The following is a 72,089-nucleotide window of genomic DNA, read 5'->3' as shown; positions in this document are numbered from 1 at the left end:
TCTACTAATGTAGGCTTGCTCGATCTCAAATCAATTAGGACTTTTCAAGGTTATAATGTGGGCTAAGGGACGGGTAAGATATATTTAGGAATAGTAGTTCACCCTACTAACCACTTTAACATATCACATAATTAATATTGATCGCAAATTCTCCAATCACATCTTCCATTTTTCAACACAAATAACTCCCATCAACGTTCCCTTCTTCTTTAAGCACTACCTTAATGTATACTCCACTAGCAAAAATAGGACAACAATTTATTCAATTTTCCATTTTTTTTTTCCGCTAGTGGTGTCTTATTTACAAAATAAGTGCACTCTTCTTTCTTTCATTGGTTCCACTCAAAAGCCATCCCACACTCAGTCCCTCCTTACTTCTTTTAGTTCTCATTTTGCAATTAAAGTACCTTAAGAGGTAAAAGATCAAAACAATGTTAATTAAGAATAAAAAGGGTATAGGCTTGTAATGTGGGTTCCAAATAAAAGTATATAGGCTCAAAATGGTTAACTAGGGATAGATTTGATTTGTCGTAGCATTACAGTTAAAAAGGATCAAAGAAGGCCTAAAATCATATTTCAAACCAAGCAGAACCTAGGATTTCGCTTTAACTCACATACCGGGCAAGTTCTAGACACAAATGTACAACACGAGACTTATACAAAAATTCTCACCACACATTGGCACATGATTCACCTAGGATGACTACATTTCAACTTTCAATCAAAGCAAGTACTAAGTTAAGTCCTAATTTTTAATGCACATAGCACAATAGTTAACACAGGAGTCAAGACAATGAGCCTAAGTGTCACAAAGAAGCTATTCAATTTTTTAAAGGCAAAAGCAGTCCTCATAACACATGGAGAAAGTTATAATCCACATGCTCAGGTCTAACTCTGTTAATATCAAACAAGTCACAGAATATGTTGAGTTTAGTCAGAGTCTTTACATGCTACACTACTCAAAAAGAAAAACTAATACCCGGTTCAAATATTTATCCCTTGGAAAAGAACCGATGGCCAAAGAAAAACCAAGGGGAATTATTGCCTAATAGATTGCATTTACTAACTACTCAAGGCTAAGAAAATCTTTTTGTGCTTTTCTGAGGACCTTAATCCCTCGAGAGAATTGTCCAAGTAGTCCGTCGTCGAAAAGTCCTCTGTTTCTCTTCCACACACAACTCAAAATCTTTTTATTTTATTTTATTATAAATATTTTTTTTAAAACATTATACGGTTACTTACTACAACTAAACACAACAAGAGTCTAAGAGTTACTACATATAGCTTAATTCAATGTCAAAAGCAACAAAAAGAAATTGTAACTGTTACGTACATTCATCCGCACAAAAATATAAATAACCCCACACTTAGAACCGTGCGTTGTCCCCAATGCATAAATAAAGTAGAGTAGGGTGAGGAGAAACTCCCTCAAGTCAAGCTGGAAGGCTCCTCCGCGTTTGGCGGGAGGGCAGCAGCACCAGTAGTAGTATGGGCAGCCAGGACGGAGATAGCATCAACATCTGAGTGGGTACTCGAAGCATCCATAACATCTATCATGGCCTCCTCTGGCCTAGCAATAGCATCCTCCTGAATAGGGAGCTCGGTCATAGTCTTATTATCACCAAGGGAAACTGAGTCTGTAGTATGCAACACGGCGGTATCAGTAGGCATGGAAAACGGAGCCTCAGGGACTATAGGATGGGCTGAAGTAGACGGTCCAGCAGTGGACGATGCAAGCAGCTTTGAGATGTCTATATATGTACGTTCAACCAAAGGGCGGAGGAGTAATGATACCTCCCTCATCAGCGTGACCTACTTAGCTTGGACTCGGCTTAGATCCGCACGTGTCTGAATCAACTCAGCTCTAGTAGCACTCAACTCTGCCCGAGTAGCTATCAACTCAGTCTTGTTCTCTTGCATATCAGCTCGCAGTTGCTCAGATAACAACTAAATGTTGAGCTTAGAGGACCTTCCTTTGTTCGGCTCTAGTACCTGAGTAACATCATATGGCACTGGAGCTTTAGCTTCAATGTCATCATTCTCCTTGTCCCATTTTACTCCCATCTCCGTCAAGTAAGCCGATAGGGTGTTTGCAAATAACAACCGCCACTTGTAGTTCATCCTAGTGCGCTGCATCTGGTCGTGCATGATGACCCCCTAGGTTGAGCAGTATCCCCTCCAATAAAGCACACAACACTAGTGCTCGGTGTCGAGGGACATCAGTTTTGTGTTGGCATGGCATCAAGCGAATACATAGGAAGTTTAGAACTACCCGTACGAATGCGCTCATAAATTCTTTGGCCAAAGAATGCTACTCCACACTCCCATGCTTCCAATCTGCATCTTTCCTAGTAGGGCACAAAACAGACTTAATGTGTGCATAATCAGGTGTTTTGCACATAGAGTTAAACCTGTCCGTTGGTGTGTGTGGCACCCCTAAGAAATTGTTAAGAGCTTCAGCTAAGACATTAATGTCCACGCCTCTTACTCTCACAATGCTGCCCCGTGAATGACGCCAATTGGCGTAAAGCTCTCTAACGATAGTGAGGTTGGCCTTACCGTGGCCCTTCAAGATAGGCCCCCATTGCTGCACTTCTTGAATGGATTTCAGGAAATCTGGATACTTTTTCTTAAGCGTTCCGATGTTGATTGGCTTTTCTGGAATATACTTCTTTGAACCTAGGATCTTTTCATAAGCTCGGAATGCCTTTTCACTAACAAAATTATCTTCCCAGGCAGCTCGATCTATTGGTTCGCCCTCATCTTCATCACTCATGTCAACATGTGGGAATTTATCATCCGAATCAAACTCGGACTCAGATTCTGCCATAGTTTTCTGCTTCCCTTTATCTCTCGGGTCACTCTGCTTAGAAGGTTGGCTTTGGTGCGGCACAGGTTCTCTGATTTCTATCCCCTTTCTTGGCGGATTTGATGATGTTGTTGAAGTACCCCTCTTCACCGTCCTTCTTACCAATGGTTCCTCCTCTTGCTTAGATTCATCAACTGGCTACCTAGTCAACAATTCCTTAGCTTTCTCAGTCCGCTTCCTCTTGTTTGGTTGCTTTGGAGTACATGTAGCCTTTCCGGTAGTCTTTTTAGGCGATTGTTTGTTATTATATCTTTCTTGTTGTTTGGATATTTTGCTTGTTGCTGCCATTTGATGAACCTAAATACCTGAAATACATAGGAATCAACAAATTAATATGCAGAAATAGTGACATTTCAGAGATAGAACATCTGTACAAAAGCATGCACTTCACATCAATTTTATGTCATGCCATTCAGTTCTTCAGGAATACAACTCATGGCTTTCAATCAGGATGAAGTAACTGGTGCCTCATTTAAATTCACAAGTGAGCTTTGCATTTTTCATTGAAATTATGATGCACAAAAAAAGGGTGATTCTATTCATGCTCACAAACCAAGTTCGATTACATATAATAACGCATTCAATCCCACACTTGTTCACTAGTAGATACCAATAAGCACAAAGCGCACAATTGCAGCTGTTGGACAATGTACTCCACAATACAACTAGTTTAGCAACTTGGTTTCATACAATGCAAACAGGTTGTTAGTCACTTGAATGCCGCATGTTCATTACATGCCTCAAAACATGAGGTGAATGAGTGGCGAGCACCCATAACTACGACACTTACAAACGATATACACAATTCAGCAAACAACCCCACACTTATTATCATGGCATATCAATAAACATAGAACACACAGAATTCAAATTGAGTAACACTTTACACTTCAAGATATCAAGAATGTGCATGATGTTTAATGTTTTGAACAATTTAGCATAGGAATAAAAACACTCCAACAGGGCTGCACATAATCAAACAAATGACCCCACACCTATTCACTAGCATATACTAGTGTCGCTCGATTACTCAGACTTCACCGGCGCCTAAATTCACCTCACATGCAATTCGTCGAACATGTGGTATGCAACAGTTTTGCCTATCTTGTTCGAACGGCACTTCGATTGCCCTCCCAAATTTGACGAGATGAAGGGAATTCTAGTTTATCATCTCACAACAATCACAAACAGCAAGAACAACACCCACAAGTCCCAAATTTTTCCTCAATTTCCCTTTTTAATCACAAGAGTTATATTCAACTCAATGAAACCTAACCTAGGGGATTTTTAGGGCGGGGAATCTGTTAGGAACAATTAAAGAGAGACGAGGGGGGAGTTAGGAGAGACAAGAAAAGACAAAAGATCAAGGACGAAGATATATACCTAGTGCGTTTGGGACGAGGCAATGCGATGTGTTCAGGTAATATGAGAGAGAGGGTCTAGGAAGATGTATTTTTAGGAGGTTTAAGCTTATTATGGGTTAAGAATTATACTTACCTATGCGTGCGAGCTTGGACACGACGCATCCTAAGTGATTTCCTAATTTTTAATCGGATGCTGTTTGGGACGCGATGGGATGAATTCACTGCCTTGAGCAGCTGGTCCGTGAATTGTTGATGCTGAGGGGGATGCGACGCATCCACCCTGTTTTCCCACAACTCACATTTTTTTTGTAAATACATACAAGAACTAAGTCCTAAAAAAATTAAAAATTCAAGGAACTCCTAGAAAAAGAAAAAAAAACTAAGAAATAAAGATCAAACGGGAAAAATGAACAAACTATGAAAACAAAAGAAAATACTTGGGTTGCCTCCCAAAAAGCGCCTAATTTAATGTCGCGACACGACTCAACATTTCATCACACGTCAACCAAACCTACCGAGGTCTTGTGACGTTTAATATCACCATTCCAATAGTGTTTTACTCGCTACCCATTAACCAAGAATGTACCACTTGAATTTATGTCTCGTAATTCAACTGTTCCATGAGGAGTCACACTTACCACAACGAAAGGGCCTGCCCAACGGGACTTAAGCTTTCCAGGAAAAAGCTTTAACCTTGAATTAAACAAAAGAATTTCTTGACTCGGCACAAACTCACAATGTTGGATGTGCTTATCATGCCACCTCTTGGTCTTTTCTTTATATAACTTGGCATTTTCATAAGCATGCAACCGAAACTCATCAAGTTTATTGAGTTGTAGCAGTCTTTTTTCACCGGCTAAGTCCATATCCATATTTAGCTTTTTGATTTCCCAATAAGCTTTGTGTTCTAGCTCAACGAGCAAATGACATGCCTTTCCATAAACTAACCTGTACGGAGAAGTACCTATTGGAGTCTTGTATGCAGTTCGGTAAGCCCACAATGCATCTTCTAACTTACCGGACCAATCTTTCCTATTTGCACTCACTGTTTTCTCCAAAATCTGTTTTACCTCCCTGTTTGACACTTCAACTTGACCACTCGTTTGAGGGTGGTATGCAGTAGCAACCTTGTGTCTTACCCCATATTTTGCTAGAACATTTTTCAACAATTTGTTGCAAAAGTGTGTTCCTCCATCACTTATCAACACCCTTGGAGTTCCAAAGCGTGTGAAAATGTGCTTCTTTACAAAGCTTACCATACCTTTGCATCATTAGTAGGAAGAGCAATGGCCTTCACCCACTTAGACACATAATTGACTGCAACCAAAATGTATCTATGACCATTAGAATATGGAAATGGTCCCATGAAATCAATTCCCCAGACATCAAAGAGCTCTACTGCCAAAATATTTTGCAAAGACATTTCGCTCCTCTTCGTGATTGTACCTGTTCTTTGACACCTGTCACAATTTTTAACAAAAACATGTGCATCTTTAAATAATTTTGGCCAGTAACCACCTGATTGCAAAACCTTTTATGCAGTTCTATCTCCACCATGATGACCTCCATACAGAGAAGAATGACAGTCATGCAATATTGCATTCATCTCCTCCTCAGGGACACACCTTCTTACCAATTGATCTGCGCATTGCTTGTATAGAAAAGGCTCGTCCCACATGTAGAACCTCACACATCAACTCAAATGGAAGTTTCCAATCTGGAGCAATGATAATTGGTGCAGTAACTAATCTTCTTTTCAGCTCATCAAATGCTTTCAGACAAGCATCATCAAACTTGAAGGATGTATCTTTATCAAGAAGCCTGCACAAAGGAGATGAAATTTTTGAAAAATCTTTAATGAAACGACGATAAAAACCTACATGGCCCAAGAAACTGCGAATGCCTCTAACTGATGTCGGTGGAGGTAATTTTTCAATTGCTTCCACCTTTGTTGTATCCACCTGCAATCCATTCTTGGACATTTTATGCCCTAGGACTATGCCTTCTCTTACCATGAAATGACATTTTTTCCAATTTAGTACCAAATTTGTTTCTTCGCACCTAGCAAGTATCTTGTCAAGATTCATTAAACATTCATCAAAAGAACATCCAAATACAGAAAAATCATCCATAAATACTTCCACAAATCTTTCAACCATATCAGTAAAGATAGACATAATACACCTTTGAAAAGTTGCAGGTGCATTGCAAAGACCAAATGGCATTATTTTAAATGCATATGTCCCATAGGGACATGTAAATGTGGTCTTTTCTTGATCTTCTAGGGCTATAACAATCTGATTATATCCCGAGTAACCATCCAAAAAATAGTAGTATTCTTGCCCAGCTAATCTATCAAGCATTTGGTCAATAAAGGGGAGAGGAAAATGGTCTTTTCGGATGGCATTATTCAATTTTCTATAATCTATGCAAATCCTCCACCCAGTAACAGTTCGAATGGGAATCAGATCATTGTTTTCATTTGTCACTAGGGTCATTCCTTCTTTCTTTGGAGCATATTGGACTGGACTTACCCATTTGCTATCAGAGATTGAAAATACAATACCTGCATCAAGCCATTTAATCACTTCTTTTCTTACCACCTCTTTCATGTTGGGATTTAGGCGGCGTTGTTGTTCTAAGCTCGGCTTGTGTCCTTCCTCCATGAGAATTTTATGAATGCAAAAAGTTGGACTAATACCTCTTATGTCAGACATTGTCCACCTAATTGCTCTTTTATGCTCGCGTAGTACTCTCAACAATTTTTCCTCCTGCAATTCAGACAAGTCAGAAGAATAATAACAGGTAACGTATCAGAACTATCCAAATAAGCATAATGAAGGTGAGAAGGTAAATGCTTTAGTTCCAATTTTGGAGCTTCTTCAATTGATGGCTTCGGAGGAGGACCATTTGGCCTGTTCAAAGGCTCAAAGGGATGTAAACCTTTCATATATTCACATGATGCATTCAAAATATGCTTCATCTCTTCAACCTCATCATTGAGCTCCAAACTCTCGAACAACACAATTGCTTGCTCTAAAGAATCCTTCAAATATACACTTGGGGCAATAAGTTGCTCATCCATCTCCATGACAGATATCATAGACAATTCTTCATAATGGCAAGGAAGTTGAATTGCTTTGTATACATTAAAAACAGCTTCCTCGTTGTCAACTCTCATGATCATTTTTCCCTCTCTTACTTTAATTATAGCATCACCTGTAGCCAAGAGAGGTCTTCCCAATATAATAGGAACTTTTTCATCTTCTTCAAAATCTAAGATAATGAAATCAGTCGGGAAAATGAATTTCCCAATTTTCAGCAGCACATCTTTAATCACCCCTTCTGGGTAAGCTATGGACCTGTCTGCTAGTTGCAACATCACATTGGTGGGTTTTGGAGCTCCCAAACCCAATTTTTTGTACAAGGACAATGGCATCAAATTTACGCTTGCTCCCAAATCACAAAGTACATGGCCTACATCAATATTGCCTATTCTCATAGGGATAGTAAAACTGCCAGGATCCTTAAGCTTTTGAGGAAGCTTATTTTGGACCCTTGAAGTGCACTCCTCAGTAAGTGCAACTATTTCAAATTCAGTCAATCTCCTCTTGTTAGCCACAATATCTTTTATGTACTTGGCATACTTTGGAATATCACGAATTGCATCTACCAACGGAATATTCAATTGAATCTGACTCAACATAGAGAGAAATTTGTTGAACATGCGATCATCATTCTTTTTCTGCAATCTTTGTGGAAAAGGTGGTTGTGGCCTTGGAACATTCACAGGTGCTGAAACTGTATCATCTTTCTTTGCTTCCTGTGTTTATTTGGGAGTCAATTCACCCTCAGGTATAGGTTTGTCTTTTCTCTTCTTTGGAACTTCTTCTAATTCCCTTCCAGTTCTAAGTGTAATTGCACTAACTTGCGGATCTTTTTCTGTATCACTTGGTAGAGCACCTGCAGGTCTAGTGTTTTGATTTGTAGCTAGCTGTCCTATTTGCCTTTCAAAATTTCTGAAATCAGTTCTGAGTTGTTGATTGTCATGCAACAATTTCTTCAACAAATCATTTGTACTTTGTTCTACCTGCTGTGGTGGCCTTTGAGGTTGATTAAAATTTCCTAGGGGTCTATATTGATTCTGATTTGATTGATTTCCACCCCAAGAGAAATTAGGATGATTTCTCCAATTTGCATTGTAAGTGTTCCCATATTGTGCATGTTGGTTCATCGGACCTCTGCTTTGTTGTCCCACATAATAAATAGATTCAGGATTGTTGGGCATATGTCACTTGTGTGATTGTCCCCACACATTTCACAACAAATCGACATTTGTTGAACATGTTGCAATTGTTGTGTCTGGTTCATTGTCATTCTATTCATTTGATTTGCCAATTTTGCTATATCTGCTCTCATGGCTGAAAAATCATCCAGTTCAAGTACCGCTGCTGCTTTCTGTTTCATTGCTCTCCTTGGTTCTCCTTCACCTTGCCAATTATGACCATTAGCAGTGAAGTTGTTTAGCAGAAGTTGTATTTCACTATATGGTCTCTCCATGCAACTACCTCCACAAGTTGAATCAAGATTCATCTTTGAAGTCTCATCTAATCCATCAACAAAAGTATGGCCCAATACCTCATCAGTTTGGCAATGATGTGGACAGTCTCGGAGTAGTTTCTTGTATCTTTCCCAAGCTTGGTGAAGAGTCTCACCATCCCGTTGTTGAAACCCAAGAATCTGGCTCCGCAAAGACTTTGTCTTTTTAGTGGGGAAAAACTTGATTAAGAATTTCTTTGCTAAATCATCCCAAGTATGGATTGAATTAGCAGGCTCCTTCTGCAACCATTCTTTAGCTTCCCCCAACAATGAAAAAGGAAACAAGGTTAGCCTGACATAGTCCTTGGAAACATTTGGATAGTTGTAAGTATCTGTGATTTCCAAAAAATTCTGAATGTGCCTCCACGGGTCTTCATGAGATAGACCTACATATTGCCCAGTGGACTGAATCAGTTGTACCATGTACTGTTTAAGCTCAAAGTGACCAGTGATATCAGGCTTGACAATAGCCTGGGTCATATTAGCAAGATTTGGCCTTGCAGCTTCTATCACTAGACGCCATTCATTACCTGCCATCACTGTTGGTTGTGGTTGAACTAAAATGTCCAACTCTCTTTCTGTTTTGTATCTAGCTTCCAACTCCTTCCTCGCCCTATGAAGTGTTCTTTCAATTTCAGGATCAAGAGGGAAGAGATTGCTTGTGCTTCTACTCCTCCGCATTCAAGAGAAGAGCTTGCGTGACACAAACAAAGTGAACTGAAAATTAATACTTAAACTAATAGCTGATAAAAGCTTAACTTAGTCAAGTATCTAATTTCCAAGTCCCCGGCAACGGTGCCAAAAACTTGTTGCGACCAAAACACTCACGCAAGTGTACGCGATCTTCAAGTAATATAGTAATAAGTAGAGTATCGTTCCCACGAGGACTTGTGATTAACTTAACGACTGATGCAAACTCAAACAATTATCGATTCAAGCTAATTCATCACAAAATACATAAATAACCAATTTACAATTTAACTAGTAGACAAACAATAATACAACGCAAAGTTACTACGCCACTTATGAATTTTTCTTTTAACAATTAATAAAAGAGATATCCCGGGGTTATGGGCTTGCTAGAGATCATGCTACGTTTTTAGCTTAAAATGATTTATTGAATTATCTGGGTTATTGATTATAGGGTTAATAATACCCATAAGAATCTGTCGATTTCTTATGCGCCTATTCAAGTTAAGTTAATACCTATATTTCTATGGTATTAATATTAACTCAAATGCATTTACAAATCCTATTTCTCAACCAAACAAGGCAATTAAGTATAGTTCTATCTTAATCGTGAATCTTTCACCCGATGCCCAGGATCCAGGTCTTGCTCTATTTGATTCTATATGTAATCAAGAATTTCCTTTTTCAAGTTTAACTCAAGATTCATAAATAGTATTTCACTGTTAGCTACGCAATAAAATAATTAACAGCATAATCAAATAAATAACCCTTAACGATAATTTCAAGATCATCAATCTAAGCTTCAAACAACATAATCATCTAACACCCATACCCCAGAATATTTGAGTTTTTAGCTACTCATAATCATATAAACATCAACAATATAAGTCTTAAACATAAAATAAATAGATACTAGAAGAAAGTTTAGAAAAACTCTTTTAATCCTTGCTCTTTGTTCCTCTTGATTTTTGATACTTGAAGATGAATCTCCTCTTCTTCTTCTCTCTAAAATTAGATCTGCCCTTTTTCTCCTCTTCTTGATTTGTTATCTGACCAAAAAGGTGTTTTTGGCTTATATATTGCGTATAAAAGTTGTGGGCCAAAGTTCTCCTTATTCTAGTCCGAATCTGCTTCGGGATTGATGCTGGGGTGGATGCTTCGCATCCACCTCGTCGTCCGATTCTCAGCTTCGCATGCTAAGGTGGATGCTTCGCATCCACCCTTTGTTCCTCCATCTCAACTTTGCCTAGGTAATGCTAAGGTGGATGCTATGGGCTGACTTCACTGCTAAGGGGTGCACCAAAAATCTTTTTTTTAAAGGTTGGATGCGACACATCCAACCTCTTTTCCTCTAGTTGGAACATCTTTTCTTCATATTTTTGTACTCCACACACCTTAAATCATCACACACAACTCCATTAGTCATAAAACCACTAATTAAACCATGTTGGGCATTTTCAACACTATATAGCAATAAAAAGCGGTTAAAACATGGGAAAAATAACATCAAAACATATAGAAATATGCCCAACATCATTAAAGGTCTTCGTATTTTTAATATAGTATAGATATAGATAACTTATTAACAATTGAACAATATTTAAAGATATTATGTATTTGATATAAACTACAATACATACACACTTCTATACTAACTATTTTAAATTATTAGATACTAGGGGTGTCAATGGTTCGGTTCGGCCGGTTATTTTATAAAATTTGTACCAAACTAAATTTTTGGTTATTTTATTATATAAAACAAAAATTAGACTTTTCGAAATCGTCCCAATCATGGTATTTTCTCTTCGGTATCGATACGGTTCGGTTAATTCTCGATATTTTTTAAATATCATGTTTAATTCACCAGTAGAAGTAGAATGCAATAACATATGTTCTTTTTATAGGACTTAACAAAACTCTCTAGACATTTTTACTGTTTAAAGGGTGATGAAGTAAAAAAATAAAAGATGGCTAGAGTAAAGATTCATCAACTATACTACAACAACGTAAAAGAAATCAAGCAAAAGCAAAAAAATATAAATCACACGAGTGAAAAGATATTAACCAAGCTGGGACTCAAGAATAAAGTCTATAGGAGGTTAAATATTCAAAAAGATAAATCTGAAATATATGAAATGATCCATATTCAATACATGTCACGGCCCGGATTTTCCACCCTCGGGAGTCGTGATGGCGCCTACTAATGGGAGCTAGGAAAGCCAATTATTGAACCATCTGCCTTTTTTTACCAATTTTATTCTCTTTAACAATTACGAAGAAATAACATTTAAACAACGGAATTTTACATAAGCGGAAGAAAACAATAGGCCATCTGAACATGAATATCTATTACAACTGTTTGAGTCTCGACTACCCAGAACTGGTGTCACAGTTTCACAGACGGTCTAAGAATACTATAAGTAAAGGTCTGAAAGAATTTAATACAACACTGTCTCTGGAAATACATGTAAGAAATGGGAAGGTAAAGAGAAAGGAGACGCCAAGGCCTACGGACGCCTGCAGGGCTACCTCGGGTCGCCTGATGAACAAGAGTCAACAATCTCACTGTGGTCCAAAGTCTACAACGTTGGGGTCTGCACAAAAGAGTGCAGAGTGTAGTATCAACACAACCGGCCCCATGTGCTGGTAAGTTCCTAGCCTAACCTCGGCGAAGTAGTGACGAGGCTAGGACCAGACTACTAAATAAACATGTGCAGTTATATAATATACAACGGAAAGTAAAGCAGGAATAAGCAAGTAAAGATGGGAGGGGAAAACATGTTGCGGGGGTATACCTGTATTAATAGTAAATCCAAAGTAACAATCTAAGGGTAACTTAGAATTCACAACAAACAGAAGAAACTAATATCCAAAATAAACACACTTGTATCAATAATTGTTGCGGCGCACAACCCGATCCCAATATATAACAACACTGTTGTAGCGTGCAACCCAATCCACATAAGATATTGTTGCGGCGTGAAACCCGATCCACATATGATATTGTTGCGGCGTGCAACCCGATCCACATATGATATTGTTGCGGCGTGCAACCTGATCCACATATGATATTGTTGCGGCGTGCAAACCGATCCACATATGATATTTTTGCGACGTACAACCCGATTCACATATATAATGTTTACAATTATAACGAGAGTCCCGACAAGAGATCAATAAGGTCTACACTATCCCGGCAAGGGATTCGACAGCATAAGCAATCACGTCCCGGCAAGGGAGAAATAGCTATAACCAAACTTGTTACAACATCTAACTACCTCAGCTATAACCAAACTTGTTCCAACATCTAACTACCTCAGTTATAACCAATATTGTTCCAACATCTAACTACCTCAACTATAACCAATCTTGTTCCAGCATCTAACTACCCCAGCTATAACCAAACTTGTTCCAATATCTAACTATCTCAGCTATAACCAAACTTGTTCCAACATCTAACTACCTCAGCTATAACCAAACTTGCTCCAACATCTAACTACATCAGCTATAACCAAACTTGTTCCCCGAGAATGACCATAATCCTTACCCAACACAAAGAGTCATTAACCTAAGCATCTGTAACATCAATTAAGAACACAATGTAAGGGACCCACAACTCAACAATAGCCCGACAAGGGGGCAACATAATGATCTCTTCTCTTTCTTACTTTTACTTCACAATTCACTTCACAACTTGAGCCAATGCTCTAGAAGTCCAATTATCACTTATACTTTCACAAGTCGTTATACAACCGGAGCCAACGCTCCTCAATGTTCATAGGTCACAATTCTTTCCACAACTTTACACAACAAATAGAAATCCTCACCAAGGCATGAATAATACAACAAAGTCATGAAAATCACAATATAAGACTCACGGTCATGCTCGACACCAACGTATAAATACTCGTCACCATGCCTATATGTCGTACTCAACAAGAAACAAATCGCAAATAAGACACAAATCCTAATCCCTCAAGCTAAGGTTAGACCAAACATTTACCTCGAATTTCCACGGCCAACTCAAGCCTCAAACACTGCCTTTCCTTTTGAATTCGGCTCCAAATCAATTGTATCTAGACACAATCGACTTAATAACATCAACAAATGCTAAACAATCCAATTCCAATGCTTAATTATAGCTTTCTAATCATTCTTCTCAAGAGGTCAAAAATTGACCCCGAGCCCGCTTGGCCAAAATGTCACGACCTAAAATACACTAAGGGTCGTGATGGCACCAGACATCGCTATCAGGCAAGCCAACACCGAATAACTATTTAAACAATAATTAATTACTTTCACTGAATAGATAATGATACCGTTAACAATCTTAAAATATTGAATAATCACATAGACATCCCAGAACCTGGTGTCACAAGTGCATGAGCAATTTCTAAGAAATAATATAATACAACAGCCGTCCGGAATACAATATTGGGCAGGAAATAAATACAGTAATCTGAAAGAGACTTGTTGGCTACGGGTTGTCTCGGGAAATGCAGCTCACCTAAGTCTCTGTATCAACCATGCTGCTACGCTCACTAGGCCACTAGAGATGCATGTTCCTGTGCAACAAAAATGCACAGAAGTATAGTATGAGTATGAAAACAACGTGTACCCAATGAGTATCCCGCCTAACCTCAGAGAGGTAGTGACAAGGGGTCGAATTAGACACTTGCTAAAGGTCAATTAAAAATTTCATGTGAAATGCTAAGCATAAATATTACTACCAAATAGCATATAGCAGTAGAGAGGGCAAGTTCTTCCATAAAATACAAACTTTAAATCTTCGTCATCTTTCTTAGTAGGCAAGTATTAAATCCAGGCCGGTAAATGGCTAAAAATCACCAACAGTTTGCAGCAATTAACATATGCAAGCAAATACCGATGGTCGAACGGTGCGGACCAACAATAATAAAATATGCATTGTCGAGGGTCGAATGGCTCGAACCATACATGCATCTATTTACCCCGCTGCAGATCGTACATGCGACACGATCCTCGCTCGCGAATCATATATGTGACGCGACCATACATAATAATAGAGTTACCCTTCTCGCGAATCATACGTGCGACTCAGGTACTCATAAATACACATATTTCCACATTAAGTTCACATTTTTATCAGGAAAACAGTTACTCAAGAAAGAGGAAAAATTCTCTTTAATGAATATGAAGTTTAATCCTTTTAGAAATTCATTTACCAATTCGATAGGTTTTAAGCAATTCAACTGTCAATAAGATTATAGATATTCCAAGTATAGCATGCTTTTGGGTCCTAGACTACCCGGACTTACACATATTAGTAGCTACACACGGACTCTCGTCACCTCGTGCGTACGTAGCCCCCACAAATAGGAGCACATAATTGATTAGTTCACTTATGGGGACAATTTACCCCTCATGAAGTTAGAAAGGAGACTCACCTCGCTCCGAAGATCCATAGTCGGCATTCCGCGCCCTTCCGAAGACTCGAATCGATGCTAAATGCTCCAAAACTAACCAATGATTATACAAATCTATTAATATTTGATAAACTACCCATATTAATCCAATTTATAACGATTCCTAACCCCGATCGAAAAGTTGATAAAATTGCCCTCGGGCCCACGTGCCTGGATTCCTAAATTCTTCGAAGACAAACTTTACTCATAACCTCACGAACACAAATATACAATTTACTCTCAATTTCATATCCAAAATCGTGGTCAAACTCCAAGAATACGAATTTTCTAGGTTTTCTCTCAAACCAAGTTTCTACAAATTTTCATGCTTAAATCCGCACATAATCAATGTATTGAACTCAAGATAGGTAGGGTTAACTTACCTTGTCGTTGGTGATGAAAAACCCCACTTGAAGCTCCCCAAAATCGTTCACACCAAGTGAAAAATGAGAGGAAATGGCCAAATCCTGATTTTTAAAACACCCACTGCCTCAGCACTTTTCGCACCTGCGGTCTCTCGACCGCTCCTGCGGTTCCGCAGGTGCGGCCCCACTACCACATATGCGGTCCTTCCCATGCCCCCCCCCCCCCCCCGTATTTCTGTTTCTGCGTCCCCTCCACCGTAGATATTGTTCCTCTTATGCGGCTGCTCAACCACATCTGCGGTCCCCTTCACTTTTGGTCCAAACCACATATGTGGCTCCGCACCTACGGCCAATTCTCGTAGGTGCGGTTATACTAGCAACCAGCAACTTCAGCCTTCCAAAAATTCCATTTTCGATTCGTTAACCACCCGGAATCCACCCAAGGTCCTCAGGATCACAACCAATCATACCAACGAGTCCCAAAATATATTACGGACTTGCTTGAGGCCTCAAATCATATCAAACAATGCTAAAATCATGAATCGACCTCCAATCCAAGCTTTATGAACTTTAGAATTTCAAACTTCTATTTTCGACGTTTTAACCAATCAAATCACGTCCGATATTCCTCAAATTTTGCACACATCCATATTTGACATTACGGGCATACTCCAACTTTCGGAATAGAATTTCGACCCCGATATCAAAAAGTCCACTTCCGATCAAACTTCTCAAAAACCTTCAAATTTCTAATCTTTAGCCAAATGACTTCAAAATGACCTACGAACCTCCGAATTCACTTTCGATCGCGCTCCCAACTCCAGAATCACCATACGGGGCTACTCCCAGACTCAGAATCCCAACTGGACATCGATAACACTGAAATGCACTTCAACCCAAACTTATGAAATTTCTTCCAAAATGCTAACTTCCACAATAGGCACCAAAACGCTCCCGGTTTATCCAAACCCGATCCGGACATACGCCCAAGTCCGAAATCATTATACGAACCTGCTGGAACCTTCGAATCCCGATTCCGAGATCGTTTACTCAAAAATCCGATTTTAGCTAATTCTTTCAATTTAAAGCTTCTGAAATGAGAATTTTCTTTCCAACTCAACTCCGAACTTCCCGAAGTTCAATTCCGACGATGTGTACAAGTCATAATACCTGAAGTGAAGCTGTTCATGGCCTCAAACCGCTGAAGAACGGGCCAAAGCTCAAAACGATCGGTCGGGTCGTTACACAAAATACAAGGTTCGGACCAAAACCCGATCACCCATTCACCCACGAGCCCGAATATATAAATTATTTTGAAATCCGACCCCAAAACGAGGTCAAATTCACAAATAATCAAAAGGCCCTAACTCTACCCAAATCCCTAATTTTCTACCCTTAGTCTCATGTTTTAGGCCTAGAAATCTTGTGGGTGTTGATAAAAATGGAAGAAAACGAGCTTAGAATTACATACCTATGAAGCTATGGTGAAGTTCTTCTTTAAAAATCGCCCAAGAGGTGTGGAGAAGATGAAGTTTATGAAAAATGGTGGAATTCCCGTAATGTATTCTGTTTTTGAAACTTAAAATAACTGGGCGAAATTGGTCTTCACGTTCGCGATAGTTGTAACGCGTTCGCGATGAGTCAGGCCTGACAGACCTTCGCGTTCGCAATAATGGGCTCGCGTTCGCGGAGAAGTAACTCCTTGAGCCTTCGCGTTCGCGTCCAGGTCGTTGCGTTCGCGTAGGTTTAATATCCCTCCCCCTACCCAGGCTCATAAGCCATCGCGTTCGCGGGTGTTGGGTCGCGTTCGCGAAGGATATCCCACCAAAGCCTCGCGTTCGCGAAGAAGAAATTTGGCACCTGGGAGATTTGCCTTACGCGTTCGCGAGTGTGCCCACGCGAACGCAAAGTGAAAAATCCCTAGGCACTGAATAGCAAAAACCTGCAACTTTTTGAGTTCCAAAAACCTTCCGAAACACACTCGAAACTCACCCGAGCCCTCGAGGTTCCACACCAAACATACGTACTAACTCAATAACACCATATGAACTTATTCGGGCGATCAAATCGCCAAAATAACATCATTAACATAGAATTAAACCTCAAAATCAATGAATCATTTCAAACTTCTTAAAACATCAAATCTTGCATTTAAGGTCTGAATCACGTCAAACGGATTCCGTTTCTTACCAAACTTCACAGAATTATCTTAAATCATATATAAGACCTGTACCGGGCGCCGAAACTAAATTACAGGCCTGATACCAACATGTTCTAATCAAAATTTATTTCCACATCCTTTAAACAATTTAAAAAAATAATTTTCTTTGAAAATTCATTTCTCGGGCTTGGGACCTCGGAATTCGATTTCGGGCATACGCCCAAGTCCCATATTTTCCTACGGACTCTTTGGGACTGTCAAATTACGGGTCCGAGTCCGTTTACCCAAAATGTTAACCGAAGTCAAATTAACTTATTTTATAGTCAAAATTTATTATTTTTCACAGATTTTCACATATAGGCTTTCCGGCTACGCGCCCGGACTGTGCACGCAAATCGAGATGATGCTAAAAGAGGTTTTTAAGGCCTCGAAATACAGAATTTTATTTTAAAACAAGTGATGACCCAAAACAATACATTGTAGTTTGCTACTCATAATCGCTAGTATACTTTGAGTCTTGCTGATGAAGATTACTAGTTTAAGATTAAAATATGTATAGCACGCATGAACAACTATATATGTTGATGTTAATTCTTCAATGGTGGCATTGTTTACTCCCACAGTAAGCCACCTTTGTAATTATGTATGAATTGTTTTCAGCATCTTTGGACCATGTAGATTCCATATTGTATATAGTTTTAGCACATCACGGTTTCAACACGAATCTGTAATACATGTAGCTACTATGACAAATAAATGTAGCTATTATGTCCCAACAATTGCTAGGAGTTTTAAAAATTGAAGGAAGACTATTCTTTTAGCTATAAATAATAAAATTATGTGCAAATAAATATATTGTGGCTAGAATATTACAATAGTTACAATGATATCAAATGCAGGCAAAAAATTAAAATTAGCTACAATACTCATTGTAGCTATATAAATTCGTGGCTATATTATTTTGCCATGATATTCCATCGTAGCTATTGACCCTACTATTGCCATGCTTTTATAACTTGAAGCAAAGATGTTCAATATTTTATTTGACACAATTTGTCGTGGCTAAAAGGTTATTATTGCTACAATAGTTCAAACACGTGGCAAAAACTAATAATTAGCTACAAAATTTTAGAGTAGCAATAAATTTGTAGCTATTTAGGCAGTTATTGCCACAATATAAATTAACTATAGCAAAAATGAGGTATTAGCTTTGCCAATTTAATTTTTATAGCTAAAAATTTATTTGTGAATAGCCACGGAACTCTAATTTTTATGGCTATTATTATGTAATAGCCACAGATTTTATATTTGTTGCTAAGAATTCGTAGTTGTAGATGCATAATGTTGTAGTGTATACCACACAGGTTTGTTGTAAAGTTTATTAATTCTTACGTATGTTAGTGTCACCATATATATAATATACTAAGTTAAAATTGATTTTCCATTGCATATATATTAATTTTTAAAAAAAAAAATATGTCTGTCATACTACTGAAAAACTTAGATCTGCCGAATAACTTATGTAATAGCACATAGATGGTATAAAGACGTTTTGACTATAACATCATACATGGAAAAATTATGATACTGGTCAATGTACTTCTAAGTATATTTTTATCCCTGAATTCAACTTTCATCTTCTGAAACTAAAGAATATCCTTTTAAATTTGTGTGAAAATAATTTTAGGTATGTTTATATTTTGCAATTATAATAAATAAAGGGTGAAATACATAAACGGCCCTTTTAAGTTGTCCCCAACGATCAAACAAACACCTTAACTAACCCCTTTATTATTTAGACACTTCAAATAGGCTACTAAGTGTGTCAAGTAAAAACATGTTGTTTATGTGGCATATGCGCGTATTATGTAAGTTCTAATGATGTCCTTTCATTTTGAATTCACGTATTATGCTAATATTTTTCGGCTTTAGACGATTTAAATGTTTAAACCATTACGTGTCATTATTAATGTGCAACGCACGTTCATATATACTAGTAATATAAAAAACACTATCAATGCATGTAAATTGAATCCTTTTAGTATCAAGGATTTATAGTTTGAAACAATTAAGTTAAAGAAGTATTTTCTAAGAAATATTAACTTTTACCTCTTGTATATTACTTGGTAAATTACCTAAACTCTTGGTTTATAAAATATTAGGTTGTTGTTTTATCTCCTGATGTTTCTTTCCCTAACTGTCAATTGACGTAGTCAGAATGCCCTCCCTTGTTTGTGCTTAAAAATAAATGTTTGCATCGACTAAGCTGAGCAACTTTAATTTCATCGATTTCTTTGTTACTTGCTATTGTTTTCTTCTTATGTAATCACTTGGACTTACTATTATATTGTTTTCTTCTTAATTATGTAATCACTTAGAGCGTGTTCGGTACGACTACTGTCTAAGTTATTTTTCACCGCAAGTATTCTTTTATGCTTGGTTGGAACGAGTCATATGAAATTAAAAGTTAAGATATCCGTATAAAATGACTTCCGCTCATAAGTGACTTTGCCCTGTCGATATATCGTACGCCCATAAGTGAGTTTTTCCTTTTGATATGTGGTCCGACCCTTTCCTGGACCTCGCGCATAGTGAGAGCTTAGCTTTGTATATATATTCACTTATGTTTGTAGCTATCTTTTAGGTGATTTGGTTTTTTAGGGGAGGGGGGAGGGGGGAGGAGATTTCTGAGTGTTTTCACATGATATCTCAGTGAAATAGACAGCACTGCTCTTCATATTATGGCCTCACATGCTATGTTATGGACAGCAGTGACAACTAGTACAAGCAGTAGTAATAGTAACGCTTTAAGGAACATGTGCAGATATCAGAATGCCTCCAAATTTTGGAGAAAAAACAAAAATGAAAAAAAGGAGAGGAAGCTTGGTATTTCCTTTCCTTTCTATCGTCTTAGAACTATCAAGAAAAAGGGAAGCTAGAAACTCCTAGTAACAGACAAATTCCAACCATTGTCTTTCTCAAAATAATAGTAGTATTAATAATTTTTTGATGGGGTACATCAAATGGAAATGAATTTCTGCGTATGCCACTACCATTGCCTGATTTTGAAAGTAATTTTTATTTCTTCTCCGTTTGACTTGCATGCATATTTCTATGCTAGAATTAAGTAAAAGATGTTTATCTATAATGAATAGAGTGAGACGGTCAACATTTATACTTAGCGAGATTAGATTTTTCCTTCCGTGGGTCCTTTTTATTTATTTAAAAGAAGCTGCAGATAGTAGTGTTTCTGCAAAAAGAAAAAGGTATAACTTGGTAAAAGAAATCCTTGGCACCACGCCAGTGGTGGAGCTAGTGTTTTCACCGAGGGGTATCAAAATATAAAAAATCACATATATCGAAAAGTTAAGGAGAGTCAATGCATAGTAAATATATATTTATCTAGTAATACAGTGTAATTTTCAGGTAAAGGGGTGTCGACACCCCTTGGTTGAATGTGGCTCTGCCACTGCACCAGGCCATTGTCTTCTTTTACTTTTTGGCAGTTCTAAATTTTCAACCGAATTCATAGCTCGTTAGTTACTCTTTTCGCAATTAAGTACTTATACATATTTAATAGATTTTCTAGTATAAATATAATGTCTAAGCAAAAATTTATTAGTTTCGTCCGAACCTATAGATAACACCCTTCCTCCGCCCCTGCTTTTATGTGTATTGTACGTAATGGGCCTGCTTTTATGTGTATTGTACGTAATGGGCTTCCTCAGGAATAGGGTAGTTATGGAAGAGCAATAGCAATAACAGACTGCACATAATTGGACCTGCTGTTTTTGTATGTTCTTTTTTCTTCTTGGACAAAGGAACCAAGTTCTTTCTTGAGAAACGAAAGTTTGTTTGATAAATTATAATACTATCACCTCAAAAAGGGAATTTTAGGGGTTAGGCTTTAATTAGACGGTTTGTTATGAAAATAATTATTCATTGTAGTTAGTGATTGTTCGGGTGAGTAATCTAAGGTGAATTAACCTTTGATGTTCTCTCCGCCCATACCGAATTAACCAGTGGTGTAGCCAGCTCAAGGGTCTTCAAACTTGAAATAAGCAAAAAAAAAAAAACTTAATAAAGGGTGATTAATATATGTCATGTACCTCTAAAACTGAATATTTTATTTATTTACGGAGTGTTATTTTCCGACAAAGGGTGGTCAATTGACCAACCTAACTTAAGTGCGGCTTCGCCCCCTGGCGAACACCCAACCGGGCAGCCAATTCTGCCCCCCGGCGAACACTCAACAGTGTAATTAGTGCGGTTTTCCGGTTCGTTTGAACACCCCTAACCACAACTATCAGAATTTGCTCATTTCCAGCTAAACATTCAAATCTGGCATTTGGCTGGTCTATCGTTTGTACTCACTGGGCTTTGGTGTAAATGATTGCACGTTTTATGTTTTCTCATTTTTCTCTTCTTCTCTCTTGACAGTTCAATTTGAATATCCTGATTGTATGGGGTAAAATTGGTTATTGTGACGGATGGTCGAATGGTAACATGATACATGGAACCGAAGATAGATAAAAGACAAGTTGAGAAACAAGCAGTACCGAATGCGGTGTATGACCGGTACCAAATGAATTCCGAAGGGAACGTAGTCAATGGTAGAAAGTCAAAGAGTTGCCATCGGACAACATTCAATGAGAAAATATTTCCTGTCGCTAAATGAGCAGCCGTTACAGAGAATATTGGCATTCAAGGCCTGCCGTTACACACTCGTCAATGGGCCTTATATTATCATTTAAAGAGGAACTTGATCCTAGGATCTTATTTCCCTAGGTAGAACTATAAAAAGAGGGTTAACAATCATTGTAGGGATAGGAAACACTTTGTACGCAAAAGTATACTGTTTGGCTCTCATACTTCACTATTTAGATTTCAATTTAATAGCTTCACCATTACTTTATCTCTATTTGCACTTTCGGAAAGACTTACTATTGGGTTTAACTATACCTTTGAGTTTATTAAACTCTGACTATATCTCAGTTTTATAATCAGAAACGGTCTCAATTCTATCAGCAAATTTTTTAGATAAATCAATTGGTCTAACATTCAAACCAGAAAGCTTTTTATCAAGGAGTTGTGCCAAGTCATCAAGAGATTTAAATTTAAAATCCTGAATCTCAGGCGGTCTTTGAACATGAGTAAGAATAGCTTGATCAACTGTTTTACTTCCTGAAGTGGAGGCAACATCAGTTGGTCCTCTCTTAATAGTCATTTCTTTTATTAAAACAGTCAAATCATCAAGTTTTTTATCAAGAGAACCGATATGTTCTCCTAAAATTTTTACATATAAAACCAAATAATTAATTTCTCATCAATAAATTTTTGAAAAGCAGTAAAGGTGACTTCGGAGCCAGACTTGTTATTTTCTTCAATTTCAATCAATTAAATCTCAATTTCAATATAACATTATCTCTTTATCATTTTTGGATCAAATCAATTCGCTTGTATATAAAGCACGTAACACTGATGAATCAAATCAAATCATTTTTGTCGGTAAACACTGATCACTCAAGAGCTTCTTTTTTTTTAATTATGCCTTCTTTTGCAGTATTAGAGGAGAATACATTCGAAGTAGCTCGTTAATCTACGTTATTACTTGTAGGTTTTTCAGTTTTCAGAAGATTAGAAAAAAAAATGTAAGTCCTTTTGTTAGAAAAATGTTACTTCATCGATTGCGAATGGTTTTTTATGGACTACAACAACCATTTCCTTAAGATTTTGCATTGAATGCTCAAATTCTTTCACACCCTTTTTTTCGCGTGGGATTTATATTATCACAAACTGGACATTTTCTCTCAAAAACAATGAGGAAAAGGAAATTAAAAGTAACGTGGTAATTGGACCTCTTGAAGCCAAAACAGAAGAGACATATGACAGAAATGAAATTTTTTTCATGGGAACAATGATTGGACCAATACCAACTGTTACGTGGTGCCTTCCTCAGATGTCTTGGAAGAGCGCCGTAAGGCAAAGCAACCAACTTCTATGTGATTACTTTCCGCCAACCAAAAGCACCCTCCGCACACTAGACTAGACTATTAGTGAGGTGCGGGAAAGCCAATATCAATATCACAATTTGCAACGAGAGAACAAAAAAGAGAATTGAATGAAAGCTTGCTTGTATTAACAGAGAACAATGTTTACAAGAAAGCCAACGTGGTACCAAGGGAGGAGACACAACGCAGAGATTTGATTGGGAAAAAAAAAGCTTGAAATTTCACGTAGAGTAGGGGTTTAGAATATTGTATTTATAATAGTTAAGGTCCTTTTCTTAAGCTCATTCTACCATGTTGTGAAGTTAAATTGAACATGGATTTTGATTGCAGGCTCATTAACCTGTCTTGATCCAGTCAATAAATTTACCAAACATCTTGTTAGAACTTCCTCCTCCTTTGACACTAGACTTAACCTTTGCTTGAAGATCTAAAGCCCTTTCTTTAAATACCTCATCACCAAATAACTGATCCATCTTATTCTTGATTTCTTCTTTTCCAATAATTCCAAACTCATTTTTCTTAAACCCCAATCCTACTTTCCAAACATCACAAATGTAACTCTGGTTAAACAACTGGTCAGCAAAATAAGGCCAGCACAAGAAAGGGACTCCATTGCTTACACTCTCAACAGTCGAATTCCAACCACAATGACTTAAAAAACAAGCAATAGAAGGATGAGCTAACACTTCTTGTTGAGGTGCCCATTTTACTATATGGCCTCTATTGCCTATTCTGTCCTTGAACCCTTTCGGGTAAGCATTATCAGCAGCCTCGTCAGTCAGTAGATTTTCTCGAACCACCCACAAGAATCGTCGTTTTGACAACTCTAACCCTAGTGCCAGCTCCTGGAACTGAGCTGAATCCAAGATTGTGAAGCTACCAAATGCAACGTAAATAACAGAGTTATTTGGTTGCTGATCGAGCCATTTTAGGCAGCTCGAGTCTTCGGGCCAGAAATGGCCAGCTGAAAATCCGAGTCGATTGCTTGCCAAAAGTGGTCCTATTGGTGATACTTGAGGGAACATGGCAAAAGGTCCAGGCTCAAGTTCCTTTGCTGAGTTACAGATTATCCAATCTGCTGATTTTACTCTTTCATTGTTGTCTTTTACGAGCTCGATTACCATTTTCCTCATGGCTGGATCAGGGAAACAAGCCCACGCGAAATCTGATGGGTTCATGATTGGCATGTTTGGTGATAGCTTAATTCCCTGTTTCTTCAAGATAGCTCCTGGAAATTAAAGCAGATTTTGTTAGAAAGCTAAAAAGATCATACAATATTATACTATGTTAAAGACATAATTATAATAAGTAGTAATTAAAGTATGCTTTTTCTATCCGTTGCAACATTTAGATGGGATAATCACACAATTATTCTACAAGAGTCTGTTAATATATAAGTAAGCACGAGGTACTCCCTCCATTTCAATTTAGATGATACACTTTCTTTATTAGTCCGTTCTAAAAAGAATGACACATTTTTATAATTGGAAACAATTCAACTTTAAACTTTTCATATTAACCATTTTACCCTTAATGAGAAGTTTTTATAACGACACAAATGTCATGACCCCACAAAACTTTTTCCCCTTAAGCAATGGCGAAGCCAGAAATTTTTCCAAGGGTGTTCAAACTTGACAAAGTCCCTAGGGAGGTGCTTTGGAGATGTCTTGAGGCAAAGGGTGTGCCGGTAGCTTACATCAGAACGATCAAGGACATGTATGATGGAGCTAAGACTAAGGTTAGGACTGTGGGAGGCGATTCGGAGCATTTCCCAGTTGTTATGGGATTACACCAAGGTTCTGCGCTTAGCCCGTTCTTATTTGCATTGGTGATGGATGCATTGACAAGCCATATTCAAGGGGATGCGTCATGGTGTATGTTATTCGCTGATGATATAGTCCTAATTGATGAGATGCGAGACGATGTTAACGAGAGGTTGGAGGCAGGCCCTCGAATCTAAGAGTTTCAAGTTGATCAGGACTAAGACAGAGTACCTGGAGTGTCAGTTCAGCGCTGAGTCAAGGGAAGTAGGCATGGATGTGAGGCTTGGATCACAGGTCATCCCTAAGATAGGTAGTTTAAGTACCTTGGGTCGGTTATTCAGGGGGATGGAGAGATAGACGAGGACGTCACTTACCGTATAGGGGCAGGCTGGATGAAATGGAGGCTAGCATCTGGAGTCCTGTGCAACAAAAAAGTGACACTGATACTCAAAGGTAAGTTTTATAGAGTTGTGGTTAGACCGACCATGTTGTATAAAGCAGAGTATTGGCCGGTCAAGAACTCTCATATCCAAAAGATGAAGGTAGCAGAGATGAGGATGTTGAGGTGGATGTGCGGGCACACTAGGACGGATAAGATTAGGAATAAGGATATTCGGGAGAAGGTGAGTGTGGCCCATGTGGATGACAAGATGCGGGAAGCGAGACTCAGATGGTTCGGGCATGAGCGGAGGAGAAGCTTTAATGCTCCGGTAAAGAGGTGTAAGCAGTTGTCTTTGGTGGGTATGAGAAGAGGTAGATGGCGACCTAAAAAGTATTGGGGTGAGGTGATCAGGCAGGACATGGCACGACTGCAGATTTCCGAGGACATAACCCTTGATAGGAAGGTCTGAAGATCAAGCATTAAGGTTGTAGGCTAGGGGGTAGTCGAGCTTTTTCTACTTCATACCGGGGGTGGGGGGGTCTGATAGGGTTGATCTTAGATGGTTAGGGGTTAATGTTGAGTTCACACTATCCTTTCTGTTTATCATAGTTCTAGGCCTTAATATTGGGTATTGTTATTGCATGTCATCGATTTTATGATTTTTATGCTTCTATTACTATTTCTATGGTTTCTGCTGGTGTTACTAATGAATTGTCTCTTCTTGTTTTACTTTCGTCTTCCTGAGCTGAGGGTCTATCGAAAACAGTCTCTCTGCCCTATCTGGGTAGGGGTAAGGTCTGCGTACACACTATACTCCCCAGACTCCACTTTATGGGATTTTACTGGGTCGTTGTTGTTGTTCAAACTTTAAAGAAAAGAAAAAAAATTCTAACAAAGGGTGTTCAATATATGTTACATACCTCTAAAACCTATATATTTTACATATATACACAATATAATTTGTCGACAAATTGACCACCCTTAACCCAACATAGCTTCGCCCTGCCCTTAAGCTTTTACGACCGCAAATTTCAAAAGTCTCCCTCTTTTCTCTTAAACTTCGTGCGGGTCAAGCTACCTCATCTAAATTGAATGGAGGGGGTAATAAATTATAGGTCGACTAAAAGTGTGTTAGTATCAGACCATGTGTCCACATCTAATTAACCAGCCATTCAAAATCTTAAATCACGCCGAGTGAAGCAAGATGTTTCCGAATTTACGAATTTATTTAAACTATCAAGGAAATGAATTTTGGGCCTAACTAAACTCCATAATCTAGCGTGCTAACATTGGGAATGTAGGGCTCTTCACACACCTCCCCCTCTTCCCCCCCCCCCCCATATACTGGAGTCTTGCCCTGATACTAATATTAAAGGAATGGACTTTGAGTCTAGCTCAACTCCAAATATTAGCTCACATAATTACCCAAGCCCTATTAAAGAGACCACCCATCTTATAAGTGAGTCTTCATATAAATGTACTTGATTAATATTATTATCATCATCCCACTGATCTCCTACCAACTCTTGATTACTTATTTTAAGCGAAAATATGGGTTCTAAATAGGCCCTTTGAATAAGCGAGGTTTTTGCTTATAGAAAGATATCATCATACTTTAGCAAGAATCCCACTGATCTCCTACCCCAAAGCCTTGCTCGCCAGATAAAAAAGGTAGAGCATCTAGCGCGAAAGGTTGTTTCTTAGGAAACTCCCACATCGACATGCTTATTCAATAGATAGAACAATATATAGCAGGTTACCCGCTGAGGCTGGAAATCGTTTAGTTTCTACGTAATTAATTAAAGGTCCAGTTATATGAGCAAATTCGACCAAGTAAAGAAGAGCTCACCATCGCTATCTATGATTCCATCATCAATGAGTTTAGAGACACTAAATAACGAAGCTAGCATAGCTGCAGCTGCTGGCCAAAATGCAACTCTTCTAATGTTTAACTTTTCTGCTACTCCCAATGCCCATCCCATATTCTCATCAACTATAACACACGAAACTCCATTTTCATCACACTCATTAATCATATTTATAACTTCCTCAAGTTTCCCAGGCATCACTTCAGCTATTGCTTCTGTCAACTTTTTGAGGTCTGTTCTATCTTCCTCAGGTCCTAATCCATCTGGAATTGAAACTAAGCTTATCTTCTTCTGAACGTCGTCGTTCTCTGATAATGCCTTAATGACTCTTTTGTGATTAAATTCAGAGTTAACAAAGGTGATTTTGCAACCCTCTTTGACTAACCATAATGAAAGTTCCATTAAAGGAAGAACATGGCCTTGTGCTGGATAAGGTATAGCCACAATATGTGGAATAGGGACCATTTTTTCTTTCTTTGCTCTTTTCTTGCTAGTGATTAATATAATTAGCTTGTAAGGGGTTTTTATAGTGGCGTAGCCACCCAATTCCAAAGGTGGTTAAGCGCACGCCCTTCGCCAAAAAATTATACTGCATATACAATAAGTTATATATTACTATTTTATATGGTTATATATTATATTTTGAACATCTTTAATTAACACATTCAAGTGAGGCAGTTCAGGATGTTCAAAGTGATGTGTTGTTCACATATTCAAAGTTCTATTAATTTTATTTGCCAAAACTAAATGGAGACCACCATGTGCGGTCTATCTAATTCTTTTTCGATCTGAAAATTTTCCTAATAAAACAATGCTTAATACTTAAAATTTGTAAATAAATAACTAATCTTAAATGTAATATTTTAACTAAAAATTATTTCTTAGATAAATCTTATAATTTGGAAGTCAAGCTCTACAAAAAATTCTTAAATAAAAGTTCTATATAGAGTACAAATCCTCTCGACTCTCTTTTTTCTCTTGTTTTAAGCTTGCTTTTATTAGTAAATTTTCGAATGTTGTCTTTCTGTTATTTTAATTTCGATTTATAAAATTATAGTTCTATTAAAAATATTTTATTGTTTAGCTAAATATTGCATAGTTTGATTTAAAAATTTTGGGACATCATTCATCGACAAAAAGAATTATAGACTTATTCAAAGTTTGAGTACTCTTGACGGAATTCCTGGTTATGCCACTGTATATAATGGAGCTCAGGTTCAGGAAGTAGGTTTTTTAATAGAGTTTAACTTCTCTACATACCCTAATATGCAATAGTTTTTGTAAAAAAAAATTAACGGTATCAGGTATTAACAACTACGCATAGTTCTCCAATAAAAATTGGGTTTAGTAACCTAAAAATAATTAAAGAAAATTACCTAGTACAACAGGTTAAAAACATTGATAATATACAAATCTTTACGCTATCGATGTATATAAATTGAATCTTTTTAGTATCAAGGATATAGTTGGTAAACAATCAAGTTAAAGATTGTCCTTTCATTATTTTCTAAGAAATATTAACGTTTACCTCTTGTATATTACTTGGTAAATTACTTAATTACCTAAACTCTTGGTTTATAAAATATTAGGTTTTTGTTTTATCTCCTGATTTTTGTTTCCCTAAATGTCAATTGGCGTAATCAGATTGCCCGCCCTTGTTTGTGCTTAGAATAAATGTTTGCATCGACTAAGCTGAGCAACTTCAATTTCATCGATTACTTTGTTACTTGCTATTGTTTTCTTCTTATGTAATCACTTGGACTTGCTATTATATTGTTTTCTTCTTAATTATGTAATCACTTAGAGCGTGTTCGATACGATTATTTTCTTCTTATGTAATAACTTGGACTTGCTATTATAGTGTTTTCTTTTTAATTATGTAATCACTTAGAGCGTGTTCGATACGACTATTATCTAAGTTATTTTTCACCGCAAATATTCTTTTATGATTGGTTGGAACGAGTCATATGAAATTAAAAGTTAAGATATTTGTATAAAAAATGACTTCCGTTCATAAGCGACTTTGCCATGTTGATATGTTGTCCGCCAATAAATGAGTTTCTCCTTTTGATATGTGGTCAAATACAAGAAACAATTTTTTTATAAAACATCTTATTGGTGAGTATTCCTGCATGTGACCCTGGTGACTCGGGTTTGATCCACAGCAACGGACATTTATTTTCTCAGACCCTACGATGTGGAATAATACTGGATATATTGTTGTTATGTTTTATTGAAAAATGACTTACATTGTACCAAACAATCCTCGTATCCTGTTGTTATGCGTTGCAACTTGCAGGTTGGGGTACGTCTCGTTGGTGTAATCGGCCACTAACTAAAAGTTCAGTTTCTACTGTCTTAATAAATTTTGTTGCATTAGTCGCTCTGTCCAATTTGATAGATACCAAAAGGTAGCATACCAAAAATAGAATCTTTAAACAAACGTTGGACCTAGTCAGATTATCCTTTTGTAGGATTAAATTTGAAACACTAATGACGTAAAGTTCATCTAAGTATACACTAATACGGAATTGATTATCAAATTTCAAAAGATATGTATGGTAGTTTGGGATATCAAAGGAATAAAAACCATCTTGCCATTATAGATGGACTACTAAAATAAACTTTACTGTAGCTTTTGAGTTTGATTAAAATAATAACTTGAGCTATATGTCAAAGGGGATGTAGCTCAAATGGTAGAGCGCTCGCTTTGCATGCGAGAGGCACGGGGTTCGATCCCCCGCATCTCCAATTTTGGATCTTTCTGATTTTTGTACGTGACAACTGACAAGTTGCCTACTGAAAGGTAATATACACTATCATTCATCCCTACTACTTGACTGTTCCATGTAATCAAAGAAACCCTGAAAGTTCTCATCTGAATAATCAGACTATATTATAACCAATCCTATCCTCATCTGAGAAAATCGAGAACCATGTGTTTTCCAGGAATAAATTTTAAAAGACTTTCCCACACAAACATGTCCTGTATGTATAGGCTCCAGGATGCGACATACAAGCAATAAAAAATTGGATATGGTCACAATTAGGGGTGTAACCAAACCAAGTAAGTTGGTTTTCCAAATATTGGAACCAAACCAAACTAATTAAATATGACTCATACGCTACCAAATGCATATTTCGGCGACTACATTTTCTACGTAACACTATCAAATCAATTGTTCATTGAGAAATCTATCATTTACCAAGATATATTGACGATAATTGAATCAAATAGTGATGAATAATTTAAGTACTTATTAAAAATTGATTATTTTTAACATAAAATAAATCCTTGTACTTAGCAAAAGAAAATTATCAATCAAACTAGAATGTAAAGGCAAAGAATTAGATTATTATACTAGCAAAGAACTAGGCTAAATATATAAATGACTAATATGTACCATAAAATTTTAGAAAATGATTGGGAACATTATTTCGAGAGGTGAGGGCGTAAGGCGAGACATTTTAAAGAAACTTTCAGAAACCACTATGTTTTAGTGGTTATTAGCTAGTTGGAGCTACCATTTACTATATTACTTCCTATAACTATGTTATCAGATTTTCTAGAGTGTATTCGATGTATTTAAGCTACTGTATTCATGAATACATTAGCATTTCTAGGCGTGAAACAAGGGATTACAGCTAGACAGATTTTTGTATTCGACTGTATTCATGGCGTGAAACATGGGATTACAGCTGGACAAATTATTGTATTCGACTGTATTCACGGCGTGAAACATGGGATTACACTATTTTTAAATGGAAAGTGAATAAATTAACATAATACACTCCTAATATAACTCAACAAACTCAATTATAATACATAAATTTTGTATTTCCATTTATAAAAAAGATTCTCAACCGAAAAACACTCCAAAAACATAGCAATCTTCAGAGAAATTATATAATACATCCGAATACATGATCACGCCCAACTCTAGTCCTAAAAAGGATAAGTAGTCGTTGCAAATATAATCCGATCTAAAAGTCCGGAGTCGAATCCCACAGAGAACTAAGGCATAGCTATTTAATATCATTAAGAAGATAAGTTTGAATAATTCTCTAAATTATAAAGATTGAGATTTATATTTCTAACTAATTAACTAGCAAATACTAGAAAGCGGTAAAATTATCAACTAACGAGATAAAGGGTTGGAGACTAAATTAAGGAGACCTAGAGTTATGATTTCCCCAATTTTCGATATCATTCCCGCTATGTTCCCTACATTTTTGCCTATGTATTCTCTACTGATCGTGAGCACTTTAGATGTTGTAATTCTCTCTCGAGCAACTACAACAATTTACTAGACATATTCTCTCGAACTACGCTAGTTGGCTTTATCTAACCGCTCACTATAACCACGTCAAAGCCCCGTTATCTCTAGTCCCGCTTTTAAACCTGCCGTATTGATCTCTCATATATTTTAGGAGTGACGTTGTTCAATAACCACCTAAATATATATTCTTTTTCAAGCAACACATACTAAATAGGCACAGTCAATCGATGGTCATTCAACCAACTGAAATAAGCACGTAGTTGGAACAAGTAGATAAATCCAAAGGTTAAATTATATTAAAACATAACAAGAATTCATCCTCCAGAAGTTCCATCAAAACTCTAGATAATAAATTAGTTATTCATAAAAGTATGTGAAAACACAATACTCCAATTCATAACCAACAATAAAAATAGGAAGAAGAAGGGGGAAAACTCGTAATTAAATCTTCCTCCTTACTCCTAGCATGTTCTTGCCTCCAAGGGTGTTGTTTAACCCTAAAGTAGTGTCTCCTCCTCTCAATTTTGTGTTTTAAGATGTATTTATATCACTTAGGGTTAATGAGAGGCGAAATTTTTCAATCCACTTCGGATGGGAGAAGCTGGAATCCGCGTCTGGCTTCGCGTCTAGAAGCGGATTTTGACGCGGATCCAGCTTTTGAATTTCTTCCATTTCGCGAAGTGCTCTGTGCCTTTGCTTCGCTTCGCTATTTTGTGCCTTAACTTTTCTCCTTTTTTGCATCCGACTTCGTGCCACGCATGAGAATAGACGAGCTCCCACTCCTTTAATTTCTTCTTTTTGTGTCGAACAGTCATCTTTTAATTATTTATCATCCATACTCGTTCCTACACATAAGAAACACATAATGAGTATATTTCACTTCAAAAACTATGTAATCTTCCACAACTCATACAAGAACTAATATGCAAATATATATAAAAAAAATACAATTTTCATCATTTATCAATACATAAATTATATTAATTAAAAAAATATATGAATACATTCATGGAATATAGCGAGACAGTGAATACAATGAAATACATAGAATACAGCGGGATATATTGAAAAAAAAAGACAATAAATACAATGAAATACATTGAATACAGCGAGATACATTGAAATACAATGGGGAAAAAGGCAATGAATACAATGAAATACAACAAGAGACATTGAAATATATTAACAGAATATTCAAGTTGCTCAGCCCCCAGCTCCATCATCTTTGTTCAAGAACAACCCTAATGTCGTCTCGTTGAAGCAGCGACAACGCACGTCGTCACCTTTGCCCCCAGTTGCCGACGATTAGAGAGAAACTCAAAATATTAAATATTAAAATCATCGAAATTTGCTGCCCTGTGTATACTGGAGACAGGTAAAGTTTGGTATAATATATTATTGGTAGTATTATTGAAGCACGCCTCGATATTGTGATCTGAATGTCATGTTCTCAAGCAGGTATTAGTTAACTTCCAGGAGAACCCCAAAGTTGCATAGGAACATATGAAGAACCCCCTTCTGATGAACAAGATCCAGAAGTTGGTTAGTGCAGGAATTATTCTAGACTCTCGTTCGGGCCATCATCACCACGCCTAATAGATGGATCAGCGGAGGAGAAGACATTGGGAAGTATAGAGAGAGAGAGAGAGAATAGATATGGGGTCGGGGATAGGAGAAATTTGAGGGGATATGATAGAGAAAAATAATACAAAGCTTATTTTATGGCTCAAGGGTAAGAGGTGACCATAAATAGATATTTGGCTACAAAAAATCAAAAGGATGCTATAGAATATATTTTTTTAAAAGAGTATTTATTTAAAATAAATAAGGTATCAACCTTTGCTATAGGAGGTAACTAATCCTAAATTTAAATAGTTACTTTTATAGCCGGTTTGGTTCGATTTTTTTCGGTTATATTTTGATTAAAATCAAAATCAAATCAAATTTGATCGGTTTTTAAAATTCAAACCAAAACCAAACCAAATCTAAAAAGTATCAGTTTTTATGGTCGATTTGGTTCGATTTTTCAGATTTTTATGAACACTCCTAGTCACAATCAATGTCTGGTTGGAAATGACTAGGGCGGTTGTGAAAATTTCAAGCACAGCACTTATACTTTCAATAGGTTAAACAAACGAACCTTATATTAAGAAATAAAATTGCTTTTTTTCTCTTTTTGGGGTAGGGGTTTGTTAAACTTGGCCATTTCTCATATTACATGACTCTATCAAAGGCAAAAGCAAAGCGAAATTTACTTCGCAGATCTTGAGGCGATAAATCATGGTCACAGCCAGATAAAATAGTATGGATTCTGGGCGACCCTATCAGATACCTCGAAAATGCTCTGAGATATATTATTCAAAACCTATAGCAAGTTCAATAGGCACAAAGTAAAAATTATGGGGGAAATGAAAGAGAATAAATAATAAAATGCAGAAGCTGCAAAGGTACATCCGAGGATACAACTTCAATTGATCAAATCGCACCACCTCAATAGGTGTATATAATACAAACCATTTCCAGTTAGCATAACAAAATTGTTTCTGAAGTAAATTATCACTTCAGCCTGACCCAGCTGATTCCAACAGCAAAACTGCATCAATCTTTTGGAGCACAATCACCTCAGCAACAGGGGAGATCTGTCCTGACAGAACAAAAGTTCTAATCATATATTTAGCAAATTCCTGTTCACACGTTCAATAATACAGCTTCTGGCAAGTGAACTACTGTCACTACTACCATCGTTTCAAATAGGTTAGTCAATAAAACACATCAAACCTCAGCCGCAGCAGACGTGTTACCTTGTCCTATCAGAACTCCAATACAGAAAACTCAACTGTATCATGGGTTCTAAGCCTTTTTATAATAACCTATGTTCTACTCCACCGGGCTAAGTGATGAACGACAATTAGTTTCCAAATCTCTACTCCAAAAATATAGTAGTTTACCTCTACATCACAGCACACAAACATCAGAAGAGATGCAAAGCTTCGAGTCAGCCCCACCACTGACTACACTTTCACCTTTCCACCAATCCGCACACAATACCTGTATTGACAGAGTAATGTTAGGAAATACTAATGTGATACAACAAATACTCTTAAACCAGCTCTTAGAAGGCAAAATTTAATACCTTGTCATTGTGAGTATCAATGACAGCAAGGGGCCACTGCAATACAAATTTTTTGACTCAGGAATGGAAATATTAGTGTTTATAAAAAGCCATACTAGTCAATATAGGGATGTTAAAAGTGTAGTACTAACCGCAGTTCTCAAGTCCCATAACATTACTTTCCCATCATAAGATGCAGAAACCAAGTGAAACCATGACTTTTCATGCCACTTGCAGGCAGATATCCAAGAACTGTGTGATGAGAACTGATAAACAGGAGCCGAAGTACCTGTTAAGTAAAAGATGAAAGTACTTCTTCATATATCAATGTATGCTGTAAGGTCCTCAATTACTTGGAACTATAAACACAAAGAAAAGATATTTAAGCACAGAGAGACAGAGAGGTAAAGTTCAGGGTGTTTAAAAGTGCTTCTGTAAGTTGGACAGAAGAAAGAAACCTGGTTTGCGAGGATCCCATATCCTAAGAATGGGGTCAGAACCACCGGCAGCAATGAGGGCAGAACCTTCACCTCCAACATCAAGGCAATTAATGACTTTGTCGCAATACTGTTGAAGAGAAAGATGGTCATTATCCATTACTTTTAGGAAAATAAAGTTTTCGGCTCCCAACCCAATAGACTAAAAAAAGATACTATACATCTTGGCATTAAAAATTCAGAAACCAGCAACTAATCATGATGAGACGGTATCTTTTTCTTCAAGATAGTTTACAACAACAACAACCCAGTATAGTCCCACTTAGTGGGATCTGGGGAGGGTAGTGTGTACGCAAACCTTACCTCTACCCTAGGGTAGAGAGGCTGTTTCCAAATAGACCCCCGGCATCCTTCCCTCCAAGAACTTTCCACCTTGCTCTTGGGGAGACTCGAACTCACAACCTCTTGGTTGGAACTTCAAGATAGTTTAATTTTTAAAATATGATTGTTGACTGCTGAAGAGAAATGTTATCTCTGACAGGAAGTCGAAGTAATATCACGAATAATAGCATATTTAAGTGCCTCAACTTCCCCAAAATTTTCATATATTCATATTTTGCAAGTCGGAAATTTATTTCGCCCCCACTGTATGTAATTTTCGTAAAACAAGCCTACATGCATAGGACAGTAGAGATGTGACTGGAAGAAAAGAAGTAAAGAGACGGTATGTCACCATGTTCAGTGAATCCTTGCCCATCTCAACATCCCATCTTCTTATAGAGTGATCCCATGATGCTGAATACATTGTTTCATCTTGTGGCCACACCACGGAAGACACACATTGTGTATGTCCTACAAGTGTGGATTTAGCCTCCTCCTGTGAACATAAGACGTGATAGATTTCTTGAGTACAAGATTAAGATAACAAACATTAACATTATAAAAATTACAGAGAAAACAATAGAAAAAGAAGAGAGAAAGAACAAAGATCAAACACCTCTCCTGGTAGCCAAAGACTAACATATTTCAGAAATAAATTTCAACATTATTTTGGTCCCTTCATTTGCATTGATAAACAGTGTCTTCTGAGGAAATCAGAAGCTTTTTATCTTCCACAAAAAGGACAAAAGATTTCGCTAATAATTATCAGTTGTCAATGAGATGTAACATAGAAAGCCAGAGACACATTTGACTGGCACAAAATTGTTGCTGGAACAATTAGAGAAGAAGAATAAAATAGCGACAGAGGTGGTAAATAAGGAACAAGGGAGGACAATAGGTGGGGGGGAGGAAGAAGAACAAATAGCAACACAAAGTTGGAGGCACTGCAGGAAGATGGGTGAGGCAATGGATAGGTGTGGCATATACCAACATATAACAGGTAGGATGGAGAAGGGGTAGGGTTCAGCGAAGAAGAGGTTTTGCCAAAAAGTAAAAGTACATTGTTAGTTACGTGTAGTCGTGAATGCCTTGCACTGGAACTATTTTTCAAAACCAAAATAGTAACTGCTGCCGTAAACTATTTTTCCTCCTCTTTCAATGACTTTGAGAACAGACACATCATCCTTTTCTATGTGGATAAGGTAGAACAGACACATTATCCTTATTAAACAGGTCATGGATTTTAATCACTACGCTGCATGAAATATTTGTATTTTTCAGTCTTTAACCTAGACAGTTAGAAGAAATGTAGTCATACTTCTACTTGAGGATCTTCCTCTTTGGCATCCTTTTTCCTTTTCTTGACTGAAACTACATCACCTGTATCTGAGCCACTTGCTTGCCACAAAGCTATTTGGCAATCCCAGGACCCTGAACACACCTGTCAACACAATAAATGCTGGGGAGTTGGTAAAGTTCTTAGAACTAATTTCGTAGTTATAAAAAGCTTCAAATGAACAATTAAGTGAAGAGATGCACGACCATATCTCCAGCGGGGTTTGCTGCAACACTTTGGACAGAAGCATTATGTCCATGTAAAATCTTAAAGGATCTAATCCTCTTTAGCTGATCCGAAGACTCATCTGCATCAAACTTTTAAGCCAAACAAATACTAATTAATGGAAGATCACAAATTAGCAGTGAGTTATCAGTAGTGCAAACAGACCATGTTACCTTCCAGAGCCGCAGTGTCCTATCCTTGGAGGCCGTGGCTACTATTTGATCAGCACCACTTGGAACCACTAAAGAAAATAAATGGTACAAAATAAAATAAACATAGATAGAACAGGGGAAAGCAATGAAGCACAGAAAAGTAGATATGCAGGAGCAATTTAAACTATATTTCAATACTGATTGTCATGCTGGTAAACTTTTAGGTAGCCAGCGTGTTTCAGCATTGCAAAGCAACTTAATAGAAGGGATATCAACAAGAAATATTAACGAAAAAAGGAATATCAAACGCAGGTGATGTGGGTGTGAGGAGCATGGTATCCCAGATAAATGATAATGGCAGCAGAGAATAGAGCATAATGCTTGAAAACGAACAACTGAGGAGAAACTATCTCCCACTGATACCTCTTGGTTTGACAACACAAACAGAAGTAATTGCACCAGTATGGCCCTCCAATTGATGTGTACAAGATCCAGCAGCCTTCCATATTCTGATTAACACTATCAAATGTTAGGTTGACACAACAACATAAAACAAACCAAGCCGATTTTTGAACCAAAAATACAATTAGCAAAGAATATACAATCAGCAGATTACCTTCCACAACCATCATAGCATCCAGTCAAAATAAACCTGTCAGATCACATATATGCACATCTTGTCAGTTAAGGCTATGGGAAGAAGACCATTGTTAGAGAATTAATGGTAACCATCAAATATTTTAGGACAATGAAGCACATGGAGAATGAAATTTAGCTACAAAACACTTGAACAAAAGCAGCAAAATGTAATAAGGAAACATTTCCTCAGAAATCTAGTGTGTAAGAGATATCAATGGAGTGAAGTGAATGCAAAAGAGACCTGAAGTATAACCACACAGATCCAATAGCCAGAGATGTTGAATCATTCCATTTATCTTTATTATGCAGACTCACTATTTTTGTTTTTTTCATTTTTTTTTTTTTTCAAAAAATATATTTTGGGGACAAAACCAATATTCTCATTCAGTAAACAAGTTCCTTTAGAAGAAACTCCCACCAAATCTCAAAAATATTAAACAAATGAAATATATACAAGTTGGTGAAAACTACAAGAACACACCAAAGATTCTAGAAAAACAAATTTCACACTCATGCTTACTTAGAATTAGAACCATCAACTGCACTGACCCAGTCGTCATGCAAAGATGGCTCTTCTTGTTTTCTTGGAGCCACAGCTTTAATGTACTCAATCTCTAATATTTTCTCCTGTAAAAGATATAGAGAACAGTTACACATAAAAGGAGGAGTACAAGAACCACCGAATAAACGTATATATGTAAAAAGTTTTGTCAAAAATCTCAATGGCTTGTTAGTGAAATAGGCCACTACCGGCTAGTGAAAGAGAGCATAAGAGAAACAACTGGGAAGGAACTTGAATTATAGAGTAGATACTTCTAGAACCTTCAGGTATGTATACCTTTTTGCAATCTTTAGCATTTCCGTGAAGAAAATGTTCACATTACACTACAATGTATACAATTTTGAAACAGAACTATTAATACTTTGGAGTTGAGTAGGAGCAAAAGCACATAAGAGGAGACAGTATATGTTTTACTTTTTCTACAACTTTGAGACTCCAATAAGAGATACAATTGCAAACATAAAGAGAATAACACTCAGAAATAAAGAAAAATAACAATCCCACAAGCAGCAGCCAGTAAATGCTTTGTGGAATTAGAAATAGTACCAAATAATAGGGTACACTGAGCTAATCCAACTATTGGTACAAGTTCAGCTCAAGCTTGCCCACGTTTATCAATTTTATGACTGACTATTCATCCTTTTCTAGAGGATCTAATTATCATCAGTCATTATGCTGAGACAAATTGAAGAAACATACATTAAACAGAATGCACATTAATGGAGCAACAAAAACACACTTCTGTTATGGTGTTTCAAAATGTTTACATGAATGTATAGAGGTCATTCAATATTTTCTTTGGAAGCAAGATTAACCAGTTTTATCTTTTGATTTTTAAGTTGGTCTGAAGAGACAAAACAGTACTACTGGAACTGCGATCACTCTAGCAGTCAAGAAGTCATTTCAAGAAAAAAAACTTACAGCTGAAATGCCCTTGGCAAGGAGAAACTCTTCAAGTGACATGCGGACCAGTTCTCCATCAATGAGAAAATCAAAAGGCTCAGTATTCCATTCATCTTTCCCTGAGAATAATCAAATGACAATCAGGTAAGCATAATAGTAAGAACATGGATTGTAGGCCCAGCGAGCAGATAATACAGTGCTTGTCCAGTATACATAAGATCAGGCCCTCTATTTAATTAAATATTAAGCCATTACTCTTTTATCTCTAATACCAAATTTAGTTAGAACATAAACAAATAATTATCTACAAAAACATATTAATCGAGCCATCTCTAAGGATAAAGTAGCTGAATTATGGCACCACTAACCCATAACAACAATGCTCTCGAACACAAGCAATAACTTATTCAACATGTCAATGTAGGTTAACAAATACCCATTTAAAGCAATTTACAAGCTCGTAGCTTAAGCAACTGAAGATAAACCAATCATAAGCCAAATTAACAATTAAAATGCATTGTTTAGAATATTTACAAGTGTAATGGTGAACCATCTTTACCCACAGCTACCATATCCTCTGTAATTATAATTTATTTATCTACAACAACAAAAAATGAACCATACTATTTCAAACTACATAACACGACCAACAATCAATCAACTATGCCTCAGTCCTAAACTAGTTGGGAAAAGCTATAAATTTTAGAAAATTAATACTGGGAAGAATAATTAGAAGTTGTTACCAGCTTTAAGGAGGTTGTTTACAATGGAAGAGAGGCCGAAACGGGTGAGATTGGAGGGAATAGCAATGGAAGTAGTTGGGGCTTTAAATGGAGGCTTCAACTTCGTGACGAACCGGACCTGTACCCGCCTCGCTGCCTCTTCAACGTCCCCGTCAATATCCATTCCCGCCATTAATTCTTCAGAGTTAATCGGAGAAAGGTTGAGGATGCTAGGGCTTAGCAGGTTGATTGGGGAAGTTGGCGGGTCGAGCTAGGGTTTAACGGAAATTTTGAAGTCTTGTTCATCTATTTTTGAATCTTCGATAAAAGGGTTGGGCCTCTTATTTGGTTTGGGCTTCATGTACTGTGTTGGTGTAACTTGTGAGATAGTCAGTCATACAATTGCTTAAAATAAAAATAGGAAAGAATATATTATATATGTATAATTTATATATAATATGTGTATAATTTATGTATACAGGATAGAGAAAAGAAACAGTAAATTTGACCGGCTATTTGTGTAAATACCCCTTTCTTCTTCGCTCTTTTCCTCTAATTTCTGAACTATTTACTTTCATTATCATATTTAAAATAATATAGAGAGAGATAGACTAGTAGTGTACTAATGTGATAAAATAAACAATGAATTTCTAATGTGCAGAAAATTTGATAATGTAATCTATTTTTATTAATTTTCAAATGAACATATACATAAATAAAAGAATTCATTGACAAATACAGTATATTTCACTACTTGAGTTGTGAGTTTCTTAAACTACACTGACCATATTATAGAATAGGAAAGAAAAAATTCGTAAATGTTAGATTAAGGCAGCAGCAACAACAACAACAACATATCCAGTATCATTTCACACCGTGGGGTCTGGGGGGAATAGTGTGTACAGACCTTACTCTTACCTTGTGAGGATAGAGAAGTTGTTTCCAATAGACCCTCGGCTCGGGAAAGAATTGGTTGATTTGAGGAAAAGTTTCCAAGTCCTGACATGTGGGTGCTTGAGTGGAAAGAGAGGACTAGCAATTTGAAAAGGTGTTCGTTGTGGACTGAAATAACATATTTCCATCTTGTTTTTCAAAAAAAAAAAAGTATGAATAGTTTCAAATAAATAAAAATGCTAGAAGGAGGGCTTGAGGTCTGGGGGGAATAGTGTGTACAGACCTTACCCTTACCTTGTGAGGATAGAGAAGTTGTTTCCAATAGACCCTCGGCTCGAGAAAGAATTGGTTGATTTGAGGAAAAGTTTCCAAGTCCTGACATGTGGGTGCTTGAGTGGAAAAAGAGGACTAGCAATTTGAAAAGGTGTTCGTTGTGGACTGAAATAACATATTTCCATCTTGTTTTTTTTTTAATAAAAAAAGTATGAATAGTTTCAAATAAATAAAAATGCTAGAAGGAGGGCTTGAGGTCTGGGGGGAATAGTGTGTACAGACCTTACCCTTACCTTGTGAGGATAGAGAAGTTGTTTCCAATAGACCCTCGGCTCGGGAAAGAATTGGTTGATTTGAGGAAAAGTTTTCAAGTCCTGACATGTGGGTGCTTGAGTGGAAAGAGAGGACTAGCAATTTGAAAAGGTGTTCGTTGTGGACTGAAATAACATATTTCCATCTTTTTTTTTTAATAAAAAAAGTATGAATAGTTTCAAATAAATAAAAATGCTAGAAGGAGGGCTTGAGGTCTGGGGGGAATAGTGTGTACAGACCTTACCCTTACCTTGTGAGGATAGAGAAGTTGTTTCCAATAGACCCTCGGCTCGGGAAAGAATTGGTTGATTTGAGGAAAAGTTTCCAAGTCCTGATATGTGGGTGCTTGAGTGGAAAGAGAGGACTAGCAATTTGAAAAGGTGTTCGTTGTGGACTGAAATAACATATTTCCATCTTGTTTTTCAAAAAAAAAAAAGTATGAATAGTTTCAAATAAAAACGCTAGAAGGAGGGCTTGAACCTCCGACCTTGTGGTTAACAGCCACACGCTCTAACCAACTGAGCTATTCCAGCTTGTCGTTTTAATCTGTATCAATATATTAAACTAAGTGACTTTCACCAGTAGTCCCTGCAGAACGAGCGGAAAATGATGACGAGGAGTCTGATGACTGCTATGATGAAGAAATTGGCAGGTAGTTCAAAGGCAGGTCTAGGGCTGTCTAAGGGTAGGGCAATATCAGTACTCGTACCGGATCGTATTGCTCCAGTTGAAGGGTAGGGCCATAGGGGTGAGAGATTTTGGTGAAGGGTATGGGTAAAGGCAGGATACCCGAAATAGTACCCTTAGTACCGGTACCGTAAATCTTTTGGTATGAGCTATAAGTAGATATAGTGCTGGTATAAAGATTTAATACCATCTTAATAATTTGTTTGGTAAGCAAATCTGGTGTAAGTTATCTTGGGATTAAAATTAGTACCACGATAACCAGAGGTGGATCCAGGATTTAAATCCTATGGATTCAATTTTAAGGTTTTTAACATGGAATCCATTATATTTTTATGTTATAGGTTTATATCTACTATTTTTACAATTTTAATGAATTTTTACATACAAATTTTTACTTCGCGTCGAAAGTTACGGGTTCAATTGAACCCGTAGGTAGTACACTACATCCGCCTCTGACGATAACTTATACCTTATAAGAGGTGGGGGTAATTAATGCGCGGGACACTTATATCTTCTTCTTACAAATTATGCAAATGTTATTTTTAATACAACATACCAAACAGTGAATAGAAAAAAAATACCAGGATAACTAATCCCAGCATAACCCGTATTCAAACCAAACAACCCCTTAAAGGTACCGTACCAGTACCGGAACGGTACCCAAACTTTTTCTTCTAATTTAAAATCTTGTCGTTTTTGTACCAGTAGCCAACGGCCAAAAACAGCTATTTTTGCCTCCCTAATCCCCCAACATCCCCCTACCCCCTAATTTATGTTTTTAACTCTTAAGTTTGTTCAAATATACTTTGTCCCTATTTTAAAACTATAAATACCCCATTTTATTCTTTCAATTTTCATTCAAAAACTCTCATAGCTCTCTCAATTTCTAATTGCAATTAACGTTGGCGTTTACGTCGGTGTTTGGTATATTCATTCCAACTCATATTAATTTTCGCATTTATTCTTGTTATACTTATGTTGCTATTTGTTGTAATTTTATTTATCTATTATTAAAAATGGCTCTTAAACTAGTAAAAAAGTGTGTAATAGATCTACTAAGGGTAATGCTAGGGAGGGGGAGGTCCTTGTTTTGAAACAAATCCTAATCAATCCGGTTAGGAGTTACATACAAGAGATGTATAATCGTGCTTGTGCTTTTCCAGGTTTTCCTAGAAGAACGGTTAGAAGTAATATTTGCGATGAAGACTTGCTGAAATAATTGAAGAGAAGAAACTTTGGTCTCCCAAAAATAATTCAAGAAGACAACGATGTCTATAGTAAAATACTATCTACCGAGACAACGAGGACGCAGAAGAACAAGTGCTATCAATTCCAAGTGAAGAACCAATAGAAATTATTGAAAATTCTGTAAATTGTAAAAAAATATACACTTTTATTTTTATAAGTATTGAAATAAAAGTATTAAATTTTTTTCAATAACTTAAGAAAATTACCCTTAAGGAACCCTTAGCTTACCCTTACCCTCCTCGTACCCTTAACCCTTAAGGACCCAGTACCCGCCCTAGGCAGGTCAGATGTAGTAGCAGCTCCAAAACCATTTTCTGATGTTTAAAAGATACTACAAAAACTCCATAACTTCTGAATCTCTGGTGGCGATAAAAGACTGAAATGCATGTCTGAACGAAGTTTTGGAATTGGCTGGTTGGTTTCCTCTGCTGAACTAATGAAATACCATGTTCTTCTGAAAATGATAAGTAATTTTTGGCACTTTTTTACAATTGTATTACCAACATCCCTAGAAATGAATTAGTACAACCAATAGGATAACGTTAAATAAAATAATAACAGTTCAAAAGACGATTTCTCACTTGCTTGCCCTTCATACAAATATTGCTATTGCCCTTATTATTAAATACGGAGCGGAAAATATCAAGTCTGCCAAACCCCCACCAAAGCCATTGACGAAATAAGAAAGGTGAAGAGAAGAAACATTTAAGCCTATAAATTCATAAAACTAGACAAGTGTAATCAACACATGAACCCTGTTAGAAATGGATGACATTTTATTCACGCATGACTCAAAATATATGTCCTAGACATTCTCTTGAAACAAGTCCCTGAAACGCAGTAGAAGCCAAGCATTTTTTTCAACCCCTGGTGTTGGCGAAATCCTTTGGCTCATCATCATCATCCCTGTAATTTCCTTCTGATGTCTCCTGTCCAATATCTTCATTTATAGATTGAGTCCCTTGATCTACACTGACCTGTTCTTGACCTCCATTAAATGATGCTCCGGGGCTCTCACCAAAGCCATTTCCATTGTTTCCACCGTCATAACCACCTGAAAAGCTATTGCCTGGACCGGAATAATTGCTGTTCGGAGTGTTTCCATAGTTAGCACTGCCATACCCCACGCCTCCCTCAGCAGGGGAACTGTTGTCATTTCCATAGTTACTGCCACCTCCATAGCTACCGTATCCACCAGCAGAAGTGTTACCACCAGAAAATCCACCACCATAATTGTTGGTTGGGTAACCTCCAGCACCTGCAGAATTTCCACCTTCCCCACCGTAGTTAAAGCCACTACTGTTACCATAGCCACCTCCTCCGCCTCCATAATTGCTGGCTGCATAACCTCCACCACCTGCAAAATTTCCACCTTCACCACCGTAGTTAAAGCCACCACCACCTCCACCGTAGCCACCTCCAAATCCAGCACGACGCTTTTCTGTTGCATAATTCACCCTTATCCGTCTTCCATGAAGATCCTGGAAAAGTTTACGCAGCATAAATTACCTTGGCACCATTAAAAAAATAACAAAATTGACCGGTGATAACATTAATTGCAGGCGATATCATGGTTATTGGCCAACACAAGATGGAATTGGCAGGTGGTCCGGGGGAGAGGGGCAAAAGGTAAGTTGGGAGAGGGGCAAAAGGTAAGTTGTAAGTATATTGAAGCGAGTCAAAATACAAGCGGTACGATTTGCTAGAGGACTCTCTCTCTCTCTACAAATAACCTTACTATGTAAAGTTGATTATGAGAATTACCCCATGAATCGAATAAACAAGATGAAAGGCGTTAAGGTACAAAGTGTTGTCACGAAGGAATTTGGTAATTAAAGTTCTGAGTGAAATATTGTCCTCTGAACTATGTATTACAAGTAAAAAGTGTCCCTTTCATATGAAATCCATATTTTGGTCTATTCAAGTTCTTTAGTTTTTGGATATTGATTAAAACCTATGTAATTTGTGTTCACAAGCATAATTTTCCAACTAGAAGTAACATCCTAAGTTGCTCGGACACGGGTGTGGGTGTCAGACACGGGTGTGGATCTAGAGGTCGGTCTTTCGAGATGTAAATTCTAAGATTCGGGGATACGGATCCTAGTACTAATACATGTGCGGGGATACAGGTGTGGGGATCTGTCTAAAAATAATTCAAAAATATAAAAATATCTCTAAATTATGAGAAATTTTGTGGAATACTTACATATAGCTTGTAAAGTGTGAATTTCTTTTTTATTCTCAAGTTGTAGATAAGTAAAGAATTGATTTCCTAAATAAGGTATGCTATTTCTTCAAATCTACCTAGTTTTGGTTTTGATTTCGGGAATCAAATTGTATCTTGTCTCGAACTTTTCCGTCCGTCGTGGTCAAAGTATCCAAAATTGTTTGACCAGATCCGGTACGGATCCCATACCCACCCCCATACTAGTGTCGTGTCGACACGGGTGCGGCACCTAAACTGACGTGTCGGAGCAACTTAGGTAACATCATACCTGGCCATCCATGGCCTGCAATGCACTTGCTGCTTCTTCACTTGATGGAAAACTGATAAAACCAAAACCTCTGGACCTCCCAGTATCACGATCCATAATAACTCTAGCTGCAAAGGAAGAGGAAATAGTTTATTTCCAAGTTCAACTAAACAACACGCAGCAAAAGAAGCCAGCTTCAGGAAAAAATTTCAGAGATGCAGCATACACGAATCTGTCACATGGGTCATTTCACCATCGCGTTTATAGTTTCACCAAGAACTAAATTGATAAAGAAACATGTCCAATTCAGACCAAACACTTCTTGTTTCATCAATAAAAAAACTGAACTCCAACTTCATAACTAATTTCAAAACAATGAAGGAGAATTGTGTATTCCGCATATTCACTATGCCTTCACAAATGTGATCTTCTGTGAGCGCTAGCTCATTTCTGTTGGCGATCACGGCAGCATTATTCTATTTCTTATGATCTTTTGGTATTAGCTAATGCTGCAACTATACAGTGATTCCTCAGTTTTTAAATATAGTGCATTGCTAAAATTTAAATCTACCTATGCGGAATAATAACCCTAGTACCTTCGATCACATCACCGTATTGGGAAAATGCCTCCTTCAGAGAGCTCTCATCAGTGCCATATGAGAGACCTGCAGGGGACAATAAGCCGTTATAGAGTAACCAAAAGAAGTTGAAAAATCATAGCAAATCCATACACAGAGACAAGATCCTCTCACCCCCAACAAAAAGCTTAGACGAAGACATGCTTCTTATTGCCTGGAAAAGCGACGCATTTGAGGCAGAGAGTTCCAAGTTTGAGTGTTTGCTTACACTCTGTTTAAGAATACTCCCAACTCTATTGAAAAAAGCCATCTTTAAACCTAGTAAAAACAAAACAGTATAGAGTCAGCATCACAAATCCAATCTAAAAATAAACATTACCGACCCATATTTAAAAAGATCCTTTTTCCTCTCAATGAAAAGTCAAAAAAGATACTGTTCTGAGCTCATTTACATCTATGCTCGATATTCGTCATACGATATGCGGGCATAAAATAAAGAATACAAAACATCCAAAAAACACCACGAATTTGTTATAGCAATCGTGATCACGCAACACATATCAAAAATGGTAAAAACCCTAATCTTATAAAAGCTAAAGAAGCAGTACAACAAAAGAAACAGATAGAAATTCTTAAAATTTGAACAATTAATTCGTTAAAGACCAAGCTAACGAGTACTATAATATGAATTAAAGGAAGCAGAAAAAACTTACCCTTGCTGGAATGATTCACAGAAGCACACTTCTTCGTTCGCTATCCCCACAGAAGGGTTTTAGAAGAAGAAGAAGGCTAAAGTTCAATAAATAGCCCAAAAATATCTGGGCCTTCGATTACAACTTGCTCATTCTTGGCCGTTCGATGAAATAGAATGATAGTATGGCGGTGGTCAACGGAACTTGGGTTCATGGTTTTTCTTTTTTATGGAACATTTTTCTGTTTCTTTTTTATATTTTCATTTTAGCCAAAAGGCTAAAAAAAAGGATTTTTTTAGGGCAATTGTTTAACCTGAAAAGATATTTTATGCACCCTAGTTAATAGTCATACACCATTAGTTGTATTGACTGGGTTAGTATAGTAATAGGCTCGTTTTGGTCATTTGGTGTAGGTGATTAGATAAAAATAATTTTACAAATCATTTTTGGGTATTTTATTTGGAGATAATATTTGTCAAATCTGATAGTGATGGAAGGCTGGACCCTGAAGGACAGGTGAAACCGTGAAAATCATTCCCCCCTCCCATTTTATAATATTTATTTTACGTTTGATATTCACGATTCCCCCCCCCCCCCCCGCCCCCTCCCCCATGTAATAATCTTTTAATATTATATATTCTATTTGTTACCTCGATGCTTTATAATCTAAATTATGTGTTATCTTATTCTAATGGCAATTTAGTTCAGTTAAAATCATTTCTTGAATCTTGATATTTTGTTTAATGAAAATAATATAAAAAATTGATCTGCACTATATTATGGTACAATGTAGGGGTGCTTATCGGGCGGATTGGGAAGATAATTACGTTTAACGGTTCGACTTATCAGATGTCGGATTATAAATTAGTAATTCACTAACCATCCAATAAGACAACTAGCAGATTGGTATTGGATTAACGATTATCCGACAATTTATTGGCTAGACCGAATAGAATTTTTTTGAATAATCCTAGTCTTGTGAACACTAAATGGTCAAACATGATAAAGTGACTCGACTCCCTTGTTAGTATGTACTGCACTTTAGTTTATGAGGCTTGTTAACATTTGTTGTTACATGATAGAATCCGTTAACACTTTGTAGTTTGTACTACACTAATGCACTTATTGTAAGTATTTCTTTTGGCTGCAAAGCTAAATGTTTCATGTCCAAAAAAGAAAAGACTAAAAACCGGTCAAACTGATTTGAAACTTATATACAATCAAGCATGTACGTCTAGGTGGTTTTTTTATATATAAATCCTTTTGAAATCTCCAGAGGAGGTAGATCTGCATATAGTTAATGGGCATAAATAAAGATATGTATATGTTAGTGTGGGTATAATTTGCCATGTGACGATGGATTGGCCTCATCAATCAAAACTGCATAGTTCAGTGGCTTTTATACCTTTCCATTGTAGGACTCCATATGACGACCTCCTCTTTTAGCGACTCCATTGTTCTTGTTTCAACTACTTGGTTTGGTGATTAGATTTCTCTTAATTGGTCCTTTACATGTGTTAACCCTATGCAGCTAGTGTCCAAGATCATCAATTCATCAGTCCGAAGCATCAACCAAAGCTAAAGGATGTCAGACAAGTGTCATGTGGCAAAAAGTAGTTAGGGTTTCAATAGTACTTTATACACATAGGGGTGAAAGTGTAAATATAATTTTTTTTAATGGATTTACGGTTATCCGATAAAAAAATTGAGTAATACACCCTCAAACCGTTAAGCCGTTAATTATAAAATCTTAATTCGTTCACCAACTATTACCCCGATAACCCGATACAAATAAGTCAATAAGCTATCGATTCGATTCGATTAACGGTTACGGTTCGGTCTTAAACAGCCCTAATACAGCGAGAACATTTGATGGTTCAAAACTTCAAATTGTTCCGCCTAGACTAATTTACTAGACGGAAATTTGAAAATAACATTTCAATATGGGTAAGCTTTGATGAATCATGACAACAATCCCATATATCACATGGGGGAGTTTAATCCAGAAAAAACACGAGGCATTAAATGTAATTTGTTACTGAATTAGGAAAGTTACTGAATTACGAAAGGTTTGCTAACTCTAATTAAGTTTACAGGGCCATGAAACAATAGCTAATGGACAAACAGAGACATGGTCTCTATCAAACATAATATCTGTGAACAAGGTGGTTCCATTTGTTAAAAAGAATGTTGTATGCTAATCAAGATTCAACATATCAAATCTCCAATCACAAGCAACTTTTCCAGGAACCAACTAGAGCTAACAAATAGCTACTGCCTTTCTCCTTTTTGACAACCTTAAACAAGCCGGTTTTGACGGTGACAATGTCGTTAAGCCGGGAACTGTAATAGCAAGCAACAAACAACAAACAACAAACAAATACTCATACTCCTAATAGATGCATTTCAAAAGTACATGTCACTGACCCTTTTGCACATGACACCAAATGAATACATTAGGTACCCAAAATAGATATATCTAAAGGTATAACAGGTATAAGGATTGAGCTCACTTCCTGTGGGAACCATGCAATGATCTTGGAGATCCCTCAAAAAGATCCAAAAGGAAGTTCTCCAAATCGTCCGCAGTATACTTTATGTGTTTATCACTTATATGGTTTGTGTGTCTTCCAACAAATGTCCTGTATGCCTGAATAACCTTGAGTGATGTTGATATTCGAAGATCTTCACGAAGTTGACTATCTGGGATCGACCATCCTGTCTGGCTCTTGTAAACATCCTCAAATGCGAGATAAAAGCTGAGTAGTCTCTCCTTGAGAAGAGTTCTCGAGATAGAATTTGAGCCTGGATTCTGTAGCCCTTCATCTCTGAGTAAAGAGAGTATAGAGCTCCATGTAGCTCTCTCGTAGCTCATTGCATGGTGTTGGAATTTCCAATTATGTTTGCGAATCCAATCATCGCCAAGTATTGTTCTTAGATTAGAATTCTTCACCTTTTCAGCCATGTAATGAATATTGTTCATTAAGAAAAGGTGACCTAGTGAGTCATCCTTGTATAACTTGGACTTATCCTCAAGGTTGCATTCCAAAATTGAAGTGAAGGATCGAAAATGTTGAGCCAGTGGAGATATATTACAGCGTCTGTCCGTGTTATCTTCTTCTCTATCGGGTGTCATGTGTGGTAAAATGGCCGCTGAATCTTCCTTCTCGTATCCCTTCAGAAGCTCATCAAGCGTTTTGCTATAATCGATAAGAGTTTTCATGTAGTTCATAACGTACCTCGTTAGATGGTGTATTCCACCACCCGGGAAAGGGTTGGCCGATATGCTGGAAGCAACAGCATTTTCAAATTCCAGAAAGGTTGCCTTTGCGCAATCGCCCAAACTTCTAAGGATGTCCTGGCATTCTGTTCTAACACATAACCCCGCCTCATCAGAGTACATAGCATCAATATCTGGGATAAGATCTGCGAGCAGCTCATACATGTCAAGAATCCGAATCAACTTCTCCGGTTGATGAGGGCCAATAGCTATGGCTTCACCAAAGTTCAGAAGCTGTACGATTGAAGCTTTCGAGGCCTCAGCAAAGCAAACTGAACTAACTCCTTCCAGCTCGCTAAAAATCTGATCACTTATCCACTTTTCACTGGCAAGATAAATGCGCACGAATATCTTCATAGCCCGTATCCACCTCCTGATTTTGGAGTTCAACGAGTTCCATTCCATCTTCAATACATCCTCGATGCTCAACTTCTCAACTTCAAGGATGAAGAGGCAATCGTCCAAGGCATCTTTTCGGACATTGATAAATGCCTGAGAACACTCCCGGCCATAATTTGAATCGAACATCAAATTGGCGATGCATCTTAAGTCAGGAATAACATCCGGATGCACGAGTTCGATGATGTACTCCTCAAAGCTCCTACTCATGCTATCTCTTTGAACCACATCCTCAACCGAGTCATCCCCAAAAGACACAATAGAGCCATCATCTAATGTATCATCCTCGCTTGAACGAAAAGACATATGCTCAGGCTCAAAAGGCTGCCTGTTCTGAACAAGCAAATGAGTAAACTCCTCCTCAAGCCGATTCATTGCTGTTTGAAGAAGATCATGAGCCTTGCGCAAAAGCTCGTCTTCTCTACTACCTTTATCCACATTCAAACCCTCCAATCTCTCGATCAATTTTCGAGCTTGATCTACATACCTCAAATACTCATATGCTTCTTCTTGGCCACAATCCCAAATCATTGACTGACCCACCTCCCAATTCATGACCTTAGTCTGAACTAAGTTAAGCTGCTCCTCCAACTCAATAAACTGCTCCTCAGTTTGATCACCAGAATCCTCATCTTGGGTTTCACTCACTCTAGTTATGGAAGACAATTGGGTGCCTAAATCAGCCAGAATTTTTCTAGCATCATCGGTTAAAGTCCGATTTGACCCTAACGCTTTTACAATGTTCTGAGCAGCAGCTATTAGGTTTTCTTCCTCTTCCATTAAGGGGACTATAGTTTCACAGTCTCCCATATATCCAAGAACCAATCAAACTAGCTCAAGGCTAATCCCAAACAGGTAAAAATTGCAACTTAAAAACTTCTACCTCTTTACAAATTCAATTGGGGAAATCAAAGATATCAACAAAGAACTTCACCAAGAAAGATATCAAAGAGAATATTACCTGCAAAGATCAGTTACTTTAGAGTTAACCCAAATTCTTTTTGAGGGGAAAAAGTGAAAGACAAAAACAAAAGGATGTAGAAAATAAAAAAAGTGGGGCGGGGCGGCGGGCTATAAGAAAACAAAAAGTAGCAAATATTAGGTATAAATTAAAGTGGGGCTTTTAAAAATCAGCAAATACAATGGAGAAATGCAAGAACCAGATGAAGCTGAAAATGCACAAAGCTCAAATCTTGAATATGAAATCAGTAAAACAAGATCCACATACACAGTTATGAGCATATAGCTTATGAGCAGAGAGGGGAACTCAAAACAAAGAAGAGATAATAAGAGACTGACCCTTTTTAGCACAGTGGCAATGATCGGACAGAGAATGAAAATTCAATAGTGTTTTTCTCGGAGAAATGAAGCTGAAAATTTGTGCAGAGAACCGACTTTCCAAAAGTATGTGTGCAACATGTCGCTACTTCTTATTGGAGTAATAACTTTCTTTTTTCTTTTTTCTTTGTATGGATTTGGCCAGTGGCCCTCTGCTTTGACCTTGAGTCTTCCTGGAATATATTGAGGAAGAAGTTACCTGACATTGGTCCTTGCTTGTAAAACTGTATTTTACAATTTCAGAGTAATAATATTAGAAAAATAAGAATGTTAAAAAAAATAATTTAAAAATGTTTTCTGATCTAGAAAGATTTCAATTTCTTTAACTAATCAAAGTATATAATAAAACGGAACTAGAGAGTACTAATACAATAATACTCTTATAATGAGTATAACTTACCTAAGAGTCAATAACAAGTACTCCCTCCGGTCTATTTTAACTTTAATTTTTGTCATTTTTCTATGGTTTATAATATTTGATTTTTTCAAATATCAAGAAAGGATTAATTTTTAAGTTGTCTTTGGAGTAAAGAGCCTAGAGTATTTATTATATTTTATTTAACAAATTAAGGTTAATATGGTCAATTTTATTATTAATTAATGCTAAAATGTGATTTTCTTAATACAGTCAGACCTCTCTATAACAACATCCTTATATAACAACACTTCACTGTAAAAGTCAAGCTTTTCCGAAACCAATTTTTATGTTATGTTATAATATATGTTCTCTATATCAGCACTTCGCTATAATATCCAGAAAAAATCGGAACAAACGATGTTGTTATAGAGAGGTTTGACTGTATGTGTGAAAACAATAAAAAAATTAATCAAAATGGATAGGAGAGAGTAATTTTTTTATAATAAATATAAATTAATAACGTATAAAGCAAAGCAAGTAATCTGCGAAAACCAATAAAATTAAAAAAAAATCAATAATTTTACTTAAATTCATAATAAATTGAGCTTAGACTTTAGGATGATTGTAAAGAGTGGAAAATTTATTTCAAATCTTGGTCTAATTAATTGCTTCTAGAGTAATAGTACTACAATATTATGGGAAAACGTTAGTTGTTGGCTTTTAATGGTTAAAAAGGACAGATGGAAGATAAGCTGAATAAAGCCAAGATAACCAAAATTCAGATACTTTGATTGTTGCTGGAAAAAGAAATGGTACTTTGATTGTGGACGAAAAAGGGGAAGAAAAGTCGCGAGACCAACACTGGGGCAAATCTTTCCAACTTTGAAAACAGTAGTCTTATTGTTTTATTTTTTTATTTTTTTTTATTTTTGTAAAATAGTGACTACAGCAAACAATTTATTCATCTTCTTTCTTGTTAGGATGATTCGGATTTCATAAACAATCAACTTTGTTCTTAATTACGTTACGTAAACTACTATTAGCTTGTATTTGATAAGTACACTTTAGGTTGTATTTTTCTATCATTTTCAAATGCCATTTTGATGATTCAAATCTGAGATCTCAAGATTTAGGCTAGACCAGAATTATTGCGTTATGAGCCAATAGACAAAGTTTAAATTCGCCTTAGAAATGTAAAGTTTGTCAAACAATCTCGATTTAACTAACCTGGAACTTCGGTTTTTTTAATATTTTGTCCGAAGGAGGCGTTTAACTTTAATTATATGCACTGTTACACCTTTAATTTTTTCTGCTATAATGATATTCGAGTCAGTTTGCATACACTTTGACTATTTCACCTGGTGCCTATTGGTTTTCATGCTCTTGAACCATTTCATCGCGTACCTATTATCTCTCAATGTGCGCACATGTATTAAGAAACTCGGGCTCCAAAACCTAAGCATATGGAAAGAAATCAATTAGTGTTCTTTACCAGCACTATGATGATCAAATGAAATTTATGTGACGACATACAGCAAAATGGAAAAGGTGTTGGTTAACAACAATCTTTTTGTTTTGAATTAGATTAAATGGACAGGTAAAATACTTTTCATTGCTAGTTGGTTATTTTGAGAGATTTAGTTTTGTGTATTAATGGTATATAAGAACTATTTACATAAGCATATCACCGAATAAAAAAAGAGAAATTTTCATAAAGTACTATCTTTTAGTAGTAATTAGTCATTTATAGATACTATTTGCTATATTACGGATTATAGATACATTTTATGTGGTTATAAGATGTATTTGATGTATTTAAGCTATTGTATTCATGAATACAGTAGCAAAAATAGACGTGAATCAGGGAAGTCCAGCTAATCAGTTGTTGTATTCCATTGTATTCATGGAGTGAAACATGGGATTACAGCTGGACAGATTATTGTATTCGACTGTATTCACGGCGTGAAATAGGGGATTGCACTGTTTTTAAAACAGAAAGTGAATCAATTAACATAATAGACTCCTAATATAACTCAACAAACTCAATTATAACACGCAAATTTTGTATTTTCAGTTGTAAAAAAGATTCTCAACCGAAAATGCCCCAAAAACATAGCAATCTTCAGAGAAATTATATAATACATCTGAAATCATAAATTATATTAATTAAAAAAACTTATGAATACATTCATGGCATATAGTGAGACAGTGAATACAATGAAATACATAGAATACAGCGGGATACATTGAAATACAATGAGAAAAAAGACAGTGAATACAATAAAATACATGGAATACAATGAGACACATTGAATTACAATGAAATACATGAAAATACATTGAATTATATTAACAGAAAATCAAGTTGCTCAACCCCAAACTCCATCATCTTTGTTCAAGAACAAACCAACCGGATTATATGTCGACAGCTGCTGTCTTTGCAATCTTTAGGTTGCTAATGCCATTTAGTATAAAAATTATCAGGTCTACCATTCTCAGAACAACGAAAGCCTTCATCCAAAAACTTACAATCGTTTGATTTATATACTGGATTACTTTCATCCCAAACCCAATTCCCATCAAAAAGATCACAACTTTCTGCTCCCTTTTCCAAAAAATCCAACTTTTCAATCTTATTATATGGAACAGACGATCCATTGAGCCCAATTCACGTAGCAAACAAGGATGTTTGCTGATACAAACGAGGCCCTTTGTTTACTTTTCTGTAATCCAACAAAAACAGACACAAGAATAAGCAAACATTGAAGAAAAAGCAGCCAAATATACCTGGTGATGACTCAAAAAGCTTCAAGTGTTTGAATTTCTTGAAAATTTTAAATTGGGTCATTGTGTTGAAGAATCTAGAAGATGGGCTTTGCACAATTCCGGTGGAAGGAGGAGGATATCGGAAATTTTAATGGGATGGGGAAGAGAATGGGATGTATCAAAGTAGAGAGAGAAAGAAAATAGTGTAACTGATTAGCGTATTTAGTGGCTTAGGGCTAGGAGGTAACCAAAATTAAATATTTTGCTATAAACCTTAAAAGGTATCTATAGAATATAAATTTTTTTAAATGGTATTTATTTAAAATAAATAATGTGTTAACCTTTGCTATATGAGGTAAAAATTCCTAAAAAAAAGAAGACAAAATGACATAAGGGCCCCTAAATTTGTAGTGGTATTTCAATCTGGTAACGAAACTTACGGGTTTCCCATTTAAGTACTCTTGCTTGACCAAATGAGCATTAATAAAAATATTTTAATATGCTATAATATGTTAAATTATATGAATAATATAAAAATCTTTATGTGTATTGTCATTATATATAATCTAAATCCTTAATCAAAAGAACTTAACTTACTTCTTTAAAGTTCTTTTATCTAATAAAGGAGAATAAGCACACAGGATAATAATTCATTTAGATATTTGGGGATCCCCATATATATATATATAACGTGAAAGCGCTACTTTTGTGCCAATTATTTCATTTAGATATGAATTAACTATCAAAGTCATTTGTTATAAGTATTTTCATTTTCCGAGATATTATACCTACGCAAGTAATTAAATGTCAAATTATAAAGTCATAAATTTGTACTATATAAGATCCTTCAATATTAAATTATTAATAGCAACAAGTAAGTTAAATAAGTAATAATGGTCAAGCCCAAAATACTTTTTGTATATGTACTAAAATTATTTACCTAAGTTATAGCTATTCTTCAAAAACTTGCTGGAAAAAGTTCAAGTAATATTTACAGTACTAGTCTTAGGGTACCTCGTATTAATGAATATATATTTTTAAAAATCACAAAAAAAAAATTGAGTTATAAAACAAAAAGCATATTTTTTGAAAATGATGAATATTGATATCATTAGCTAACTCAAATAAAGAAAGAAATCCTTCTCTATAAAAATCCTTAAATATTTTATTCTCATTTCGAAAGACTTTTGCAGGAATATCTTATGATATTTATAGTTATGTATGTGACCTAATCTTAAAAACAAGAAAGTAACGCATAAATATTATTATCAAGATTCTTTAAGGATTTATCAAGTAAAACCTATTTAAAAATTAAATCTTTTCTTTTTTCTCTTTAGAGATTTGAAAATGAAGAGGTTGTCTTTATAGCTCAAGAAAAAATTGATAACTATAGTATAAAATATACAAATGATTGATACTGAGTTAATATTTTACAAAACAAAATAGCTTATAAATATATTAAAAAGACACTGAAGTTGTCATTTGTTAAAATAAATTGAAATAAGAGAAAAATCATTAATAAATTTATTTCGAGTACATAATATTGTCTTCTCCTATTGTTTATTTTAACAAATGACAACTTCGGGTGTCTTTTTAATACATTGACGAGCTATTTTTTTTTTCAAAAATATTACCTCAGTAATTAATTATTTTCTATTGTCTAAATATTTTTAGTGCCAATCCTCTCTCTTATAAAAATAAATTTATGTACCCTACAAGGTCTTTTAGTTTACAAAAAATTATACTGGGATTATAATCCAAAAATCATTAAAATTAAATAAGAAACAAAAATTTATCAGATATACTTTTGATTTATAAATATTTGATTCATTGGATTAAAAATAAAATATATAGAGTATAATATCAAAATATATTTGATTTTTCCATATAAAAAACTTGGATAAAATTTTATTTTTAACTTTAATCTTGGTTTTTTAAAGGATTTTGGAATAAGCGTTTTGGAGAAGGATATTCTGGTTATTTAATTATTTTATCATGTGGATAGCTAATTTCTAAATTATTACCCCTCATAAATGTAGAATAAAAATAGTAGCTAATTAATATTTTAGTATAACTATTCTTGCAATTTCTTATATCGGAAAAATTCAACCAAACATGAAATTGATTAATCTCACATTATACCTTAAATTGTTATCCTTCAATTTAGTCTAATGTAAAATTAATTTTTAAATTTTAAATATTTTGTTGTAATTATTGAGTGTAATTTTCAAAATATTACATATAAAATTGATGAAGTGAAAATACTTAATTATTTGTTCTTATAATTGAGTGTAATTTTTAAATATTATACCAAAAAATGATGAAGAGAATATATTATTTGAATATGAAGGGAGTTCAAATATTATATGAAAGTGTATTATCTTTTATCTATTTTTATTTATACTACTATTAAATTCTAGGAAAAAAACTATAAATTTAAAGTTAAAACATTTGTACTTGACTTTAAAGTGTTGGAACAAAAATTGTGATCCTTTGCCACCTTTACGAGTAATGTCCCGATCCGGATTTTCCACCCTCGGGAGTCGTGATGACGCCTACTAGTGTGAGCTAGGCAAGCCGACTGTTTGAACAAATTACCTTTTTCCCATTTTAATCCTTTACAAGAAATTATGAGCAATAACTTAAAGACAGCGGAATTTATATCAAGCAGAAGAAAAAAAAAATTACTGAGTATAACCAATACAACTGTTTAAAGAAGACTACCCAGAACTGGAGTCACAGCTACACCGACAGTCTAAGAATATTACAAATAAAGGTCTGAAAAAAAAATAAAAGATACACTATTTCTAATAAGTAAAAAAAACAGGATAAGGGAAAGATATGAGGTGATGCCAAGGCCTGCGGACACCTGCAGGACTACCTCGGGTCGCCTGATGAACAAGAAACAACAATCTCACTGCGGTATGAAGTCTACAGCAATAGGATCTGCACAAAAGAGTGTAGAGTGTAGTATCAGCACAACCGACCTCATGTGCTGGTAAGTGCCCAGCCTAACCTCGGCGAAGTAGTGACGAGGCTAGGACCAGACTACCAAATAAACCTGTGCAGTTAAATCATATACAGCGAAAATAGAAACAGATAATCACAATTAAAATTAGGCAGGGGAAACATGTTGCGGGGAGTAACAGATAACAATAGAATATCAAGAGGAATATAAAAAAACCAAAATCCAATTACTAACAAGGATAAGGAAAACAAATGCAGAGTTCACTTTCATTTCACATCTCGTTGCAGGCGTGCAACCCGATCCCATTTCATGTATCTCATTGCAGGCATGCAACCCGATCCCATTTCATATATCTCGTTGCAGGCGTGCAACCCAATCCCATTTCATGTATCTCGTTGCAGGCATGCAACCCGATCCCATTTCACATATCTCGTTGCAGGCGTGCAACCCGATCCCATTTCACATATCTCGTTGCAGGCGTGCAATCCGCTCCCATTTCACGTATCTCGTTGAAGGCGTGCAACCCGCTCCCATTTAACATATCTCGTTGCAGGCGTGCAACCCGCTCCCATTCCATATATCTCATTGCAGGCGTGCAACCCGCTCATATTTTATATATCTTATTGCAGGCGTGCAACCCGCTCCCATTTCATATATTTTCGTGGCAGCATGCCACCTAATCCCATTTACAAATCAACAACAATCACAAAAGAATCCCGGCAAGGGAACAATTATATTTCAATAACATCCCGACAAGGGAATAATAATATCAAGACAACATCCCGGCAAGGGAACAATAATGATAATAACATCCCGATAAGGGAACAATAATGATAATAAAATCCCGGCAAAGGAACGATAATGATAATAACATGTGAAGCGCAATAAACTACAACGGAGTCATAACAATTACAATACAAGACTCACGGGCATGCTTGACACCGATGTATAGATACTCATCACCATGCCTATACGTCGTACTCCACAATTAACACGTAACAAATAAGACACGACTCCTAATCCCACAAGCTAAGGTTAGACCAAACACTTACCCTGATGCCACAAACACAATTCAAGCCTTAACTATCGCTTTGCCTCTCGATTCTACCACCATTTCGCTCGTATCTAGCCACAAGTTACTTAATTACATCAATAAATACTAAATGAATCAATGCCAATGCATGAAAATAAGTTTTCCAAAGTTTTACCCAAAAATTCAAAAATCGCCCCCAGGCCCACATTGTCAAAACCCGAGGTTCGAACCAAAACCCGATTACCCATTCCCCCACGAACCCAAATATATAATTTATTTTGAAATCAGACTTCAAATCGAGGTCCAAATCCCCAATTTTTGAAAAACCTAGGTTCTACCCAAAACACTCAATTTTCCCCATGAAAATCATTGATTTTGAGTTGAAATCATGTGAAAAGATGTTAAAGATTGAAAAAAACTAGTTAGAAATCACTTACAATTGATTTGGAGAAGAAATTGCCTTTGAAAAATCGCCCTAGAGTGTTTTGATTTTGAAAGAGCATGAAAAATGGTTGAAATACGTCTAAGTTATGAATTTACAGGTCTCTGATGTCGCAATTGCGACCAGGGTTCGCAATTGCGAACCCTTCAGAATTCTGAGACCTTCGCATTTGTGAAGAAATTTATCGCATTTGACCACCCCTTATTTCTGAAGGGTTCGCATTTGCGAAGCAGGCGTCGCATTTGCGACTGGGGCCTTTCACATTTGCGAGCCAAATAGTCGCATTTGCGATCAGGCCTGCCCAGGCCTTTGTTCGCATTTGCAATGGAAATTCTCGCATTTGCGAAGCCTGCAGACCTGATCATACCAGTTGAAAACCTGTAATTTTTCAAGTCCAAAATCCACCCCGCGACCTATCCAAAACTCATCCGAGCCCTCGAAGCTCCAAACTAAATATGCACACCAACCTAAGAACATCATACGGACTCACTCGCGCATTCAAATCACTAAAATAATATCAATAACTATGAATTTAGCATCAAAACCATGAAATTTCTTAAGAATTTCAAATTTTCCAATTTTCTCAAAAACGATCCGATTCACGTCATTTCAAGTCCGTTTCTTACCAAATTTCATAGACTAATCTTAAATTACATATAAGACCTGTACCGGGCGTCGGAAATAAAATACGGGCCTGATACCATCATGTTTTAGACACATTTCATTTCCAAAACTCATAAATAATTCCAGAAAATAATTTTCTTTAAAAATTCATTTCTCGGGCTTGGGACCTCGGAATTCGATTCTGGGCATACGTCCAAGTCCCATATTTTTCTTCGGACCCTCCGGGACCGTCAAATCACGTGTCCGAGTCCGTTTACCCAAAATGTTAACCGAAGTCAACTTAAATCCATTTTAAAGTCAAAATTCATCATTTTTCACAGACTTTCACATAATGGCTTTCTGGCTATGCGTCGGACTGCGCACGCAAATCGAAGTGATGTGAAAAGAGGTTTTTAAGGCCTCAAAATGCAGAATTTAATTTTAAAACAAGTGATGACCGTGTCATCACATCCTCCACCTCAAAAACAACCGTTCGTCATCGAACGAACAGAAGAAGGAAGTACCTGAGTCGGGGAAAAGATGGGGATAACGGCTCCGCATATCGGGCTCGGACTCCCAGGTCAATGCCTCAGCGGGCTGACCTCTCAACTAAACACGAACAGAAGGAAAACTCTTTGATCTCAACTAACGAACCTGCCGGTCTAGAATAGCTACCGGCTCCTCCTCATAGGACAAGTCCTTGTCCAGCTAGACAGTGCTGAAATCTAACACGTGGGATGGATCGCCGTGATATTTTCGAAACATGTACACATGAAACACTGGATGCACGGCTGATAAGCTCACCGACAATGCAAGTCTGTAAGCCACCTCTCCCACTCGGTCAAGAATCTCAAACAGGCCAATAAACCTAGGTCTAAGCTTGCCCTTCTTCCCAAATCTCATCACACCCTTTATAGGCGACACTCAAAACAATATCCGCTCACCGACCATGAATGCCAAATCACGAACCTTACGGTTGGCATAACCCTTTTGCCTGGACTGAGCTGTACGAAGCCTATCCTGAATAATCCTGACCTTGTCCAAGGCATCGTGAACCAGATCCGTACCCAACAACCGAGCCTACCAGGCTCAAATCATCCAACCGGTGATCGACACCGCCTACCATACAAAGCCTCATAAAAAGCTATCTGGATACTCAACTAGTAGATATCGTTGTAGGCAGACTCTGCTAAAGGCAAAATTGATCCCATGAGCCTCCAAAGTCAATGACACAAGCTCGGAGCATATCCTCCAAAATCTAAATAGTCCGCTCGGACTGCCCATCCGTCTGAGGATGAAATGTTGTGCTCAACTCAACCCGTGTGCCCAACTCTCGCTGAACTGCTCTCCAGAAATGTGAGGTAAACTGCGTACCTCGATCCGAAATGATAGACTCGGGCACACCATGAAGACGAACTATCTCCCGGATATAGATCTCAACTAACCTCTCGGAAGAACAAGAGACTGCCACAGGAATGAAATGTGCTGACTTGGTCAGCTTATCGACCCACACTACGTCGAACTTCCTCCGAGTCTGTGGGAGTCCAACAACGAAGTCCATAGTGATCCGCTCCCACTTCCACTCGGGAAGCTGAATCCTCTGAAACAAACCACCAGGCCTCTGATGCTCGTACTTAACCTGCTGACAGTTCAAACACCGAGCCACATACGCAATGATATCCTTCTTAATTCTTCTCCACTAATAATACTGCTGCAAATCCTAATACATTTTTGCGGCGCCCAGATGAATAGAGTATCGGGAAATATGGGCCTCCTCTAAAATCAACTCTCGAAGCCCATCCACATTAGGCACACAAACTCGACCCTGCAATCTCAAAAATCCATCATCTCCTAAGGTAACCTGCTTGGCACCTCCGTGCTGCACCGTGTCTCTAAGGACATACAAATGAGGATTATCATACTACCGATCTCGGATATGCTCCAATTGAGAAGAACGAGCGATTGTGCAAGCTAACACACGGCTGGGCTCAGAAACATCCAACCTCACGAACTAATTGGCCAAAGCCTGAACATCCAAAGCAAGCAGTCTCTCACCGACCGAAATATAAGCAAGACTGCCCATACTGCCTGACTTCCTACTCAAAGCATCGGCCACCACATTGGACTTTTCCGGATGATATAAGATGGTGATATCATAGTTATTTATTAGCTCCAACCACCTTCTCTACCTCAAATTGAGCTCTTTCTACTTGAACAAATACTGCAGACTCTTGTGATCCATGAACACCTCACATGCCACGCCATACAGATAATGCCTCCAAATCTTCAATGCGTGAACGATGGCTGCTAACTCCAAATCATGAACAAGATAGTTCTTCTCATGAATCTTCAACTACCGTGAAGCATAGGCAATGACCTTGCCATCCTGCATCAACACCACACCAAGTCCAATACGAGATGCATCACAATAAACTGTATAAGGCCCTGAACCTGTGGGCAAAACCAACACCGGTGCCGTAGTCAGAGCTGTCTTGAGCTTTTGAAATCTCGCCTTACACTCATCTGACCATCTGAACTTGGCACCCTTCTGGGTCAACCTGGTCATCGGGGCTGCGATATATGAAAACCCTTCCACAAACCGACGATAGTAGCCTGTCAATCCCAAGAAACTCTGGATCTCTGTAGCTGATACTTGTCTAAGCCAGTTCTTTACGACATCAATTTTCTTCAGATCAACCTAAATACCCTCTGTTGATACAACATGACCCAAGAATGCAACTGAACTCAACCAGAACTCGCATTTCAAAAACTTGGCATACAACTGACTATCCCTCAAAGTCTGAAGAACCACTCTAATATGTTGCTCATGATCCTCCCGACTGCAGGAGTAGATCAAAATATCATCAATGAAGACTATCACGAACGAATCCAAGTAAGGCCTGAACACTCGGTTCATCAAATCCATAAAAGTTGCTGGGGTATTTGTTAACCCGAATGACATTACCAAGAACTCATAATGCATGTACCGACTGCGGAACACTGTCTTAGGAACATCGGATGCCCTAATCCTCAACTGATGGTAGCCAGATCTCAGGTCAATCTTCGAAAATACCTTGTCACCTTGAAGCTGATCAAACAAATCATCAATCCTCGGCAATGGATACTTAATCTTGATTGTAACCTTATTCAACTGCCGATAGTCAATACACATTCTCATCGACACGTGCTTCTTCTTAACAAATAACACCGGCGCACCCCAAGGCAAAAAACTAGGTCTAATGAAACCTTTTTCAAGCAAGTCTTGCAATTGCTCCTTCAACTCAGGGGGGCCATACGATACGGCAGGATAGAAATGGGCTGAGTGCCTTGAGCCAAATCAATGCAAAAGTCAATATCTCTGTCGGGTGGCATATCTGGCAGGTCTGAAGGGAATACCTCAAAAAACCCACAAACAATGGGCACGGAATCAATAGAAGGGACCTTAGCACTAGAATTACGAACATAGGCCAAACACCCCTTCTCGACCATACACCGAGCCTTCATATATGAGATAACACTATGGGTAGAAAGACTAGGAGTCCCTCTTCACTCTAAACGAGGTAAACCCGGCAAGGCTAAGGTCACAGTCTTGGCATGACAATCCAAAATAGAGTGATAAGGTGATAACCAGTCCATCCTCAATATGACATCGAAATCAACCATGTCTAGAAGAAGCAAATCTACAAGAGTCTCAAGACCTCCAATCACAACTACACACGAATGATGGACTCAATCTACCACAATAGAATCACCCACCGGTGTAGACATATAAATAGGAGCACTCAAAGAATCACTAGGCATGACCAGATACGATGCAAAATAAGATGACACATAGGAGTATGTAGATCCCGGATCAAATAAAACTAAAGCATCTCTGCTACAAATCAGAACAGTACATGTGATAACTGCATCGGAAGCCTCAGCCTCAGGCCTGGCTGGAAGAGCATAACATTGGGGCTGGGCCCCACCACCTTGAAATACATCTCTAGGATGGCCTGCCGCTGGCTAGACTCCACCTCTAGCGGCCTGAGCTCTAACTCTAATACCTCTACCTCCACCTCTAGAACCTCTACCCCCACCTCTAGCTGGCTGGGCGGGCTGTGGAACACTCGGTACCTGAGCCATGGCACGGGAACCCTGATACTGAGAGTTGCTCGATGCTCGAGGACAATATCTAGCAATGTGCCTCGTGTCGCCACAAGTAAAACAAGCCCTCGGCTGCTGGGGTTGATAACCCTGGAAACTCTTAAGCGACGGTACACTGATAGGAGCTGGTAGTGCACTATAGGTCTATTGATCCGAATACTGCATATGAGAACCACGACCACCTGAAGCACAGTGAGAAACCTGAAGTGCTGACTGAAAAGACCTAGGAGGATGGCCTCTACCATACGAATCCCTGCCTCCAAACGAGGTACCACTGAATTGGCCTGAATGACGAGGCCTCTTGTCAGACCCCTAACCACCTCCCTACGATAGAACCATCTCAAATCTCCTAGCCACATTAGCCGCCTCCTGGAAAGAAATCTCACTCCTTGTCTTCTTGTCTCCTTGGCCATTTGAAGTTGAATCGAATGAATAAGTCCCTCAATGAACCTCCTCACTCTCCCTCTCTCTTGGTGGGAAGTATGATAAGAGCATGACGAGCCAAGTCGATGAATCTGGTCTCATACTTAGTAACGATCATAGAACCCTGCTGGAGACGCTCAAACTGCCTCTGATAGGCCTCTCTCTGAGTGATGGGGAGAAACTTCTCCAGAAATAGCTGAGTAAACTACTCCCAAGTCAAAGCTGGTGATGCGGTTGGTCTAGCCAAGCAATAATCTCTCTACCAAGTCTTGGCGGATCCAGACAAGCGAAAAGTAGCAAAATCGACCCCATTAATCTCCACTATCCCCATGTTCCTGAGAACCTCATAACAGTTGTCTAGATAATCCTGGGGATCCTCAGAAGATGCACCGCTGAAAGTAGTAGTGAAGAGCGTAGTGAACCTGTCCAATCTCCACAAAGCATCGACAGACATAGCTACTCCATCACTGGTTTGAGCTACCATACCCAACTGAACTGCTCCAACTGGCTGAGCTGCTGGAGTCTGAAACTGGGGAGCTACCTGCTCCGGAGTGCGAGTAGTAGGAGTTTGAGCTCCTCCTCCAACCTGAGAGACGACTGGGGCTACAAGAAGCAAGCTTGCCCGGGTGACACTCTCCATAAGGCCCACTAGATGGACCAGAGCATCCTAGAGTATGGGGGTAGCAATAAAACCCTCTAGGACTTGAGCTGGGCCCACCAGAACTATCGAGGCTAGAACCTCATCATCAAAGTCAACCTGAGGCTCCGCCGCTGGTGATGCTGCTCTAGGATGAGCTCTGCCCCTACCTTGGCCTCTAGCACGACCTCGGCCTCACCCTTTACCCCTCGTGGAAGCTGCTGCTGAGGGATCGGGCTGATGGTCAGTGGATGAAGAAGTGCATGTTCTCGCCATTTGCGGAAGAACAGATTAGAAATTCAATTAGCATTGAGAAACCAAACCGTACGACAGGAAGGAATAAATGTGAAGTTTTTCCTAACTCTGTAGCCTCTAGAGGATAAATACAGACGTCTCCATACCGATATCTCAGACTCTACTTAGCTTGTTTGTGAACTGTGAGACCCATATAACCTAGAGCTTTGATACTAACTTGTCGCGACCCGGATTTCCCACCCTCGGGAGTCGTGATGGCGCCTACTAGTATGAGCTAGGCAAGCTGACTGTTTGAACAAATTACCTTTTTCCCATTTTAATCCTTTACAAGAAATTATGAGCAATAACTTAAAGACAGCGGAATTTATATCAAGCAGAAGAAAAATAATAAAATTACTGAGTATAACCAATACAACTGTTTAAACAAGACTACCAAGAACTGGAGTCACAGCTTCACAAATAATCTAAGAATACTACAAATAAAGGTCTAAAAGAAATAAAAGATGCATTGTTGCTAAAATAAGTAGAGGAAACAGGATAAAGGAAAGATAGGAGGTAACGCCAAGGCCTGCGGATGCCTACATGACTACCTCGGGTCGCCTGATGAACAAGAAACAACAATCTCACTGCGGTCCAAAATCTACAACACTGGGATCTGCACAAAAGAGTGTAGAGTGTAGTATCAGCACAACCGACCTCATGTGCTGGTAAGTGCCCAGCCTAACCTCGGCGAAGTAGTGACGAGACTAGCACCGGACTACCAAATAAACCTGTGCAGTTAAATCATATATAACGGAAATAGAAACAGATAATCACAATTAAAATTGGGCAGGGGAAACATGTTGCGGGGAGTAACAGATAACAACATAATATCAAGAGGAATATAAAGAAACCAAAATCCAATTACTAACAAGGATAGGGAAAACAAATGCAGAGTTCACTTTCATTCACATCTCGTTGTAGGCGTGCAATGATCGCATCCTACTCCACACTACTAAAAAGTAAGAAGAGAGGGTTGCAATAGATTTTACCCGATATGAGGGTCGGGATCGATTTCCATAGGGTGGAATGGAGTCGAGTATCTATCTAGACTACAGTCGTGTAATTGTTCCAAATGTCACTTCCAAACATCTTTTGATTTTTCTTTAACAAACTAATATTATCAACTACTAATCAGAACTAAATTATTCTAATGAGAAAATTGCTAGTGTTGTATCTAATGGGAAGAAAGGCACTAGGGTATTGACTTTCACCTAGGTGGCTAATTGACGGGTATATGCTTCTAATGTTCGATTGATATGATTGGGGAAATATACTATAACCGTTGCACAATTTTACCCACTCTCACACCTCTCGGTAGAGAGAGTGATTTTTCCCAATTGACTCTTTCGAGACCAAATGGTAGGCAAATTAGCTCAAGCAACTAGGGTTCAAGTTGGGTAATTACTCTCACGAGGTTTAACCCTTTAATTGGGACTATCAATTCTCTTGAGTTCATCCCAATTCCTTGTTGGGTCAATTTTGGAGACTTAGGCTCTCTTTCTCAAGAAGAGCCAAGTCAACTTAGCACAAACCAGTGTTTGCAACTACCAATTCATTGATTAAACCATAAAATTGACCCAAATAAATAATTAACTAAGTATTTTAAAAATGCAAACAGTATCCTAGAACATGGTATCTAGTATGCACATGCAAATGGCAGGGTTGTTGAAAACAGAATCTTTAAGGCATGCTTTCTAAATGTACACAAGAATTGCAGAATCTTTGAAATAACAACATTTTATACCATTATTGTTATTGCCCTAGGAGCAGGATTTCTAAGCGATAGACATAAGACATGGATTAATGATTGAGATGCTGAAGCAAACAACATGAATCCTAAGAACATGATTTATAATGCATTGTATGAATCCTAAACATGATTTTTATTGCACAACTTGGAATATAAACCTAATAACATGTTTTCTACCCTTGAACAACTATGGCATACATATTTCCCATCCCTTTTCACTAGCCACCCCAATACTTGTTTACAAATTATTACAGACCCTGTGATAGAATTACATAAGAAATGCAAAAATAAGAAGTTACAACCATAGGAAGCCTGATTCCGATTTCCTCTCTGAGTTATGTAATAAACCACTTCAAATGTCAATACTGTTCCAAAGCCATTCTCATACCTGGGTGTGTTAGAGTTCCCTAAGGACCTCAAGGGATCCCGGGTAGTGCTCACACCCAGACTGCATAACCAAAAGTACGTGTAGTGTGGAAGAGCCAACCCTTATATGACTAGGTTCAAAGGGAGCTCAAGGGTCCCAAAGCAAGGCTCACATAAGAGGGGAAGAACCTAATGATATAAGAGTGCATGTGAGAGTGCTGGACATAGACTCACAGGAGTTGAGTTGGAAAATAGTTTTTGAGAAACAACATGTTTGAAGTGAGATTGTAAAACAATAGAAGGATTGCCTAATAAAACAGTTTTCGAAAAGGAAAGGGACTAGGAGTTAAAATAATACACACAGAACAAATTCAGAATGGAGTACATGCTTCAGCAGTTACAAACAGGGGAGTAGAGGGGTTGGGGACATAGAGAATATTTGACTGTAAACACATAGCCCTATCAAGGGTCTTAGGACTAGTTGGACATGTACAACAATAGCTGGTACTGGCACAATCACAAACTGGTCAGAAAGATCATAAACATATTGAAGGGATAAGGACTTGGGATTCACAGGATGGCAAGTACACAATAAGCGACTGACAAAGTATGCCTTGAAACACACACATGGGAGTGCATTAATCTAAATGGGAAGGGGAGACATTATAACATGCTGGTAATGTAACTTAAATGTAGGTTTCACAACAGAACCACAAGCAGAAGTAGATCAAGAATAAGAGAGACTAAATAGTAAAGAAGCATGTTGTTGTTGAAGCTTTAAAATTAAACTAGGACATACCAGTTAATGAAGCAAGTTGCAGAAAATAAAGCGAGTAGAGTTCCACAGTCTAGCCTTGGCTTTCCACCGGCTAGACAAAGCAGTAACACAAATAGTGGAGAAAGAAAAGAGAGGTTGAATGTGTGTGTGTGTGTGTTCTGAACTTAGTTGTTCGTCCCTTTAGAGAAGAGAGGGTAGGGTGTTTATAACTTTGAAAACGAGTAGAAAACAAGGTAACAAGTAAAAGTTTAACACAAATATGGAAATAATCACAATCAGAATCCCATTAATACAAGTACTTCCCTTTAATCAAGGAATTATTGCTTACAGAATACCAATAGGGATAATTAAGGAAAGAAAATCAATTTGAGGAAGATTTATTTCTGACCATATAAGGGATAGTAAGAATATAAAGTATACAATTGAGTCTAGGTACAGAATATACTTAATTGGGGAAAGGATTCAGCAGGGTGAAACATCAAAGCAAATAAAGGAAGGGAATCAACAAATGAGTAAAATTGAGGGTTTATAAGAAAACCTTGCAACCAAACCATAACTTAAGGAAATCAAGATCAATCAAGAAAGGGGTCATGATTCTGTACTTCGACATATAAATAGGAACGAATGAACATGAGTATCAAACATGCAAGGCCAAACATATTGGCAAAAGAAGTAACTAGATAAACATACAGAAGCAACACGAGTAGGATAAGGATTCAGTAGTAAAAGAACCCATTAAAAACATGTCAATCAATAGGTCAAGTAGTCATGGCTCACACATAGAACCAAAGTGAAGAAACCAGTCTAACACATAGCAATAGGTAAAGGAGATCAGACCAACACACGTAAATAAGTATAGAAAGTCTTTAAAAACTCACAGTAACAAGTGAGAAGAGTTTTAGGAAATTAGGGTTTTAACAATAGTCGAGTTAAAAATAGTAAGAACTCTGAATCAGTCAACAAAGAAGAGGATATAAACACAAAGAACTTAATCGAAATAAGTATACATACAAAACAAACAAAGACAGTTTCAGAACCCGGATAAAACCAAAAATACCTAGGGTTTTAACACGATGAACCAGGTATAAGAAAACATAACAATCGTTTAAACATAGTAAAATCATAAAACAACACTGAAAATCGGAGAAGAGATCTTTTTAAAAGAGGTTGAGAAAACCCTAATCGTTGAAAACGAAGAGCCATTTTAAAAAATCGGAAAACTTTTAAGGAAAACACTTAAGAGGTTCATAACATACAAAGATCTAAGACAGATCTGAAAGAAAATTGGAAAGCCTTTAAAGTTAGGGTTTTGGAGAACCCGGAAAAATGAGAAAAACCTTTGAAAAGTTACCGATCTAGCCGGAAAAGTCAAGGATCTGACTCGAACAACCATGGATGGCCGGAAAGAGACCATGGATAAAAGTTGAGCAAGATCTGGACTAGATCTCTTCGAGATCTTTCCAAGAAATCACAAAACAAGCAACCAGTAGACATAGGAGACCGATATACATCTCAAACAACCATGGGAGTCCATGGATTATGTGAGGATCGAAGGGGATTATGGTTAATTTGGGTGGTGGCGGCTAGGGTTGGCTTTAGGTTTCAGAGAGAGTTTGAGAGGAGAGGGTATTCAAGGGCAGCGACCGTAACAAATGAATTAGGTTAGGGGTCATTTTGGGTTAAAAATGGTAAGGGGAAAAGGGGACCGTTGATCTGAATGATCAATGGTCATGATCAAATGGGTAGGTAGGGATCCGATTTGGGCTTGGGTTAAAATTGGGTTAGGGTCAGATTTGAATTGGAATTGGTCTGGGGAATTGGGTATTCGATTTGGGCTATATTTTAAAGCCAATTTTGGCTATAAGTTAAATAGCCATTTTTTCCCTTTTAATTTTATAAAAAATAATAAATAATTTCTGAAAACTAATTTAAAAGGATAAAATGATTTATAACACATAAATAATAATTTTAAACTATAGGATCCAATTTTATGAATATAAAACCTAATTAAACCTTTAAAAGGGTTAATATTGCAATTATATGTAATTTAGCTTTAAAAATACTAATAAAATTGTAAAAATATGTAAAAATTACATTAGCTATATTTTGGCATAAATATGAAAACTCAATGAATGAATTATCAAAATAATAATTTTAGAGATACTTATTGGGATTTTATGGATAAAAAGGGAGAAAATAAATCAATTTAAACCTTTAAAAATTATGGAAAAATAATAAAACACTTGGACATACTTATATATGAATATATATATGCTATTTTGAAGTTATTTTGCATATTGAAAATATATAGGAAAAAATTGGGTGTCAACACCTTTTGGAGTGTGTAATACACCGGCTACATTTCAGCGGTGTGTGATGGCCATTTTCACCGATATGGTGGAAGATATTTTGCAGGTGTTTATGGATGACTTTAGTGTTGTGGGTGATTCTTTTGAAAAGTTTTTGAAAAATCTTGATAGAGTGTTGGCCCGTTGTGAAGAAACCAATCTTGTCCTTAATTGGGAGAAATGCCACTTCATGGTGGAAGAGGGCATAGTTCTTGGGCATAAAATTTCAAAGCATGGTATTGATGTGGACAAAGCAAAAATTGATATGATTTCAAGACTCCCTCCTCCTACCTCTGTCAAGGAAGTTAGAAGTTTTCTTGGGCATGCGGGGTTCTACCGGAGATTCATCAAAGACTTTTTGAAGGTAGTGAACCCCTTATGCAAGCTATTGGAAACAAATGCCAAGTTTGTGTTCAATGAGAGATGTATGCAAGCCTTTGAACTTCTCAAGCAAAAATTGACCACCACTCCTAGCATTACCGCAACTAATTGGAGCTTACCCTTTTATCTCATATGTGATGCGAGCGATGTTGCGGTTGGGCATTTTTGGGTCAAAGAGTGAATAAAATGTTTCATCCGGTATACTATGTGAGCAAGACAATGAATGATGCTCATGTGAACTACACATTGACCGAGAAAGAACTTTTGGCTATTGTGTTTGCCATGGAGAAATTTTGGCTGTATCGTATGAGTGCCAAGGTCATAGTCCATACCGATCATGCCGCACTCCGGTA

General features: G+C 37.2%; 4 protein-coding genes and 2 non-coding genes across 10 annotated transcripts; 1 reads left to right on the top strand and 5 right to left on the bottom strand.

The window, feature by feature from the left end:
- Nucleotides 1-23,609: 23,609 nt before the first annotated feature.
- LOC107787041 (UDP-glycosyltransferase 83A1-like) lies at nucleotides 23,610-28,000 on the bottom strand. The gene is made up of 2 exons (XM_016608561.2): nucleotides 27,498-28,000; nucleotides 23,610-24,731 (listed from the first exon to the last, which is right to left on the bottom strand). Exons 1-2 carry the CDS (start codon nucleotides 27,979-27,981, stop codon nucleotides 23,839-23,841), a joined length of 1,377 nt encoding a protein of 458 aa, XP_016464047.1. The 5' UTR covers nucleotides 27,982-28,000; the 3' UTR covers nucleotides 23,610-23,838.
- Nucleotides 28,001-30,194: 2,194 nt separating this feature from the next.
- TRNAA-UGC (transfer RNA alanine (anticodon UGC)) lies at nucleotides 30,195-30,267 on the top strand. Its single transcript has one exon. It is a non-coding gene; the product is annotated as a tRNA-Ala (tRNA).
- A 2,248-nt stretch (nucleotides 30,268-32,515) lies between these two features.
- Nucleotides 32,516-40,578, bottom strand: LOC107787040 (ribosome biogenesis protein WDR12 homolog). Of its 4 annotated transcripts, none has more exons than XM_075250428.1 (14): nucleotides 40,287-40,578; nucleotides 39,562-39,662; nucleotides 38,599-38,705; nucleotides 38,056-38,091; nucleotides 37,863-37,948; nucleotides 37,461-37,528; nucleotides 37,269-37,379; nucleotides 37,045-37,167; nucleotides 36,079-36,222; nucleotides 35,367-35,475; nucleotides 35,061-35,197; nucleotides 34,930-34,965; nucleotides 34,745-34,844; nucleotides 32,516-32,641 (listed from the first exon to the last, which is right to left on the bottom strand). In XM_075250428.1, exons 1-13 carry the CDS (start codon nucleotides 40,456-40,458, stop codon nucleotides 34,752-34,754), a joined length of 1,323 nt encoding a protein of 440 aa, XP_075106529.1. In that variant the 5' UTR covers nucleotides 40,459-40,578; the 3' UTR covers nucleotides 32,516-32,641; nucleotides 34,745-34,751. The 4 variants fall into 4 exon arrangements, with proteins under 4 accessions (XP_075106529.1, XP_016464046.1, XP_016464045.1 ...); XM_016608560.2 differs by lacking the exon at nucleotides 32,516-32,641 and adding an exon at nucleotides 34,206-34,440; XM_016608559.2 differs by lacking the exon at nucleotides 32,516-32,641 and adding an exon at nucleotides 34,206-34,435.
- A 1,625-nt stretch (nucleotides 40,579-42,203) lies between these two features.
- TRNAN-GUU (transfer RNA asparagine (anticodon GUU)) lies at nucleotides 42,204-42,277 on the bottom strand. Its single transcript has one exon. It is a non-coding gene; the product is annotated as a tRNA-Asn (tRNA).
- A 1,993-nt stretch (nucleotides 42,278-44,270) lies between these two features.
- LOC107787039 (glycine-rich RNA-binding protein 3, mitochondrial-like) lies at nucleotides 44,271-47,582 on the bottom strand. 2 transcript variants are annotated; one of them, XM_016608558.2, is made up of 5 exons: nucleotides 47,445-47,582; nucleotides 46,906-47,049; nucleotides 46,750-46,818; nucleotides 46,175-46,281; nucleotides 44,271-45,160 (listed from the first exon to the last, which is right to left on the bottom strand). In XM_016608558.2, exons 2-5 carry the CDS (start codon nucleotides 47,039-47,041, stop codon nucleotides 44,540-44,542), a joined length of 933 nt encoding a protein of 310 aa, XP_016464044.1. In that variant the 5' UTR covers nucleotides 47,042-47,049; nucleotides 47,445-47,582; the 3' UTR covers nucleotides 44,271-44,539.
- A 1,994-nt stretch (nucleotides 47,583-49,576) lies between these two features.
- LOC107787038 (exocyst complex component EXO70E2) lies at nucleotides 49,577-52,658 on the bottom strand. The gene is made up of 2 exons (XM_016608556.2): nucleotides 52,402-52,658; nucleotides 49,577-52,063 (listed from the first exon to the last, which is right to left on the bottom strand). The coding sequence occupies exon 2, from the start codon at nucleotides 51,910-51,912 to the stop codon at nucleotides 49,933-49,935; it is 1,980 nt and encodes a 659-aa protein (XP_016464042.1). The 5' UTR covers nucleotides 51,913-52,063; nucleotides 52,402-52,658; the 3' UTR covers nucleotides 49,577-49,932.
- Nucleotides 52,659-72,089: the final 19,431 nt, after the last annotated feature.

The sequence above is a fragment of the Nicotiana tabacum genome, chromosome 3 (assembly GCF_000715075.1).
Source record: "Nicotiana tabacum cultivar K326 chromosome 3, ASM71507v2, whole genome shotgun sequence".
NCBI classification, from domain to species: Eukaryota; Viridiplantae; Streptophyta; class Magnoliopsida; order Solanales; family Solanaceae; genus Nicotiana; species Nicotiana tabacum.
The sequence above is the reverse complement of the archived record's forward strand: the minus strand, read 5'-3'. Positions and strand labels throughout refer to the sequence as shown.

Bases quoted from the DNA above. Each gene is read 5' to 3' on its own strand.
- LOC107787040 (XM_075250428.1), bottom strand. From the start codon at position 40,458: ATGGCGGGAATGGATATTGACGGGGACGTTGAAGAGGCAGCGAGGCGG. The intron at 36,223-37,044 runs GTATGACTACAT...TTATGTTCACAG, and splicing joins AGGAAGATCCTCAAGTAGAA to GAGGAGGCTAAATCCACACT. The intron at 35,198-35,366 runs GTTTCTTTCTTC...TTTACTTAACAG, and splicing joins ATGGGATCCTCGCAAACCAG to GTACTTCGGCTCCTGTTTAT.
- LOC107787039 (XM_016608558.2), bottom strand. From the start codon at position 47,041: ATGGCTTTTTTCAATAGAGTTGGGAGTATTCTTAAACAGAGTGTAAGC. The intron at 46,819-46,905 runs GTGAGAGGATCT...TGTCCCCTGCAG, and splicing joins GTCTAAGCTTTTTGTTGGGG to GTCTCTCATATGGCACTGAT. The intron at 45,161-46,174 runs GTATGATGTTAC...AAACTTTTCCAG, and splicing joins TGCAGGCCATGGATGGCCAG to GATCTTCATGGAAGACGGAT.
- LOC107787038 (XM_016608556.2), bottom strand. From the start codon at position 51,912: ATGGGAGACTGTGAAACTATAGTCCCCTTAATGGAAGAGGAAGAAAAC.
- LOC107787041 (XM_016608561.2), bottom strand. From the start codon at position 27,981: ATGGTCCCTATTCCACATATTGTGGCTATACCTTATCCAGCACAAGGC. The intron at 24,732-27,497 runs GTGAGCTCTTCT...TTTAATTTCCAG, and splicing joins TGGAATCATAGATAGCGATG to GAGCTATCTTGAAGAAACAG.